Here is a 72089-nt window from a genome sequence, read left to right on the forward strand (position 1 = left end):
CCACTGAAAACGGGACAGGGCATCCGCTATATTGTTATCTATGCCCGGAACGTGACAAGCCGAGAAAACCACATTAAAGCGCAGACACTGCAAGACCAAATGCCTAAGTAACCGCAAGGCCAGAGGGCATGAAGTCCTTTGATTGTTAATGGTGTGGACGACACCCATGTTGTCACAACGGAAAAAAACCTGCTTGTCCGCCAACTCCCGGGCCCACAACTCCAAGGCTACCACTATTGGGAACAATTCCAACAGCAATAAGTTCCTGGTGAAACCCCTATCCACCCATGATTCCGGCCACCCCTCGGCACACCATTCCACCCCAAAGAAAGCACCAAAACCTACACTGCCCGATGCATCGGTGAAAAGCTGTAACGTACTATTAAAGCAAGGAGGGGACGGCCACAACACCACCCTGTTAAATGACTGCAAAAAGGAAGACCAAGTCCGCAGATCGTCCTTGATCTCCTTAGACAGGTACACCGAATGGTGCTGCCTGGCGACCCCTGCCGTCGCCCGCTCCAACTTCCTGCTGAAAGCTCGGCCCATTGGGATAATCCTGCATGCAAAGTTAAAGCACCCCAGCAAAGACTGGACTTGCTTTAGCCTCACCTTCCTTTTTTCCAGACAATCCTGAATGAGGCCCAACCATTTATGTACCTTGCTAGCTGGCAAACGACAACAACCCTCCCTTGTATCAATCTCGATCCCAAGGTAACACAGACAGTGCGTGGGTCCCTCCGTCTTACCCTCTGCAATGGGGACCCCCAACACCCCTAAAACCTGCTCCGTAACTTTCAACAGATTCTCACAAACTGGGCTACCCTCTGGGCCCACAAAGAGGAAATCGTCAAGATAGTGCGCAATACCCTGACAACCTGAAGCTCTCTGAATGCACCAATGTAGAAAACAGCTAAATTTTTCAAAATACGCGCAAGATATTGAGCAGCCCATAGGCAAACACCTATCCACAAAAAACTCCCCTTTTAATTTAAAACCCAGAAACCGCAAAGATTCTGGGTGAATCGGGAGTAACCTGAAAGCAGCCTCAATATCCACCTTTGCCATTAATGCATTCTGCCCACACCCTTGAACCAAAACAAGCGCATCCTCAAACAGCTGGTACTTGACCTTGCAGAGCTCCTCAGGTATGGCATCATTAACCGAGGCCCCATGCGGGTGCGAAAGATGCTGAATTAATCTAAACTTCCCAGGAGAGCTTTTGGGAACCACCCCCACTGGGGAAATACATAAACCCTGCAAAGGAGGGGAATTAAAAGGGCCACACATGCGCCCCAGCTTAATCTCGGCATCAACTTTCTCCCTAACGATATGAGGGAAATCCCTTGCAGATTTCAAATTTCTAGCCGCCACTACATGAACTGAACCCGTAACGGGCAACCGAAACCCTGAACTGAAACCCTCCCTTAAAAAACGAGACCCCTCTACATCAGGGTACCCCCTGAGCCACTTAACAAGCTCGGAAACCACAACCGGCGAATCTGCCTTACTTGTGACTTCCCCCGGCATCCCCAGTGTCAGCTGACTTCCCAACTGGGGCTGCGGAGCAGTCCTTTGCTGCATGGTTGCCACCACAGACTCTGCATGAGTGACGAAAACGACAATTCGCCCCTCTGGCACACTTGCCGTCATTGAAAGCAAAGCACTTGCCCTTTCCTACTATCTTAGAGGCTGGGGATGCCACCACTACTGCTTTCTTAGCCACCCCCTCCCCTGGTGGTTTGGTCTGCTGTGTGACCTCTAACCAGACTTCCACATCCTTGAACCCCATGGGCAAAACTGCATTCCCATCCTGCTTACGGCGAAACTTTTCGTCGTAATCCCTCCACGAGTAGCCTTTTGTTTTTAGGTACATTTCATGTACCAAAAACAAGTACTTAACCACGTTGGGATATTCAGCAGGCCTGGTTTCGGCGTAACAGGCCGCAAAAACCAAGAAACCCCTCAACCACTGATGGAAATTCCGAAAAGCATTCTCCCCTATGCCATCAGCCTTCTTTGCCTTATCAAAGGCCTGTCTCATGTCCTCCGTAAGGGTGAACATGTCAACGTATTTCCCTTTCCTGATCTTCTCCCTCATCCTCTTACGGAGACCCCTGGTCACTGCTGTATTCGCGCAATGCACCATTTCGGTAAACAAAGGGGGGTCCGCAGGAGGTGGCGCAGCAATCGCGACCTTATCCTTACTCGTTGCCTTCGCTACGTGACGCGCAATAAGCCTGGCCAGCTTACGCGGGCGCCGCGGGGAATCCGACCCCCCGCTAGTACTATCGCTAACAGAGGAATCACATGAAGAATCAGGAACCGTACACTCACCGGCACCCGATGTCCCCGGAACTTCATCAGCCGCAACGGCCGACCTGGAAACTGCTGATGTTGACTCCGACGCCGTCCTTGACTCCTCTCTGATGTCCCGACTTCTCCTTCTGGTCGCTCCCGATGATGTTAGAATGCTTGTATCCTGTGAACACACAGCTGGGGGGGGGAGAGATGACAACAAACCGCCCCTACCTCCTGTCCCCACCGGCGAGGCCAATGGAGGGGGAGGTGGAACTGACACGGTGGCACTGGGTGGGGGACCCCTTGGCATTGGTGGGACCCCTGCTGGATGAAACACACTCTGCGTCCCTGTAACCCCACCCCCGACCTGGGGTAATTGCCCACCCTGGCATCTTGGGGATGTCCAGGGACCTGGAGGGGCGAAACCCTGATCCCACCCATACCCGACGGAACTATGAGGGCTGTAAGCCTGAGCCCCCGTGGACCACAGGAGTGGCTGGCTGGTGGGAACACCCTGAAACCCCGAGGAAAAATGTGGCCCGGCACCTGGGACCGCCTGGTGTCTCCAAGGCGGGATTTGGGGCCACGACCCATAACCCCCCCCCCCCAAAGGAGCCTGGAAATACGGGGAACCCGTGGGGGCCCACTGCCCATGGAAACCCCCGGCAGGGGCAACCTGAGCAGATACTCCCGAATGAGCCCCTTGCCATGAAGGCGTGGACATTCCTCCCCCCCAAGATGCTATGGGCTGCACCCCTATGTGAGGGCCCTGCAACTGTAACGATGTTGCCACTGTACTCCTGGAATAGACCATCTGCCCCATAGCCCCAGCCCCGATGGGCATCCCTGTTGAAAAAACTACCGGGTTCCATAGTCCATGAACCCCTACCCCCCTCCCAGCACTACCCATGGGATTTACCCCTGATGCTGCGTGTGGCAAGCTCATCCCCCCCAGACCAGCATTCCCTCCAGCCCTCATATCTACATTACCTACGCCTGCAGCAGCTGCTGCTGCAGCCTCTAATGATCCCCTTGCGTTAGATTCCCTTCCCATCCCCATGAAAACCCCGGGGTTCTCCTGCCCGCTTCCCCTCCCCCCACTGCCTGCTTCAAAACCAACATTTATTCCCCCACCAGTATTAACATCATTGAGGCCTCTCCCCGCAAGGGAAGACACCTCCACATTAGCCCCATTATCCGTGCCCGCAGGCCGCGCGCCTTCTGACGACGCGACCTGGTTTACTGGGACGGGAGCAGCCAGGCTCCCCGGCTCCGGCCTTGATGACGCTAGCGTCGCGTCAGCCGGCGCCGGGGCCTGCTGTCCTCCCGAAGACGCGCCTGCAGCCTGTATCGCCGCCGCGAGCCCCGCGCCAGCCGGCGCCAAGGCCCGCGGCATGCCCGGGGCCTCCTGTACAACCGGAGCCCCGTCAGCGATACGCGCCGTCGATGCCACGGGTCCCGCGCCATCCGGCGCCATAGCCCGCGGCGTCCCCACACGCCCGCCCTCCGCCTGACTCGCCGCAGCGGGCCTCGCGCCAGCCGGCGCTGAGGCCCGCATCATCACCACCGACCCGTCCGCCGCCTGGGTGTCCGCAGGGACCTCAGGCGCCGTTTCGGAGGCCTCCAGCGTCGCGTCCCTAACGGACGCGACCTGAGGTAAAAGAGGGGCGCTGACACCCGCCGAGGGACCCGGAGACGTCCGGACCTCGGCGGGCACATTCACCAACGGCTCCCCCACGATGGGAACCGCATACCCGATCCCCGGTGCAGCGCTGGCCACGCTCACCGGGCAGTCCAGACTAACAGGTGGCAGCATGAACCCCGACGCCAGGCTCACCACAGGTGAGCCTGTCTGCGAAGAGGCCTCCTGCACCCCAACCACCCTCACCCGTGGCCGGCGGTACCCCGCCGCAGATAACGGCTGGGCCGCCTCCACAAGGCGGCGGGGAGGGGGTGCAGAACGCCTTGGACGGGGCATTATAGACAAAGAATTGTAGTAGCAGATAAAAATATCCTTACCTCAGATCCGCGCAGGAGCACCAGCACTTCAAAATGGCAAAAAGAAGGATGAGGTCACATGATCATCTGGCCTATATAACCTTTGCCTGGCTACTCCCCTTAAACCCCTGATTGGTCAATGCCTGCATCACCAGCTTGTATCCAGGCAGAAACCAGCCTAAGCTTTTTCTATCTTGCTGAACTTTCTATGAACCTAAGTCAGGGCTCTTATATGGATTTCTGGCTTATGCAGCCCTTACCCACTCTAGTTTGGGCTCCATGTAAGAGTGATACTAAATTCTGGCAGCATATTGTGTTAGTGTCAGGGTGATACGCAGGAATATGTCGCTGGTATTTACCATCACATACAGTATCTTTCCGGCGAGGACCAGCGGTGTCCTCTCCTCCGCTGCATCCTCTGCTGTGTTGCTGGCAGCCTAATGCTGCTGGCAATGGGTTACTGACTAATGCACATACATGACGGCCGTCTGTGTATGTGCATAGAGCTCAGACCCAGTGGGGACATAGGAAACAGAGTTAGAGCTGTCCTATATATTTCATTGCAGCCCTAACCCCTTATAGCACCAGAGACGAGTCCTAAAGGGGTTCTGGCTGTTTCTTACATGGAGTCCTAATACCAAGTGCTAGGGTTCTCTTCTTCCCTCCTCTCTCCTCCCTATCTTGTCTCTCTCTCCTCTATCCACTTCCCCCATCACTCTCTCTCCCCCATATTTTCTCTCTCTCTCTCTCACTGTGGACATGCGCCTGCCCCCCCCCCCCCCCTCCCCGATGCCATCAGATGCATTCTTCAACAGGTAAAAGGTCAAAATACAGATTTGGGGTGACAGAAGGGATGACGGGTTATACAAGGTTAGTGGGTGGGTGGTTTGGGAAAACTCTGCAAAGTCTCTTAATGCCTAGAGGGACGGGCAGTCCGTCAGCCATGGGTCCCCAGAGGTTTCCCCCACAGGGGGTTTTCCTCTCCTGAGTGCTGATGGATGACTCTTCATGAGTCATGAGGCTTCCGCCATCTTGTTCCTCTTATAGGACAAGTTTGTACGAATTCTGGAACAAAATCTTGTTCCAGAAATCCCTATTTTACAATGCAGAGTAAAAATAATATATACATTTTACTTAAAATAAAAGTTTGAATTTATTTTTTAAATGTATTTTGTCTGAATGTGTCTTTATTTGTATTAATAAATGCTCCCAAAGGTGAGGAGGCCGCAGTGAGGACTTGTGAGGTAAATGGGAGCAGAGGTGGTAATGGAAAGTAACACAGGGGCACCAAAACACCTCACGATTTGCACTCAAAACACACACAATGCATTGCACAACCCGTCAAAATCGTGTGTTCGGGCCTGAAATCGTTCTTGTGTTTGGCCAGCTTTAGGGGCTCATTTATCAAAGTATATTTGCGGCTAAATCCCTGAAAACACCAGTTTTCGGGGGTTAGCCGCAAATATTAAGTATCCCCCAAATGTATCAAAGGGGGACCGCAGCAGGAATCTCCGATCCCTGCTGCGATCCCCCCTGCACCGCCGTCGGCCGCATCCCCCATAGGATTCTATGGGAGATGCGAAGCTGCCCGATGTATTAACATCGGGCAACTGCAAACAAGGTTTAGGATATGACCTGAAATGGCGCACTGCTGCCTAAGAACTGTACTTTCCCCTGGTTATCACCCAATAACCCTTCAAATACCAAACACAAAACAATGGGGATTTTCAAATCTCTGGCGCAATACCTAAATAAGGTGAGTCTGAAGGTCTGTATCTTCAGGTATCTTCACACTCTTCAAGAATATTCTCAATGATACATAAAAAGAAAGAGAGGATCAATGATTACAATGACTCTATCCCAGTTTGCGGAAAAACAATATGGAGGAGATAAATGTATGGGCGTACCCCCACTCACGGTAAGTAGGGTGATGTAAAGGCACGTAGCGGTTTCTTTTTTTCTTCTTTTCTCTTTCTTTCTTTTTTTCTTCTTTTTTTCTGCTTTTCTAATGGGTATTTCTCCACTGAGTGATTTTATTAGTCTCCGTGACAATGGAAGTGAAAAAAATGGAGGTTAATGTATGGGTCTGTAAACTTCAGAACACCCCGTGCAAATTGGATAAAGGAAAACGTGTTTGATCGTACCTTACTCACCAAAGGATAGAGTAAGATACATGTATAAAGGTATCTTTAAGTATCACTGTTCACACCAGGATTAGAAATGGATGTGCGTATCACACTTACGTGGGTGGATGATAGGTATGTACCCGTAGCGTGTTCTTTTCCTGTGTGAAATTCTGTTTCACAGTGAGGCCAGATTTTTCTCAGTTGAAGTATTGAATAAATAAAGGTGATAAAAATATGGTGTTAGTGAATGAGTGTTTATTTTTTACATCTATACCCCTATATGTGAGAGGTAAATATAGAATGATTGTGCCTTTAATCCTTAAAATGGATAGAGGTACTAGTGGCGTACCGTGACTCACACTATAGTGTGTAGAGGAACACCCAATAAAGGTTTCTTTGTAGAAGATGGAAGACTTCACCGCGTGTTGTGCACACTCATATAATCATATATATATACCCAAGATTTAATCCAAAGGACAAGAGATATGCGTACCCAAACTTACAGTAATGTAAGTTTTTTCACCACCTATAGAGGTTTCTTTCTCTCTAGTTTTTAATCCGTTTATGGGGATATTTCTCCTCCCAAATATGTTGACAAAAAAAGTTTCTTTAAAAAGTAAATTTATTACACAATAGAAAAAATGGATAAAATATCCTCCATCCTAACAATGGGAGGATCACAGAGAGGATGAAATATCCTCCATCCTTTCCTTTTCCGGATACATTGTGGATATACTGTATGTATTTAAAAAAAATATATATATTTTTTGTATTTTTTTGGTCTTTTTTACTGTGGATACCTGTGGATATACTTGAGACTCTCTGTGATCCTTCCATTGTACCTGAAGATACAGACCTTCAGACTCACCTTATTTAAGTATTGCGCCAGAAATTTAAAAATCCCCATTGTTTTGTATTAACATCGGGCAGCCCGGCTTCGCATTCCTGGGCTATCGCCATTCTGGGATGGCGATAGCCCATTGTAGCCTATGGCTGCGGGATCGCACTGCCGAGCGGGGCAGTGCGGTCAGAGGGGTCGGCGGGGGTCAGCGCATTACCGCGCATGCGCAGACCCCTCAGGCTTCCGGGTCAGGGCTTCGCCCGGCAGATGATAAATCCAGGCGGTAATACAAGGAACCGCAATGCGATGGCCGGCAATGTCACCACGCCGGCCCTGAGACTTTGATCTCCAAGGTGACCATACAAATGGGAGGGGCATATGGAGAAATTTTGAGAATGGATCAATGCCTTTGAGTAATTTGCATATATGGAGCGGAAAGGGAGGAGGGGTGAGATTCATGGCACCGCCTTTATGGTCATTCTCAGGTTGTGACCAGCACTCTCTAAGTTAGTAGATGCTGTGTAAGGGCACTTATTCACCTGCCAGCATACACGGCAATAATATCATATACGGGTGATAAACTCCTGATAAATAAGAAGGAAAAGAAGAAGAGGAAGAAGAGTTATATTTATACAGGACTTTTCTACAATAGGACTGAATATGCTCTGCAGATACTTTGTACATAATACAGAGGTCTAGCTGTGAATAAATCACAGAAACAACAAATGTAATATAAGGATGTACTGTATCAGCCATTTGGGTCATCAAATCCCAGGATAGGAGAGATCCTTGCTAAATCATCAGAACCAGTCGCTGCTCATTCTACACAAGAGAGTCCCAGGAGGGCGGCCATCTTGGGTGCGCTATGTGCAATTAGTAATACATGAAAATAAGACACACAAGGGTAAAATTATAAGACACTAACAGGATTCCCACTGTAGGATGAAGAATATGGTCTTCCTCTAATTGCTTTATCCATCATCTCAATTTTAAAATGGGAAATATCAAAAGGTTCCAGTCACATGCAAAAAATCTACTTCTGAATTCCATACAATATATGAATAACGGACACTACTTGCTGTGCCATGTGAATAAGACTGCACTACTGTGTGGCATAACTTGAATTGGGGGTACTGTTATATGACCGTACCCCTTTCCAGTAACTGGTAAATTTTAGATCTGATAGTACTAAAACAAACATCCCAAGGCCTCCAACGTTCGTGGCCCCTCCTCTCTGCCGGCTGCAGGGCTGCACAGCCCAGTGCAATAGAGTCTGAGCACTAGAGCACGCAGACTATTTTCCCAGCAAATCTGGAAGCGCTGCTGCCTTCCTTGCAGAGCTCCATAAGGTAAATTATTAAAAAACTTTTTTTTTTTTATTAACACTTATTTTTTCCTATCACATTGTATATATTTTGTATTTTAATCACACCTTCACTTCCCTACATAGCACTTATGTGCTTCTTATTAACCCCTACTAATTTTCATTTGTGTGCTGCCCTGGAGTAGTCAGCCTGTGCCGGCATATTGGGGGCCCACACCCCAGTATTAGGGACCCCCCAGTGACAGAGATGCCTTGACATACGGCCTGGGGGCTTAGCCCTATATCTGCAGATATATGCAACCAAGATCTCTGTATTATCTGATTATTATGTAGATATCTCTCACTCAGTGTGCAATTGGGATACCAAATGTTTTTTCCTAAATTATTAAAAAGGTGCAGTGTGTGCAATTGCAATTGCAGGTGCAATTATTAAAAAGGTGCAGGACACCCCTGGTACTTTGCACCCATTATAAATACACCACTGGCCCCTAGGACCATGCTCCACGTGTCTAATGGGAAATTCACCAATGACCTTAGTTAGTACAGTATATATATCATCTATTCTCAAACATATATTCATTGGGGACCTTCCAGGGGCGTAACTCCCAGAGAAAATGGAGGCTCCGGGCTCCAAGCCCTGAAGGGACACCTGCATGTAAAGCGGCACCTGTGTGGTTCACCTGTAGTTATTTGGCTCCATACCAGGATCCCTGCTAACATCTGCTATAGGGGACAGGATGGGCTGCAGCAAGCAATGATGAGATGATAGACACAGATGATTGTTGACACACCCAGGGCCGTCTTTTCGTATGGGCTTAATGGGCACTTGCCCAGGGGCCCCAGGTGTATAAGGGCCCTATTCTGATAGCTGATGATCCCCTTTTTCCAGGGATACCAGAATTTTGAAAATCGGCCCTGGGGAACTGGAGATATCCAACTTCAAAGCAGCAGTCCACATCTGACCTGTTAATTGCACTTCCCAGTCATATTTTTCAGGTTCTCTCTGGCAGAGTTTTTCTCAGAGTATGTTCCAAAAGCTGGGACTCTCCCCTTTCTGCCGACACTAGCGGCTTGTCTCTAGTCTACCCAGAACCAGAGATATCAGCCTTCCAGCAGCCGGTCCCTGCTCCAGCTCCAAACGTCTGGTGTACAGTTTTATATTTTTGTCAATGGATTGCTCTGGCTCCTGATCTCCGATCCCCAAGTCCCCAGCACCTCCTGAAAGTTGGGACTCTAGGTTTTTATACTACTGAAGGCTAAGAAATCTATTTCCAGATAATGGCGATATCTGCAGTCAAAGAAGCTGCCCTTCCACCAGAAAATGACGAATATTAAGACCACTCCATTATCCAACCCTCCCCTGAGTATAAAACACCCCCTACCTCCCTGGAAGTCATTTACAAGGGACCCTTCATTCAGCTCAGTGCCCCCTTCCACACGTTAGTGTTCTCCCTCCCACCACCTGTGCAGTAAAGGAGTAATTAGCACAAGTTACTGCTCCAGGTCCTACATGTTGAGAGGAAGATAGAGCACCCCCTGCCACCCGTGGGACATCAAAGCTGCTACTGATAGCACCCCCCACCCCTAGGAGGGGAGAATGGGTAAGGGCCCCAGTGCATTGCTTTGCCCAGGGGCCCACACTGCTGTTAAGATGGCCCTGGACACACCACATATGTGGAGTAGGGGACTCCATCTAGCTTCCAGGTAACTGAGATAAATTTATGCCCCTGGATCCTTCAACACATGTAACCTACCATGTTTGCAGGTGCACTCTGAACTCTACCATGCGGACTGTGAGGGAACAAGAAAGAATATTTAAGTTTTCTATTCAATAAATCATGGACAATGGTTTTGTGTTTTTATTTTTTTATTAAACTTTATTAACCCCTTCCCGACGGGGCGTTTTTTGTTAACTTTTTTTTTTTTTCCTCGCGTTCAAATAAGCGTAACTTTTTTAATTTTCCGGCTATATAGACACATGAGGGCTTTTTTTTTGCGGGACAAGTACTTTTTAATGGTACCATTTACTATACCGTATAATATTCTGGGGAATCAGGAAATAATTCAATGTGGGGTAAAAAGGAAAAAAAAACGCAATTCCACAATTTTGCGCTGGTTACGTTTTTTTTGGAGTTCATAGTTCATTTAAAATGATGGGTTATCTTTATTCTATGGGTCGTTACGATTCCGGTGATACCAAACTTATATAGTTTTCGTTACGTTTTACCACTAAAAAAAAAATTAGAAAATTTTATGGTTTTTCTAATTTGCGTCGCGTCGCCATGTTCTGCGGCTTATAACTTTTTTATTTTTCCACCTACGGACCTGGGTGAGGGCTCATTTTTTGCGGGCTAAAGTGTACTTTTTAATTAATACCATTATGGGATATGGGCGACTTTCTGATCTCTTTTAGTTACTTTTTTTTGGGTAGGCGATGCGACCAAAAAACGTAGTTTTGGCGTTGGGAATTTTTTTCCGTTTACGCCTTTAACCGTGCGGGATAACTAATGTTATATTTTAATAGATCGGACTTTTAGGAACGCGGCGATACCAAATATGTTTATTTTTTTTATTTTTTATTTATTTTTATTTGTGAAATGGGGAAAGGGGGGTGATTTGAACTTTTAATATTTTTTTTATTTTTTTTTTATTTTTTAACTTCTTTATTTTTTTTTTTTTTTACTTTTACTACAAGGCCCCCTAGTGTACTTGACCACTAGGGGGCGCGATCGCCTGTACTAGGTTCAGCCATAGAGCTCTATGGCTGAACATAGTGATTTTCAGCACTTCCTATTACATCCTGCCTCAGGCAGGATGTAATAGGAATGCTGACATGGCCAGCACAGGGGTCTACATTAGACCCCTGGCTGCCATGGCAACCGATCGGCACCCTCCGATCTCGCCGCGGGGGGCCCCGATCGGTGCCGGAGGGGGGCGCCCCCCCTCCGATCAGCTATTTAAGCACTGCAGGCGCTTTGCCCGCGGTGCTTAAAGGGTTAAACGGCCACGATCGGCGAACTCGCCGCTCGTGGCCGTGAGAGCAGGTACCTGGCTGTAATATACAGCCATTACCTGCTCTCTTTCAAGCCAGCTCACTCCGTGAGCTGGCTTGATTCCCCCGCAACCGTCATATGACGTACATGTACGTCATATGTCGGGAAGGGGTTAATATTGTGCCTTTAAGCCTTTTGGTAAAAGATATAGGGGTGCCTTTAAACAACCACATCTTTATATCCTGTGGAGAACAAATTACTGAAAATGTTCTATTTCTATAAATACAGTAGCTGCTACTTTTTACTTTGCCTCCATCCAACGTAAGGGGTGCCAATCATAGTAGCCTACCCTCCTGCATTCTGCAGGAGACTCCCTGAAATAGCAGCAATCTCCCTCATTAGTCTAGCAATCTCCCTCATGTCACCTAGCCCACATTACACTGTTACATTTTGGGGTAAAAAAAGGAATGAGAGATAGATATATTTACATTGAATCATCAGTGCCATTTCCCAACACTTCACCAAGTATAGTAGCTCTTACTAACTGCCACGTTCACAATCTCTTTTCACAATCTCTCCATATATGAAAATAGACATGCCCTTTGGGTGGAGCCTGACACGCCCCCTCAATGTGGCTCTGCACAAAATTCTACTACCAACTATAATTTCCCTGAAAATAGTTTTCAAATGTAGGCAAGTATGGTGCCAATGAGGTACACACCAACAATTGTAAAATATCTGGAGCAGGGCAGACTGAGGCCCCCATTTACCATTGATCGTATTTACAGTGCGATCTGGGCGGAATATTACCGCCCAGGATCACATTGTAAAATGCAATCATTTCACCCCAATGTATTTCCGGCCAGGGGGCTGGGACAGGGCTCAGAAAAGAGCATACGCGGTTACGCGCTCCCCCCCTCCCCCACGACCCCGCTGACCGTACTGCCGCTCGGGTAGTGCGATGTGTAGCCATAGGCTACAATGGGCTATCGCCATATCAGAATGGCGATAGCCCAGGGATGCGAAGCCGGGCTACCCGATGTTGATACATCGGGCAGCTTCGCATCCCCCATAGAAAACTATGGGGGATGCGGCCGGCGGCGCTGCAGATTCCAGGATCGGAGATTCCTGCTGCGGTCCCCTGTGATACATTAGGGGGATACTTAATATGGATTCAGTATTGAATCCCGGCGGTCGGGATCCCGGCGTTCAGAATCCCGACGCCGGAATCCCGACAGCCGAAATGCCGACAAGGGGGGGACGTGGATCGCCCCCCCTTGCGGGCTCGCTGCGCTCGCCACGCAGCGGGCTCGCTGCGCTCGCCACGCAGCGGGCTCGGTGCCTCGCTACGCTCGGCACACTAATTTTTTCTCCCTCCAGGGGTGTCGTGGACACCCACGGAGGGAGAATGTGTCGGCATTTCGGCGGTCGGGATTCTGAACGCCGGGATCCCGACCGCCGGGATTGTAACTGCATCCCCTTAATATTTGCGGTCAACGCCCGAAAACGGGTGTTTTTGGGGGATTTAGCTGCAAATATTATTTGATAAATGCGGCCCTGAGTGAGTCCGCCTGCCTATAGCCTGTATAGAGAAGTAACAGAATACCATTGCCAGTACTAATAATACATCAATAAATAGCATTTTAAGTTACGTTTTCAGCAATTCTATATCCATGATGTTTTCCAGCTCTGGATCCAATGGCATGTCTGCTTGCTGAGAGACACATACCTGGGTTCATGCTTGGAAACTAGTGGGCTAACTCTAGGTTAATTAGGGAGATCCTCAAGACTGTGTCAGGTTGGTGACCTCTTCGGGGACTAAGCCAGGCAGCTGATGGAGGTCTTAATAGCTTATCTGGGAACGATTTGGCACAGTTTATTTCAAGAACTCATTACATTCCCTACTGACATTGCGGACTGCGCGGTATGAGCAGACTTTATTGTCTTTCCAGTTACACGGCTCACCTACAGCGGATCACTGTACTTATTTTCCCCGTGTCTATTTCTGAGATGTGCTGACAGTTGCTGATTTACTGTATGTAGTGAACACACACTGCCTCTGAGGCCTCACATTCATAACATGGGTGCTGCAATCCAAGGTCGGCAGTAATATATCTGGCACTTCATCGCTTTTATGAAACCTATTCTTCTGTGTTTTGCTAATATTATATGTATTCAGAGCCAGGATTTTCTGCAGTAACTAATGTTCCAGCCATAGGTTTCCTGAACAGGTAAATATTTGGGTGCATGGGATAAATGAGACATAGGAGGTGATTTTGATTAGCTCGGGAAGCTGTGAAGCTCGCAGCTTACGAAGCACCCGTAACGTTAGCCGCCGCCCCACATTTTTTTCCCGGTGCGTGCTCCCACAGACACACCCCCCGGGACTCATTCGCTGCTCGCCGTTGGGAGCGCCGCAGCGGGGTCCCAGCAGCGGATATGCCATCAGCAGCAGGGTCCCTGCGGAAGATGGGAACTAGCAGTGGTATTAATACTGCTACTAGTTCCCATCCGCCGCAGGGACTCCCGCTGCTGACAGCATATCCACTGCTTGGACCCCGCTGCTGTGGCCCGTGGGTGCTCCTCACTTTCCGTGGGTGCTCGGGCCCCGGAGCACCCATGGTTTCAGCGCCTATGAGGGGATGTATAACGAACATACATCCCCTCGCATGTCTCCGCTGCAGGAGAAAACATTCAATCAAATGATTTTTCCTGGCTTTTCAAATTTTATTTGCGAACGCCGGGACAAAGACAGGGCGGGCGGCTGGCTGGTATCCTGTGACGTCAGCCATGCCCGGCTGACATTGTCCCTCCCGCATGCCCAAGGCAACACCCAGCATTTTCATGGGGACGCGCTGAGTGGCAAATTATAATCCTTAAGAGCCAGGTGGAATCTGCTGTTCTCTGCAGTCAAAGGCGGCATAATCTGTATATGAAAGGTTCTTGGACTCGGATGGCCTGATGTATCCAGATTTTACAGTTAGGAATCTGTATCAGTTGAGAATTACCCACTTGATTAATTTGAATCCACATTTAAACTAAAATAAAGCCGTAATCTATGAGAGTTAGAGAACATTGAGACCGTCCTTATTACATGTCACATTTGGCTCTGCGAGGGAGGATTAAGTTCAGGTACTTACAAGGGGGGTTAGGGTTACGCTGCAGAGCGGGGGGAGTTGGGTTTAGGCAATAGGGTATGGGGGTTAGGGTTAGGCACTCGCAGGGAGAGTTAAGGACAGGCTGCGGAGGTAACTGACTTACAGAGCCCCTGTAGGAATTCCCCGTATTGGGATGCTGGGGTCGGTCTTTTGACCACTGGAATATCATATGTAACCCGTCATTGTGCCTGCAATACAGCAAGAGAGAGAACACAAATGCATACACAAGCACATACCTCCCAACTGTCCCGATATTCATGGGACTGTCCCATTTGTTTGGGACGGTCCTGTTTGGGGCTGGCAGAGGGGAAAACGGGGGAAGTGGCCTTGCGGGAGTGAGGCCACGCCCCCTGGTCACTAATCCACACCTCCAGATTGCAGGCGCATGCAGAAGTACAGAGCTACACATTGCAAATGTTGGAAGGTATGCAGGCATACCCAGGACACTCTTCTCTTTCTGCACCCCAGTGCAGGGTCCCCAGTAGCTCCCGCTCCCTGGCACCACACTTTCTTCCTGGCACTGGATCTTCTCTTCCTGCACTCCAGTGCAGGGTCTCTGGGAGTCTAAGAGAGAGAGAAGTGTGAGGAAAGTGGTGGGGAGGAGAGAGATAGAGGGGGGTGAGAGAGCGGGGGGGGGAGAGAGGGGGGAAGAGGAGGAGGGGATGTGGTGGAGAGGAGGAGGGGAAGTGGAGGAAGAGGAGCGGAGGAGAGGGGAGAGGAGAAAGAGAGCAGAGGTGAGGAGGGGGAACGTAGGAGAGGAGGGGGAGCGGAGGAGCAGAAACAGAGTAAAGGAGGAGCGGAGAAGGGAGAGCAGGAGAGGGGGTGAGGAGGAGAGGGGGCAGAGAGGGGGGAGCAGGGGAGAGGGGATGAGGAGGAGGGAAGTAGAGGAGAGGCGGATGGGGAGCTGAGGGGGAGGGGGAGCAAAGGAGGGGGAGGTGGTGGGGGAGTGGAGGAGAAGAGAAGGGAGAGTAGGAGCAGGTGAGCCAGGGAGAGGAGGAGGGGAAGTGAAGGAGATCAAGAGAGCGGAGGAGGGAGAGCAGGGAAGGGAGAGGGATGAAGAGGAGGTTAATGAGTGGAAAAGAGGATAGCGGGAGGCGACAAGGGAGGAGGGGGAGGGGTGGAGGAGGGGGGTGAGAAGGAGAGGAGGGTGGTGAGGTGAGAGGAGGGAGAGGAGAGAAGGAGGAGAGGATGGGGGGAAGGGAGAGGATGGGGGGGAAGGGAGAGGATGGGGGAGGCGAGAGAAGAGGAGAGGAGGGGGGAGATGAAGGGGGAAGGGAGAGGATAGAGGAGAGGAGGGGGAAGAGGGAGAGAGGAGAGAAGGGGGAGGGAGAGGAGGGCAGAGATGAGGGGGAGGGAGAGGAGGGACAGTTGAGGGGGGGAGGGAGAGGAAGGGAGAGATGAGGGCGGGGAGAGGAGGGGGAGATGAGTGGGAGATGAGGGGAGGAGAGGAGGGGGAGAGGGGGGAATGAGAGGAGAAGAGGGGGGAGAGGAGTGGGGGGGGGAGGAGAGGGGTGGGGGGAGGAGAGAGAGCAGTACCTCCTGTCATGATCAGCCCGCTCCTGGGTCTGACCCTGGCACTAGTCATTTAATCCTCTGTCTTCTCGGCCACTACCGTTCCCTGGCGTCGCATCTTCATCCAGGGCAGGTGCAGAGTTTTCTCTCTCTGCAGCACAGGGTCCCCAGCAGCTCCCACTCCGTGGCGAGTCAGTATAACCGGGAGAGGTTCTTGGGGTGCAGGAATTATACCTGAGGCACAATGGGGCTCAGTAGTGTGATGAGGAGCATTAGGAAAGTACGGCCGCCTCTCCTCACGTTCATTCATTTAAAATAAACAGCACTTCCGGTTCAGTGGAAAAGAAGTGCCGGTATGTCATACCGTTGCATACCGGCCCACTTCGACCACTGATCCAAAGTCCTCTCGTTAAGATTTTGGTTTTGTTAAGAGATTATGGTGCCGTGCCTGGATTTTAAGTCAACCTTTTCCAAATCAGTGGGATTGTATCTGGTGCTAGGGGTGGCTTAGCCTTCTTCTCCTCTAACTTGAACAAAATCACATATAGAATTATCTAGACATTAAGCTCCCTAAATACTCAGTGGAATTATGTCAATTTATACAAATGGAGCACTATCAGCTATCTCATCTGAATTAGAAATTTGGAGCTCTCATGCCCCAAACACATTAGGCCAGTGGTTCCCAAACTGTATGCCTATGCCGAGGCACCCTGGGGTGCTGCAGGGCTCTTCCAGTGGTGCCTCAGGTTGGTAGTCCAGGACTTATTCAAGTTATTTAGGGTTACAGTGATAGGAAAAACAAGCGCTAGTGGCTGTCAATCATAAAACATGTGCACAGAAGCGCAACTGTGCAACACCACATAACTAAAGGATGACAGAAAAGACACCATTTACTTAAATTAATATTGCATTTAAAATTTTGCAATAAATTATTTTATCCTAGGGGTGCCGTGAATAAATTCCTTATGCTAGGGTGCTGTGATTCAAGAAAGTTTTAGAACCACTGCACTAGGTGATATAGTAAAAGGGTAGTTGCTAATTGTTACTTGGCTAAAGGACCTTTCACGCCCAGGGGGAGGAGCAAGGCTGGGGGGCTTGCTTCTTCACTATCCACGCCACCACTGGTTGCCTTCAGTAACCATTTGGGTCTCTTGTTCCCACCTTCCTCTTTCTCTCTCCTCTCCTGTCATGTAACTTTTATTTAGATAAGTTAAAAGGGTACTTGTTTCCTAGCACGGCCACAAATCTTGGCCATCGGGGGTAATTTGAGTGGCCTGCGACGCGACCGACGCGATGCCCCCGATTTTTCCATTGAAATGCATTGAAAACAGTGAAAAATCGGGTCGGTCGCGTCGTGTGCACCTAAAAATGCTTAAATGGTCCAGACGCGATGCCCCCGATTTCCCCATAGGGAACAATGTTAAATGCCTCAATTTACCCGCGATGACCACGATTTCCCATAGGAAACAATGTTAAATGGATGAATTTACCCAAATCAGCATAGGAAAAATAGTAAATGGGCCAAAAACACCCCTGAACATTGAAATGTCCCCCCAAAAGTAGTTGACGCCACCCCGCCATCAACGTGAACCCGAAGCGTGGCGAGCGCAGCGGTACGCGTCCTCCGACCTTTTCATGCCCTACTATCCACTAGGGCGTGGAGTGAGAATAGAATAGTGTGGCGAGCGCAGCGAGCCCGAAGCGTGGTGAGCGGACGCGGATACCTTCACAGGTAAACGCGTCCCTTCGCGGGCTTCCCAGGTGTCCGCGTCGCCATGGACACCTGGGAAGCCCGCGAGGGGGCGCGTATAACTGTGAAGGTATCCGCTGCGCTCGCCACGCTTCGGGCTCGGTGGCTCGCTGCGCTCGCCACACTATTCTATTCTCACTCCACGCCCTAGTGGATAGTAGGGCATGAAAAGGTCGGAGGACGCGTACCGCCGCCCCTCGCGGGCTCGCTGCGCTCGCCACGCTTCGGGTTCACGTTGATGGCGGGGTGGCGTCAACTACTTTTGGGGGGAAATTTCAATGTTCAGGGGTGTTTTTGGCCCATTTACTATTGTTCCTATGATAATTTGGCTAAATTGAGCCATTTCACATTGTTTCCTATGGGAAATCGTGGTCATCCCGGATAAATTGAGGCATTTAACATTGTTCTCTATGGGGAAATCGCGGGCATCGCGTCTGGCCCATCGCACCCGATTTTTTAGCGGCCGCGATGCCCGCGATGGCCCCGATTTTACCCCCGATGACCGCGATTATGATCGTTGTGGCCGTGCTAGGAAACAAGTACCGTTAAAAGGAATGTAGCGAAATATAGACAGACAGTGATACATAAAGACACAAACAGTGTAAGTTTTAAAAAGGATAGAAATCCTTACTCAGTGTGATCCAACTCAAAATCCTCCTAGGTATTGGTTAGATTCTATGTATTAGCAATACTGGTTTATTGTACATATTTCATCATTAATTTTCACAGTAAAATTTCTGTGCGTAGAGTCGCCTATTACTGATCTGCTGGTAACAAATAATCTGGGTTGGTATTCCCCTGTGATGTTACTGATCAGATACTTCACTTCACAATAGGGTAGGCAGTATGGTGCCCCGCGGGTCACCCCTCAAGCGGTGCGTGCCTGGTGAGATCTGCCACCTCTGCACCAGCACTGCGCGCCACGGGTAAGAGGGAGAGCCGCGTCAATGAGGACGTGTACCCACTTGAATTTAGACCTAACCATAGTAAAAGGCATACCTCTCAACTTTTCGAAGTTGAGAAGAGGGACACACAAGCGCCCGAAAAGGAGGTGTGATGCATTCAAATGAGGGCCACGCCAGTTTTCCGCCATCTGCACCGGTGAATGGATATCAGGCTGGGGGAACTTCCAAATGTACCATTTTTAAAAGTAGGCAAGTATGGCCAATTGTGTATGCACCAGAATATTGTTCACAATTGAAATATAAAATATATTGCTTTAACCATACCTCCCAACATGACCCTGTCCAAGAGGGACACAATGCTCTGCTCCTGGACTTCCCTCTGAATGTATGATTACATACCTCCCAACATTTGTCGACGGCAACTCGGGACGCATCTCCTGCACGCCGGAAATTTCGGGGGGGGGGGGGGGCGTGGCCTAATTTCGGGGGCATGGCCTATACTCGCGGCTCCCCCGCGAGGCCATGCCCCCATTTTGCCGCTAGGGGGGCATGACCCAGAGGCTCTGTGAGCCTCTAGCCATGCCCCCAGCCCCCTGGCTGCGGGAATAGACACAGCGTTTATTCCCCGCTGCTTAGCAGCCGACAGGGGGGACTCCCAACAGCCCCCCTCACCGCGGGACACTGCCGACCGCGGGAGGGACAGCGGGACAGGCCCTGATAATCGGGACTGTCCCGCTGAAATCGGGACTGTTGGGAGGTATGTGATTACCACCATCTGTTTTAAACAGGTTAATGGATAAGAAAGGTGTTTCACCACAGGTGATAGTAATCATAAATAAAGAGGACAGTCCAGGAATAGAGCATTCTGTACCTCCTGGAGGGAGTCATGTTGGGAGGTATGTTTTAACTGACCAAATTTGTAGTATCTTTCCTAAAATAAACCCATGTATGCAAGAATTGCACTATGAACGATTAACCTGCTGTAACACTACTACTAATATGCATATTATTATTATTATTATATAGAAATCGAATGAATCAACAATACCGTACTTTTTTGGGGGTACTGTATATAGCTCAAGGAACTTGGACCTTTAAATGCAATCTGTGGAAGATGTAGTTATTGACTTTAGCTTCTGTTTCCGGGGGATAAATCAAACTACAATAGAGATGGGCAAAACGGCTCACTGAGCGGACCCGGGTCGGTCAGTGAAAAGATCTAGATCCTTTGGGCGGCTCTGCGGCTCAGTTTGTGTAAAAAAGACTGTTATTTATGGTTTGAGTTAGTGTACCATACCTCCCAACATGACCCTTTCCAGGAGGGACACAATGCTCTGTTTCTGGACTTCCCTCTTAATGTTTGATTGTTATTACCTGTGTGGAAACACCTTTCTTACCCATTTACCTGTTTAGAACAGGTAATAGCAATCATTCGTTAAGAGGGAAGTCCAGAAACAGAGCAAAGTCGTAGGTCAGAGATGGGGAACCTTTGGCCCTCCAGCTGTTGTTGGACTACACATCCCAGCATGCCCTGCTACAATTTGCTATTTGGCCATGATAAAACTGTTGCAAGGAATGCTGGGATGTGTAGTCCAACAACAGCTGGGGCCAAAGGTTCTCTAACCCTGACCTAGGTGGTGCACTTAACATAGATTGTTCTCCACAGTATTAGCCCGTAGAATCTATGGTTTTACACACAGGGGAAATTTACTAATAATTGAATAGCCCTGCGTGGTAAACACAGTAGATAATTGAATATTGAATACGTTGGGTTTGCCCCCTTATATATTTCAGGGTCCCTTCCTGTGGGGCTACCGGTCTCTGTACTACTACTACAATTAGCCTGTAGCCCCTCCCCTTGAATATCTCCCCAATAGGCCCTCAGCATTTCAGGCATACACGCCGCCGGATACGGCAGTAGGGGGAGGTGGAGTCTGACATTCTGTGGCTCACTGTACAAATCAGGCCTCCCTCTTGAAGACCCCTTTTCATTGCCAGTTTCGGGAGGGAGGAGGGGGTCCCTATGATATAAAAATAAAAGTGTCTACTCACCCATTAAATACAACCATTTCCCTCATGCCTACCTATATACTTGTACAATGACAAATACAGGGAATAATCCTTTGTGAGGTGGTGTCCTGGGGTATTGATCATATTGGGGCAATTTATCAATTTTGAGGGCGCAGGGACAGGGCTCCGAAAGGAGCCCGTCCCTGCGAAGCCCTAACCTGGAAGCCGTGGGGTCAGACCCCCGCTGACCCCTCTCATCCGAGCCGGGCAGTGCGATGTGTAGGCATAGACTACAATGGGCTATCGCCATCTCAGAATGGCGGTAGCCCAGTGGTGCGAAGCCGGGCTGCCCAATGTTGATACATTGGGCAGCTTCACATCCCCCATAGAAACCTATGGGGATGCGGCCGGCGGCGCTGAAAGGGGGATCGCAGCAGGGATCGGAGATTCCTGCTGCGGTTCCCCGATGATACATTTAGGGGATACTGGCTTACTAGAGTAGAAGATACCATGTCTCTGGTACATGTACAGCTGCTAGCCAGGGAGTACACGGAGGGTGTCAGAAGGAGAAGAGGAGCTTACAGCGGGATGCGGCTCCTTAAAGCGTTCTGTACATTGCACATTTTAGAGAAATGTAATGACATCATCTCCAGGCCCGCGGTGATCCCCGCCGGGACCACTGATCGCCGTGCTGGGGACAGCCCAGCACCAAGGTAAGCTGCTGGGCTGCCCCCAGCCCCCGTGCACCCCTCCAGCCATCGTCCTGGAGGTGAATGGATGCCTCACACCGGCATCCATTCACCTCCTCCGCTGCTGTCTGCTGAATATAGCAGACAGCAGCGCAGGCTGTCTGTGCCCCCCTGTCCAACCTGCGGATGCTGCGGTCCCCCATTGATGTAAATGGGAGCCGGTTCGGATGACCCAGTGTACCCATTTACACCGACTGCCCTCTACCCAGGTCATAGTCATGTTCTACCCAGGTCAGGACCTGGGGAAACGGTCGTTTGGTCAACTGAACTAGGTCGACATTAGTTCAACAACACTAGGTCGACATGCTGAAAGGTCAACATGGTTTTAGGTCGACGTGGTTTTAGGTCGACATGGAACAAGGTCGACGTGGTTAGTAGTAGTAGTAGTACGTTTATTTATAAGGCGACGCAAAGTGTCCGCAGCGCCGTACATAGCAAACAAAAAACAAATGACAAGGTAACATACAGGGTGTGTTGAAAAAGTCGACGTGGTTACAGGTCGACGTGGTTTTACGTCGACATGGAACAAGGTCTACATGGTTATAGGTCAACATGAGGAAGGTCGACAGGTCATAAGGTCGACATGGGGATTTTCACTGTTTTTTGAGCCGACATGTGCCGACAGGCGGTATTTCATGCCCTACCATCCACTAGGGCATGGAGTGAGATTATAATAGTGTGGCAAGCGAAGTGAGCCACTGTGCCCGAAGCATTGTGAGCGATGCGAGGGTCCGATTTCACTTCCAACTGTGTTGACATTCGGGTAAAAAAAACAGCGAAAACCCCATGTCGACCTTTTGACCTTTCGACCTTCCTCATGTCACCCTAACGTCCATGTCGACCTAAAACCACGTCGACCTTGTTCCATGTCGACCTCTTCCCATGTCGACATTTTCCCATGTCTACCTAGTGACTGTCTGACCAACGCTTGTCTGACGAACAATCCAGTTCCCAGGACCTGGGTAGAAGTCCCATGTAAAGGGACACGGCGTGTCCCATTTACACTGCCGCTGACTGGGGTCTGACCCGCTGAAGACCCGGGGTTTTGCGGCGGTGTAAAAGGGGTATTAATTTTGCTCGTTGCCAAGGGAGACTAAATTTGCTTATTGCCAAGGGGGATTAAATTTGTTCATTGCCAAGCCCCCCCCCCCCCCCCCCAAATGAAAGTTAAAAGAAGGCCCCCTCCCCCTCCAAATTAAAGTTAAAAGTACTACACAGCCCAGCAAACACAGATTTATTACAAAAAAAAAAAAAACTTGTGCACTGCCTAACTAAAGTCTGTGTGTCTGTGAGAATGTGTGTTCATACTTCTACACAACTTTCTATGATACTGTACTAGTAAAAGATGGAGAAGCAATCTTGCAATGCCTCTGCTGAGCCTCCTTCAGGGCTTCAAGAAGAATCTAGATCTGCACATGACACAGTAGCAGCAGCAACAGCACAAGCAGCCTTGTTTTTCTATTCACTCAGTCTCCAATTAGAAGAAAATATCTCAGCTGCCAAAGGTGGCAGTGCTGAGCTCAAGCAATGCATTGTATTGTATGCAATGCAAAACGTAACTGATCCGGATCGCCATTTTGGGATCAGCGGCTCCCTCGTTCTTTGAAGGGATCCGTTCAAAAGAACCGGATCGTTCACGAACGACCCATCTCTAAACTACAACTCCCAGTAGGCTCTGCGGCCACCAATCTTCACATGATTTGAATTGAGCAATCGGGCAGCAGCATTGCCCGGAAGTTATGCGGTTGTTGTGAGCTTTCCATGCAGTTGAAGTTACTAGGACAGAAAGTGGGCGGTTTGGATCAAGTGGAGGCCCGGTACCTGCACCTCTCTGTCGTTGTCGGGTAGCTGCAGAGTCCAGGGCGGCAGCGGCCGGTCAGGGGCTGCCGGTGACATGTCGGAGAAGGCGCTGCGGGTGTGAGTATGCAGCAGTGCGTGCGGTTGCATGGGCAGGAGAGATGCAGCCTCCCTGTGTAGTAATCCAGCAGGTCAGAGGCTGTTCTAGTGGAAATATGTACATTATTTACATTAGTCCATAGATGGAGAACATCCTCAGGGTTAAATATGTTTAAATGGATCCTTAAGGGAGCGACTGTATATATATATCTATCTATCTATCTATATATATATATATATATATATATATATATATATATATATATATATATAAATTTAACTTAATGGTCCTAGTTCATGTTTGCATGCAATTTCTGATGGTCACGCAACATAGCAATTTTTGCCAGACTGCACATATGCTGCGATTGCACTGCACGATTGACGAGGTGCTGTTGCGTTCCCACACGTAATGAGGATTTCATTGACGGGAAGGAACAGGGGCTGCTAATGTGCACGCATATCCTTTCTAGGCTTCAGCGTCACTTGCTAATGTTATCAGCTGTGTAACCTAGAGAAACACATTTGTGGACAAACTTTTTGTCCCTGTGTTTAATATCCAGGCTAGGTTATTTATTATTGTGCTTTTACAATGCATTTGGGACAAAAATATTACTTCGACGAACCAGGGTTATTGTGGACAGCGAGGTGAGGTCGTCCTTCTTGCAGTATGACACAAAGTAAGCCGCGCCAAAAGCTGTGTGTGTCATTCAGACCTGCTCGCCAGGCTGCAAATTTGCAGCCTGAACAATTGTCAAACGACCGCGTATGGTACGCAGTGAGCATGTGTCTACCCGAAGGAAACGAGGGAAGGATAGTCAAGTTCTAGTCTGGTGATGGCACAGTGCTTGAGTGGTAATCGCCATCGCTCAGAGGCACACGGAGCGATCCCTACTTTAATTTCTAAGCGATCTAGTCAAATGCCTTAGTAAATATTTAAGCCCAGATCCCTCAGCACACAGTGCTGCACCGGAGATGTATGCTGAGCGATCTGTCACTGCCTGTGTTCTCAATAGAGAGAACAAGGGCGATCACTAGATTTATACTGCATGCAGTATAAAACTAGTCAGGCGATAGCGATGCACAGGACTGCGCGCTGCCGAGGACCATACTCCCGGCACGATCCATGCTTAATTTCTTAGAGGTCTAGTCAGATCGCCTAGAAATTGGTCTGAAATCACCCCGTGTGTATGCCCAATTACACTCTATAGGGCGATAGGAATTTGAAACATGATAATAATGATATATATTGCAGATCGGTCCAGCCGGGTTGCAGAAGGTATAGGTGTAATTCCTTTCTGTCACTACCCATGTTGGAACACTGGTTATAAAGTTAAGGGCACGTATAGAAATTGAAGTTGTGGGCATGTTAGTATTGTATAGCTTAAACCACTATTGAAAATTTGTTTTATGTGGCTATATTCCATTTTCCACTAGATCTGTAGAGCATTGTAGAGGGAGGGGGGGGGGGGGGGGGGGTGTTAGACCAGTGCTGGCACTAATAGCTTTTGCCAATTGTATTTTTATTAATATTTTTTCCCCATCTTTCTTTATTATCAGATTGGTCTGTGGGGATGTATATGGAAAGTTTGATGCACTATTCAACAGAGTCCGGACCATTCAGAAGAAGAGTGGCCAGTTTGATGTAAGTGTATGGTTCAGTGTTGAAGGACCCCTAACAGTGCATGTTTTCCAGTGTACTCGTTACAAACTGGCACATTTTAAAGATCTACAGATAATATTAATAATTTCACTTTTGATACCGAGGAGACCTGTAAAACTTGCACTGTTACGGGTCATTAAGGACTCTTTGGTTTAAACCACATTTAAGGCGGTATTCAATGTCGGGCACTATTTTCCAACAGGAGAAATAGTGCCCGCCGCCTACTCAGTGCCGCTGTTTCTGACAGCATTGAAGGCTGATTTCAACAAAACAGATCTGACTTTAAAACAATTCGGATCTGTTTTGTCGAAAACAGCCTGCAATTCCGTCTTTTGGAACGTTCCAACAGACGGAATCCCAGATTGAATACCGCCCTAAAGCTTGAAATCAAAATTGTAGACCTTTTTAGATCAGTGGTGTCAAACTCATGGCCCTCCAGTTGTTGTGGAACTACACATCCCAGCATGCCCTGCCACATTTTCTATGATGGATTGCTAAATCTGTAGCAGGGCATGCTGGGACATGTAGTTTCAAAAAAGCTGGAGGGCCATGAGTTTGACACCACTGTATTAGATTGATGTATACATTTCCATCTGTCGGCACATAATTCTGAAACTAGGGACCACCTGTGTAGTTGCAGTATGTATGGCATTTGCAGCATCTAATTACAGCTAATTGCAACTTGTTACCTCTGTGTCTTGGCGTGTTACATTTATTAAGGCAATTCTATAAGCATGACCTTTTTGTTTCTGCTTGATGTGTTTTTTAAAATTCTCGGTTGCAGGTCTTGAGAACCCCCAAAAGGTTTTAACACGGGTAAAAAAATAAAAAATAAAATCTATCCTCCAACAGGTGCACTTTCATCCACTCTGCTTTATGGCCCGTACACCCTGGGCGACGGGTTGCCTAAGCACACAACACTAGCCATACATGCAATGGACCAGTGCTCTATGGTGAGAACACTGGTGATATAACTGTCAAGCAAGTAAGCCAAGTGCGACGCACGGAACCGCACAGCGGTGTCTGTGTGAGGTATACACAGGGAGCAATCCAGACTCAATTTCTAAGCAACCTGGTCAGATCGCTTAGAAATCAGTATTCAATGTTTCAACTGTCTGATGTATGATTGGCCAAATTTTGTCAGAAACGTCTGCAAATTCAACAATTAGCGGCAGTTTCCAACAATTCATATTCGACTTAAAAAAATAAAAAGCAGAATCAGAAAGCCTTCAGTGCTGTGGGAAACGGCAGTATTGAGTAGGCAAGTGCCACTATTCCCGCCAGCGGGAAAAGCGGAACAGACTAAATACCCCATGATCCTCCTTAATATTGCATTTGCCTAGCAGAGAGATCTGTAGGAACTTTGACCATTTTTAAATGATTAGAGTTGTCCTCAGTGCTCCACAGCCATGAACTAGTGGTGAGGTGGCAGTTAATACTTAGTCCATCCATGTACTAAAATTACAATGGCCGTCACAGACCGGTTATCTGTTATTACTATACTTTGTCAGATGATCGTTTTTGATGGTGATCGCTGTCTGATCCGTAGACAAACGATCACATCTGTGGAGGATAGAGTTATTTCCTTTTCTTTAAGCTAGGATGTGTATATATATTCTTTCTAACACAACCTGTTTTGTCTCACAAGTATATACTTACGTGTTTATTTCAGCTGCTGCTGTGCGTTGGAAGCTTCTTTGGCACAAGCCCAGAGAGTGAAGCGCTTTGGGAAGAGTACAAATCGGGAGTGAAACAAGGTATTGCATGTTGGGAGTTGTATTGCACAATGTATATGCACAAGAGTAAACCATGGACATCTCTCTGGTTTTGTTTGAAGCAAAACTGTCAAAGAGCAATATACCCTTAGCCTGGGGGAAGTTATTTACATAGCAGTGCACTGACCTGCCTTCCTCTAGTGCAATTCCTCAGTATATATTCTACATCCATTGTACAGTGTGTATTTGGGACAGAAACTCCAGAGGTCTGGTCCTGAAGATGAACAAGTTCACATACTACTGAAGATATCAGGTGATTTAGGGGGGGTATTCAATCTCCCGCCGCTATTCCCGACGGGGCCCTATTCAATGCTGTCTTCCCCAATAGCATTGAACAGGGATCTCTGCAGACCATGCCCGACTTCACAAGCAGTCAGGCACGTTCTGCCGGGAATTGTCGTGCTTCCGGCTGCAGCTCAGCGATTTCCAGCTGCATCTCGCGATCACACCCCCTTTTCGGCAGGCGGGACATTGAATCCCGCCTGCCGACATCGAGTCAGCCAAGAATGGGACTGGGATCATGGCTGTTGGGCAAGCAGGACAGTCGTGCCGCCGGATTGAATACCCTATTGGTAAGAAAGCTATAACTAAACCTTAAAATTTTGATTTGGGACAATTGGTGGCTCTGCTGCACACATCTGTCTGAGTGGTAATGGTAAAGAGAGTGGCTCGGACCATTGATGACTCTGCTGCATACAGCTGTCCGAGTGATAAGCGTATAGAGAGAGGCTGGGACCATTGGTGACACTTCTGTATACGGGTTTGGTATGATTTACCTACAATCCAAATCCCGACGGTCAAAATACCTACATTTAAAATATAGACAGGTCAAAAATTAGACTCACGTTTTTCATATTTTTTGGGGTCTGTATGTTGACATAGGTCGACATGAACACTGTGCTTCGGCCACGGTGCCTCACTGCGCTCGGCACACTATTATATCCCCCCTCCATGTCCACTGGGATGGTAAAGTATGTATAATTCGGGATTTTGATTGTAGGTAAATTGACCGCATCCCCTGTATACAGCTGTCTGAGTGGTAAGGGTAGAGGGAGATAGGGACCATTGGTTTCTCTGCTGTATACAGCTGTCTGAGTGGTAAGGGTAGAGAGGGAGATAGGGACCATTGGTGTCTCTGCTGCATACAGCTGTCTGAGTGGTAAGGGTAGAGGGAGATAGGGACCATTGGTTTCTCTGCTGTATACAGCTGTCTGAGTGGTAAGAGTAGAGAGGGAGAGGTTGGGACCATTGGTTTCTCTGCTGCATACAGCTGTCTGAGTGGTAAGGGTAGAGGGAGAGGTTGGGACCATTGGGGACTTTGCTGCATACAGCTGTCTGAGTGGTAAGGGTAGAGGGAGAGGTTGGGACCATTGGTGTCTCTGCTGCATACAGCTGTCTGAGTGGTAAGGGTAAAGGGAGAGGTTGGGACCATTGGGGACTTTGCTGCATACAACGGGAAAGGGTTGGGATCATTTCTAGATTTATTCTGACTGCTTGAATTCCACCAACCATTAAGGGCCCCATACATCAGCAATTAATTGTGACAATTTTCAGATCTGGAGATCATTGCCACAATTAATTTTAGATGTGTGGGCTCCCCCTTTTGGCAATCCCAATCAAAATCGCCAATCGATTGCTTAATCAGATTTTTAAACATGTTTAATAATCTGGTAATATCTGCGGATCTTTTTTATATGTGTGGGCATTTCCAATTCGTCTTCATCTATTTACATTATGAACAGCTGAAATGACAATCGATTGGGCAATTTCCAGATATGAAGATGCAATCTTTAGATGGAAAAATCTGCCGATCACTGAAATAAATCTGTAATGTGTGGGCAAGTCAGATAGATTGTAAAATCCATTTATCTGGCCAAAAAATCCCTGTATCTGGAAATCCATAAATTGTGATTGCTGATGTATGGGGACCTTTTATTTTAGGCGCAACAAGGCAGGAACCGTCTTTGCCATTAAAGTGGCAGAACGCTGGTGCAGAAGAGATTGCTTGTGTCCCATGCTAGCTTTTGGAACTGCTGGTTAGGGGTAGATCGCTGGATGGGGAGGCTAGTGGGTAGGGTAAAATATTTACTGGGATGTGTGATTCTGGCTGTCCGATTCCCACTGTTGGTCTTCTGACCTCTTGGATCACAACTACCGGGACACTGTACCCGACCTGTAATGGACACCTGTATCTGGGCGCAGCTAGTCAGTAGACAGTCCCCTTAGTAGATAATATCCTGATCCTTAAACCCTTCAGGAACAAGTGTTTCTGCACATATAAGCTTATAATATGAAGTCATAATTTTAGGAGGTTTGTGAAGCCCCACACTTATTCCTGACGGCTATTTTCCCTTTTCCCTTGTGGGGGTCCACGACCCCCATAGAGGGAGAATAGAATAGCTTGCCACCGTGCCCACAGCGTGGCGAGCCCGCAAGGGGGTTTGTTGCGCTAGCCACGCTGTCTGAGACCAGGCAGTCAGGATCCCAACGTCGGGATAATGACTGTCGGGATCCCGACTGTCGGTGAATCATACCACACCCCTAATTTTATAACTCTACAGTATATTGCTCTTTTTACGGATTGAGCTTATAAATGTGATGGTACGTTTTGTTTTAATTGTTTTTTTTTTTTTTTTTTTTTTTGTCTTCCTTCATTGTGCGTCCCATTAGTGTATATACAGTATGAAACCTTTAATATTAAACCACAATCACTACGGATACAGTGTTGATTGCTTCCTGAGTTGTATTAGACCATGGGCCTCTACACAGGGATTCCCTGTGGAAGGAACATGTGCAGAAACGGTTACCAGTGGGGAACCTCTTGTCATGGCGTCTGACCGTTGCACTGGGACCGGTGGTGGTCGTTGCGCAATCCGTATACTCCTGACACATTGAATATGTACATGCTGCAATATAGTGAATATAGGAAACTTCCAGGCATATGATAGGGGTCACAATGTAAGGATTTGCTTTATTCAAATCTTTTAGTCTTGTATTTTACTTTGAAAGTTAAGTCCTTTTAATTACAGTTGGATAAGTACTTTAGTTTGGTTCAATCAATATGATCCACCTAGGAGTCACCTGTTACTTCAAAGTGAATTAATAAGCATTTCAATTGTATATTTAGCAATTACACTAATGTGCAAATATGTAATCGATGGGGGCATTGTGTTTAGCAATTATTTAATTTCATATACTTCCAGGTCTATTTATAATTCTATTCCTTGTTACCATCGGTTTCTCCTAACATATATTATTGTCTCTGTTCCCTGACAGCTCCTGTTCAGACCTACGTCCTAGGGTCAAACAACCAACAAACCGTGAAACACTTCCCAGATGTGGATGGCTGTGAATTGACTACAAATATCACCTACCTTGGTACATAGTTTGTTCTACACAGATTTACAGGAAAGGACCCATTTGTGATGATCCCATTGGACTCTATATTCATATTAGTAATAGTGGCCTGATTACCTAGGGCAGTGATGGCTAACTTTGACACTCCAGCTGTTGCTGAACTACACATCCCAGCATGTCCTGCGTCAGTTTTACTATTTGGCCATGCTAAAACTGATACAGGGCATGCTGGGATGTGTAGTTCAACAACAGCTGGAGTGTCAAGGTTAGCCATCACTTTCCTAGGGGAAGAATGAAGACCAATATATTTGAGAGCGATAAAGGAGCAACCAATCTGCTCCTAATTGGCATTTTGCGATCTATTTTTAAAATGAAAGGAGCTGATTGGTTGTTAATTTATCTTCTCTCTCTCAGCTTTTGATCATTTCCTCCTGGTGAGAAGTTATAAATGTTCACTTGTGTACGTAGTGTAAGTTGCAGCATCATGTGTGGTATTATTGTGTAGGGCACAGTGCTGTGTGCATTGAGCTGTACCCTACTGTACTGTTGGTGGTGAATGAAAGGTTTGATCATATGGTATATGGAGATTGTGTTAGTAATTGCTTGATTTGTGTGTTTTTAAAGCATAGGTGGTAGGACAGGGGTGAGTAATGACAGGAGAAGTGATGAAGTGCCTGGTACTTTATCGGCCAATCAGCTCCCGACTGTTAAGATAGAGACTGGATTTAAAAAGGGACAGGTAGAGTAGGAGCTGATTGGCCGGTGATAAAGTACCAGGCACTTTATCACTTCTCCTCCTCCTCCCTTATCCCTGCTTCATACATCTACCCCACAGTGTCTGCCTTCTGCAAAGTGAGTGCACACACTTCCTATAGATGACCCCTGCATGGTTATGGGACAGGTGTATGTTTTAACCATTCCTGTCCCTTGTACATACAAGCTACATGAATCCATTAACTGTTGTATCATGTGTGTACACAAGCTGCAGTGCAGCGTCTTCCTCAGCTGTAGATCTGCACATACAGATGAATGGAGAAACAACTGCCTACCTAGTATGGGCTGGAGTTCCTAGTGCATGGTGTCATTAATTCTTCAATAAATAAGAATGTGTGTGTGTGTCTATCTATCGTCACAAACTATGCTTCTTATAGTATTTTATATTGCTTATCTGTAGGCCGTAAAGGAGTATTCACCGGTGCCTCCGGCCTCCAGATCGCTTATTTAAGTGGCATCGAGTCCCCTAGCGAGCCGGCTCCTGCTTATTGCTTCACTGCGAAAGATGTCATGTCACTGAAAATGGCCTTAACCACAAACACAAAGTTCAAAGGGGTGGACATACTGCTGACCTCTCCCTGGCCCAGAGATGTGTGGAATTACGGCAATGCCCCGGTATGTAGAGCCTTCTATTTCTCAGGCAGAGGTGGGTTGTCTGCTTATTTGATAAAAGTGTTAATATTCTGGCCATTGGAAGCCACAAAAATATTGTCTGGATCCGATCGCTCAACCGAGTGTCAATTGTTTGTGTCAGTGGTACGGTCTACTGTAGCCAAACCTTTCAGAGATCTAGATGAAGGGTTAAGGACAGCATTAAAATACTTAAAGCGGGACGTTCTAAGCCTTGAAAAGTGTTTAAATGGAGAGTGAGAAACCAATCCGCTCCTACCTGTAATTTTTCAAAAACAGCCTGTAACATGGGAGGTAGGTGCTGATTGGCTGGGGGTTCATCCCTCTCCATTTTATCACTTTTTCAAGCATAGTACATCTGGCACTTACCAAGGATTGAAGGTCTGACCCGGAAGTGACAAGTCACATGACCGATAGGACCTAAAACACTACAACGCACCTGCTAGGAACAAGTAAGTACCCATCAGGCCACACGGGACGACATGTCAACAATTGCTGTCTTCATAATGAATGACACCATGGTCATCGATTTTATGATCATGTTGACTGTAGACATTTCATACCTACCCTGTAAGTAGTGGGCAGTTGGAGATGGACTATTTGCTATTGTCTCTTCCTCCTATGAGTAGACAAAAATGGTCTATGATCCTGAACGGAGAGGCAAGCCTCTAAACCGATGTCACTGTGTAAGCCATTGGCTCAGCATGGAAGTGCCTTGATATGACGTCACATAGGATTGCCATCAATAAATCACAGTGGAGTGTTCTATATGTTGTGTTATGCGTAAGCTAGTAGTTGCAGCAGTGCCACCTGCCAGTGCATATACCCCTCCTTGCACTATGGCAGTATATCTACCGCTCCTTGCACTAGTGGTCATTCTATCATCCGCCATCTTAGAAAACCCATGCAGTTCCTGTTCTCTGCCAGGGGTGTCACTGTCTGCTGTGGTGTTTCTAGCACAGGTCTGGTTTGCATATCAGCGCCGATATACAGACCACACTGTGCTAGAAGCACTACAGCAGACATCGACACCCCAGGCAGGGGAGAGGAACTGCATGGGTTTTTAAAGCTGGCGAGTGCTAAAATGAACACTATTGCACAGTGGCAGTGTATATACCTCTCCTTGCATAGTTAAATTCAAAATGCGTGCACCTTTTTGACGTTATGGTAGCCGTATGCTATACCTCCTATGTATTGTAGTGTGCAAAGATGCTCTTCTGTACAGACCTAACCAGCGATTTGCTCCCCTCTGCTTCCTCTGCAGACTGATGTAGACCTGAAGCGTTGTGGCTCTGCGTTGGTGTCCAGTCTTGCTGGCAGCTTAAAGCCCCGCTATCATTTCTCTGCACTAGAGGGCGAAAACTATGAACGAGTTCCTTACAGGTAGGTAAGAGTCTTTGTCACAATATAGATTGGCTTTCATTGATGGGTGCTAATGTAATGTTATAGGTGAAAGCAATTGATGTATTACAGTGATCCCCCTATCTCCAGTACTCTGGTACCACCAACAGGACTTTTTCTGTATCTCTGTCATTTGAAAGCAGGTGTGATGGTTACTCACCCAGCCGAATAGTTCAGCTCACATGATTAAAGAAATCCACAAAACCTACCGTGACCTCAGTGCTGTGAGGCAGTAATGCTAACCATAACACCGTCCGTGCTGCCCCATAAATGTGCAATATATACTTTTTTTTTTTTTTTTTCTTGTGCAGAAATCACATGGTCCTGCAGGAAGCTGCCCAGCACGTCAGCCGCTTCATAGCATTGGCAAGCGTTGGCAACCCTAATAAGAAGAAGGTAATAAACCGACTGCAGCCGCTCTAGAAATGTCAGAGCGGAATTTCACTTTACAGAGTTTTCATGTGGAATTCAATGTAACAGAAAATGTTGTTTGGCTGTAAGGAAATACAGAGCTGATTTCTTATACACTACAGTTTGGTACTTACGCTGAATATGGGAACAGGACACTGACCAGGACAGGGGCACTGATCATGCGTATCTGGTCGACGTATCTACGGTGTCTAGATCGCATCTAGATCAACAATAATGGCAGTTAGTGATGGGAGCGTGGTTGACATGAGTTTTCACGTTTTTCTTGTGCGGAATGTGTCCGGTAGACTTGTTCATCGAAAAAAAAATGGTGATCTGCGCTCTACTGAGAGGTAAAGTGGGGTCTTGGTTCATATTGAACAGTTGGTGAGATTATAACCGTGCCCGAATCTTGGTGAGGGCACTGAGCCATGCGACGGGACACTCTGCACATATACAGGGCCTTATTCACATCTGATCGCAGAACCAATTTGTTCTCAAAATGGGCAAAACCATGATGTGCTGCAGGTGGGGCAAATGTAACATGTGCAGAGTTAGATTTGGGTGGGGGGGGTGTTCAAACTGAAATCTAAATTGCAGTGTAAAAATAATGCAGCCAGTATTTGCCCTGCACAGAAACAAAATGACTCCCCCCAAATCTAACTCTCTCTGCACATGTTACATCTGCCCCACCTGCAGTGCACATGTTTTTGCCCATTTGAGAAGGAATTTGTACTGGGGTTAGATCTGAATAAGGCCCACAGTGTCCATGTGGACCCCTGTGACATTCGGCACCAAAAAACATGAAAAACTCATGTCGCCCATTTCACCGTCGACCACGCTCCCTTCGCTGAACCGCTGGCGTCTAAATTCTGTTACTGTTGATCTAGACTCTGTCGACTATCTATAGGCATCTAGCTGGACAGGTTCGTCTAAGGGAGGTCGACCGTAACATGGTCGCTCTACACAGATGTTGTGAAACTACAAATCCCAGCATGCCTTGCCACAGTTTTAACACTCCCTTATAGCAAAACTGTGGCAAGGCATGATGGGATTTGTAGTTTGACAACATCTGGAGAGCCACAGGTTGGCCAGGCCTGCACTATACCATAACCTTAATCATTTACTACTTCTGCTGCAGGTGCCTAAAGCAGACAGGCCAAATGCCAGACTCATGGGCTGTATTGGTTACACCAGCAAAACCTTTGTTTGTTTTCTTTATCCCTCTCAAAAGGAATAAGCATTGCTTCTCGTATTATGCAGAAATTCCGGTTTATTTGGCATGAACAGAAACCTGTCTGCCGTTTATTTCAGTTCATAAAATTCCACATATTTCCCCTTTTAGTTTGTCCTCCAATGTCTGGTCATAGTATTTGGTGATTATTTTATGTACTTGCCCTTTGAGTAACCTAGTTCAGTGGCGTCGCCGCTGGCGCTAAAACACTACTTGTCCTCTGGCGCGAAGGTCTGTGAGATCAGTGCTGATGCCGTCTGTGGAGGGAGTACTGATGCGTATGTACCCGCCACATCTTTCATATTCCAGGGAGTGTGTCTTTGAAGCTAGAACACTTTTTCACGTCCTGGCTTATGGTATTTTGTATGTGTACATCTGTTTGCTTATGTTAGGATAGTTAGGAAGCAACGGGTCCTGTGGTTGGCCCACATTCTCTTCCATAGCATTCAACTGCCAACTATGGCGGAATGTTGCTAAACTAAGGATTTTCCTGCATGTTTGTGGCAGAAGCTACTCCAACCTGCAATTTGGAAGGGAAAGATGTCAGGACTGTAGACTAGGGGCATGCTGGGAGTTTTTCCCTGCACCGAGTGGTGTTTCTCCAAACCTTCAGACACTGGTCAGGGAGAATACCGGCTTGCTTTTTTAATGTGAACTCTGTACCTCGTATCTCACTGAAATGTATGTGTGCAGCTACTAGCTGGAACTAAGAACACATCTGCTCTAGAGCACGTACCAGTGTAAAACACACAGCCGTGGCACGCTAACCATGGCACAGCCAACCCTGTCATTCTCCTAGCATAGGCGCTGAAAGCATTCGGGGGAACTAAACCCCAAAACACCGTCTTCTCATTAACAACAATGGCTTGCAGCAACTATTCACGGTGTGTACCAAAGCAGGGGTGCAGATTATTAGATGGGCAGTTAATATAGGTGTACCCCAAAAGGACGACAGGGTCACAATGTCGATATGAAAAAGGTAGACATGAGTTGTTGTTTTTTTGGCGATGTCGAAAACTGTTGACCTGGGCATTATATATATTTGGTGTGACCGGCCTTTGCCTTGGAAGCGGCTGCGCTCGACGTGCTTTGGGCTCACTGCGTTGGCGCAGTAATACATAGCTCGACAATTTTCTTTAAATTCTAGGAGCTAGGATGAAGATGTAGGAGCCAGACAAACTAGAAATTATTGACCATACGCACCAAAAATGTACACATGCCATAATGCATGTTGTACAAGAACGCGGGTGGGAGAGTTGCATTGTGAAAAGAGATGCTGACCAGATTCCAATGCTCTAATTGCAGGGGCTGGACACACACACACACACACACACACACACACACACACACACACACACACACACACACACACACACACACACACACACACACACACACACACACACACACACACACACACACACGAAAGATGAGGCTGGAAAAATCCACACACACACGAAAGATGAGGCTGGAAAAATCCACACACACACACACTAGAAAGATGAGGCTGGAAAAATCCCCACACACACACACACACACACACACTCTAGAAAGATGAGGCTGGAAAAATCAAACCTTTAATTTTTCCCAAGTAGTAGGACAATGTTTTGCCCCTTTAATTGCGCGCACACTTTTTTCCCTCACACAAACTCCTATACAAACCGTTATTACACACACACTAAATGTATACCACGTCTCTGATACAGCTATTTCTTTGTCTTAACACCCCCCTCCCCCACCCACCACACAAGGCATTTACCTGGTTCCCAAAAAAGGTAGGAGAAGGTGGATGCTGGACAGGAGGGAGGAAGTCGGGAGATAGGGGCTATCTGGTAAAGAGCCCAGCTCATTGGTGGCTGGTGTCAGGTGGAGGGGCCCCAATAATCCTGGACTTCTGCAGCAGCAGCTATAGATTAGGCTCCTATGCTATCCTACTGCTCCAGCCCCGTTGTACATGTGGGCGATGCGAAGGGATCAGAGCAGCTGGCAACATACTTTTGGCCACAGGCTTTGCATAAGTACAGCGAGCCGCTGACCCCCTTTGCTAGCCCACCCCTGTCAGTCTGTCGCTGCCTGCTACATTTTAGCCACGCACCCCATCTGCCCGCCCTGTGTCGTGGGGTCTGGATCTCCAAAATGCTGCGGGGGGGGGGTGACACTACGGTGTGGCTGCGTGGCCTCATTAGGCAGGAGTCAGGGCTCAGAGCTGAGATACACTGCCGCTGCATGACCAGGTCGCCAGGGAGGAAATTCTGGTCGCTGTGGCGACCTGGCGCCCGTGGTTTGTCGAGCCCTGCACTAATATATTCTCCCTCTATGCCGACATGAATGGCAAAGTAAGGACAAGCCATTTAAAAAAAAAACTCATTTCATCCATATCATGTGCCTTCCTTTTTAATGTCAGCCTTTTGACCCTCTCAACCTATTGCATGTCGATCTTTTGGGGTAGACCTATTAACTGTCTGTGTAGACACTGTAGATCTAGCAGCTGGAACCAGCAAACAGCCGCTCACCGCGCTGGTGGTCCCCGTCCTTCTGGTGGTGTACAGCGCAGCTGCACAGAGGCGCTTTGTGCTAGTGATTCATGTTTAGCTGTTTAGGATCTAGTGTTGCTTGGTATACATTATACACATTAGGGCAGGCATGTCCAAACTGGCCCTCCAGCTGTTGTGAAACTACAGGTCCCATCATGCCTTGCCACAGTTTTCCTATTAGGGGATGTTAAACTATTGCAAGGCATGCTGGGATGTGTAGTTTCACAACAGCTGCAGGGCCATAGTTTGGACATCCATTAGGGGTTAATCCGTTTAACGCAAGTAACTGCTCTTATAGGATTTGTAATCCTGTCCTAATGCATTACGGACTTCCTACTTGTAATTGTGTATGTGCCGTTGTTTATGATCTGTGTGTGTCTCTCCTCCTTTAGCTTTCTCATATATGCCTATTCTAAATTGAGATCGCACTTGGATTGCTACAGCCCTCCGAACAGTTAACCCTTCCTATACCTGGGAGGAATTACAACTAAGGGAAGGGACCATTCAAAACCTATGTAAATATAACCTGGATTACCTCAAAGTTTAGTAGGTGACTTATGCCCATTTTGCACCTAAAAGCCGGGTAGCACCCAGGGGTTTGTACCTCCAACTCGGATGCGACCTGTCTTTTGACCCCTTTCACACGGCATCCCCAGGCGGCATAATGCTGGGTGGGTGATTTAATCGGAGGCAGGGCCTGAGCCGCTGCTGGGAGATGACATCATCTCTCTGCACCGGCTTTTCCATTGCATTGAATGGGTCCCTAACCGTTTACGTTGCAACGCGATCTTCAATAAACATGTATTCGACCCTGGACATTTGCCGGATTGAAATCCTGGTTTACACTGCCTGCAAACCTGGGTTTTCGCGCGCTCCCATGCAAAAACCTGGGTTGTTAGTGCTGGTGTAAAAGGGGTATAAGTCTGTGCACCAATAGAGTGTAATGAAACAGTCCAGAGGACTATGTAAATCCTAGGAATTTGGTTTTAATATAAAATATATTTATGTATGTGACAATATGTTGGTCCTTTTGATAATTAATGGGGATATTCAATCTCCCACAGCCATCTCCCGACTGGGGGGAGATGGCTGCGGGGCCCTATTCAATGCTGTCTTCCTCGACAGCATTAAACAGGGGATCTCACAGAACGAGCCCGACCTCACAAGCAGGGAATTGACTAGCTCCCGGCTGCAGCTTGCTGATTCCCGGCCACGCCCCCCTTCTCGTCCCGCAACAGGCGGGTCATTGAATCCCGCCTGCGATTTCTCGGTTGAGCAGACCGAGAATGGAAAAGGGTCACTGCTGTTGTCCCAGCTCGACAGCTGTTGTCCCAACATTATATACCCCCTAAGTCGTGTTCTACTAGAATCATTGGCTTGTGTTAGGTGCCTCACACGTGTCTGCAAATTTATGTACCACTTGCTTTGATTACTATGGGCAGTTTTATATTGTATGTATTGCCGGCTGACCTGAAAAGTTGTTAACCAAACAAATTTTTGTGATTTGCAATATAATAAGAACACCGATCTACCCGGCTGTAGAATAAACTAAGCTTACTGGATGTTACTTTTAATTGTCAATTTGATCTAGATTGCTGAATAACTTCTAATTGATTTCTGCAGTGTTAGTCAAGTGTTCTGCTCATACATAACTCTGCCTAGAACTGAAACCATTAGGACCCCCATTGCTTTACCTTTGCAGTACATCTATGCATTCACCATCGTCCCATTAAGCTGCATGGAGTCGGCAGAGCTCGTGAAACAACCACTAGATGTCACCGAGTACCCATACAGGAAGTCTGGGAAGGATACAAAGAAGAGTCAGGTTACTAAAGCCACGGAGGAGGAGGAGGTAATGAGATGTCATGTAATATGGTTCTAGATGATATATGCGTATTCGCTTGTGAGGTTCTGTACAGTGGTGCTACAACACTGCAACACCCTAGTTCATCCCTCTATTATTTATTATTATTCGTGTTTATAAAGCTTTTTCCCTTGGCAAAAAAAAGCTCAGGGTTTAATTGTGAGGGATAAATGCAAAGTTATAACTTCCTAGGGACTGGTGTCTTCATTATTTTTCATGTGTCCATACAGGGATACCGTACGTCCAGCATATCCCTGCAACGGAATCCGACCCCTTAGTGTCACAGGCTTTATACAGTGGCTACTTACACTGAGTGTAGGTGAGTAGGGCAGTTTAATTAAAGCTATATACAGTGGCTACTTACAGCTTTATACAGTGGCTACTTACACTAAGTGTAGGTGAGTAGGGCAGATTAATTAAAGCTGCACCTGCCCCCACCCCCCCCCCCCCACCCCCATACCCTACTGTGACTTCTCCCCTGAAATTCCGGGCGGCAAAATCGCACGCGTTAGGTCACATTTGCCCGTTTTGCATGTGATATATCGAATGCGATGCCATTCCCCGCTGTCCGAGTCATACATGCAAGCAGGTCCGAACTCCGATCCGATGCGCACGGGAACCCGATTTGATTTTTTTTTGTTTTGGGCTTGATCTGTCGGAATTAGGTGAAAAAGTGGCCAAATTGAAGAATTGAATGGCATTATTATTATTATCACCATCAGTTTCTTATATAGCGCAAACATATTCTGCAGTTCTTTACAGAGAGAATATTTGAACATTCACATCAGTCCCTGCGCCCCAGTGGAGCTTACAATCTATATTCCCTACCACATGTACACGCACACAGACATTCAAGGGTTAATTTTGTGGGAGGAAACCAGAGTACCCGGAGTAATCCCACGCATGTACGGGGAGAATATACAAACTCCGCTCCAGCAACTGTATTAAATATTAAGGTTTAAGCAGGTGATTTCCTTCCTGCATATGTTCTAGTGAGTGTAAAACCAGCATAATGAGCCTTCATTTATGAATGAATTAACCTTTCTAAATGTATCGTGACATAACATTTTTTTGTTTTAACCATTGCTGCTAAATAGTATGTAGCGAGCGGGTTCATGGTTGCACTACGGTTTCTCTGTTCTAGACTATCATATGCAGACCATGTGCCCCTTCTCTCCATAGGTGTTGGAATAGAGAACACCAGCCACTTTGTATTTTTCTGTGTGGGATCTCTTCCATCTGTGCCCTTCAGCTCATGCCTGTACATTGCTGAGGAAGCAGAGAGTATTGGGGTTGTTTATGGGCTGGAAATAACCATAACTTGGTCTACATTCCATATTAGTGGGGCCCTCGCTTTTCTATACGCAGGACATCTGGAGCAATGATTCCGCCCTTCCAGCGGTGTCTAACTGCCAAGCTGAGTAAAGTCTGCCCTGTAACATTAACAATGGCTGTAGTTGCTGTAACTACAGATAAGCAATGGATCCTGTCCGATACCAGGAAACTCTTTTTTTCTTTTTTTTATATGTGGCAGATGCCAGCTAAGCAGCCATAAGGGGGGTATTTAATCCCTGCCGTTATTTCCGACCGGGGAAATAGCAGCGGGCGCCTCTTCAATGCTTTCTTCCCGACAGAACGGGGCCAACTTTAAAAGCTGTCGGGCCCGTTTTGACGATAATGGACGTGAATTGTCTCATTCATAGGCGAATCTCGACAATCCACGGCCGTTTATGCGGACACGCCCCCTTTTCGGCGATCGCCAATTGGGACATTGAATCCCTCCTGGCCATATGCAGTCGAGCAAAATTAAAACGGGCCACAGCTGTCGGGACAGATCAATAGTCGTGACCCGGGATTGAATACCCCCCCCCCCCCCCCCCATAGTGCCCAAAAGGGGGGAGGTCAGTGGCAGCCCTTCTTATTGGGCCTACAAACAGGGTGATTTCAGGGCATTTTTTTTTTTTTTTAGAGAGAGACTTACCCTACATCTCTCCATGTGTAGGGGCCAAAGCGATAGTGGTGCGTGGCCCTGGCGTGTTGCTATCTCCCATGATAAAGATCCTGCATGCAGGATAAATCTAGTGAGATCGACAGTCAGGGCCAGTGTTCTCGACGGTGAACGCTGGCACTGACAGATCCCTCCCCACACATCGCTATGTATCGTGTGTCTGGAACTACAAGTCCCAGCATGCCCTGCCACCGTTTTAGCAATCCATTATATAAAATCTGTGGCAGGGCATGCTGGGACGTGTAGTTCCACAACAGCTGGAGGGCCATGAGTTTGCCACCACTGAACCAGATGCTCTTCTCAGCTTGAGCAGAGTGCAGCCTGCTTTGTGTTCAGATTTCTAGATGGTGCTAGCATTTAAATGTCTTAGTAAGCATCTGTCTTGTTGGGGAAAGTCCCCAGAACCGGTTTTCCTGTGTAGGTCCACATCTTGATTCCTGTAAATGCTGATAAATTACAGTCGTTGTTAAACTCTCCCACCAGGAAGAGCCAGCGCAGCAGTTCTTTTTCGACTTGAAGCAGCCTGGAAAAAAACGTCAGTCGGACGGGAGGGGCGGCCCGCGGGCACAAGGAAAACAGCCAAGGAAACACCGTGAGTGACTGAGCTTTTCCTTGTATGTTTTCCCTTCTGTGTTTGTCTATTAAAGGGCTTGTATCCAGGAGCCTCATGAAAGCGTTTATAGCAGGCTGCCTGCAAAGCAAATGGTGGAAGTGAATTTCTGCTGCTGAAAAGCGTGACCTCAGAATGGTCATTTTTAAATACAGGGCAGTATGGATGGTGTAATGGTTAGCGTTACTGCCTCACTACACGGAGGCCATGGGTTCTATTCCCACCATGGCGCTAACTGTGGAGAGTTTGTATGTTCTTCCCATGCATGCGCGGGTTTACGTTGGGTATTCCAGCCCCCCCCCCAAGTTCTTCAGTTCTAATAATTTCCTGAAAAGTTAAAGTATGCCGGTCACCTGTTGGGAAACAGCAGACATTTTTTTTCTGAACCAATATCTGTCCCAAGGAAACTGCGACATGACTGAGGCATCAACGTACGTGGGGGAGAGATACGCTGGTGATCATGTGTTTTATTAACCAGTGTTTTTGTTTTTTCTTTTCAAATAGCCCAGCCAACTGGACCTTGCTGGTTCTGTCTTGCGAGCCCTGAAGTGGAGAAGCACCTAGTAGTCAGCATTGGGGAAGATGTAAGTATTCTAGTTACTTGGCATTATGTTAAGCGCTACTAACCTTATACAATACGACCTACAGATGGAGCCCCTCTCATTCATTGCCGGCGCTCGCCAGAATGTCCCCGCTGGCGGAGAGGGACTCCATTAGACTGGGACGTGCAAGCGTCTCACACGCACGTCCCAGTCAGTCGGTCGGTGGGATCCTGCCCATCTCTGCTTCAGGGAGACAGGCAGGGTTCGGGGAGGCGGCGGACGGCAGCAGGGAGCTCTGTCGGAACAGGGCCGTGCAAGTATCTCGTGCGCCTGCGCCCTCTTCCGACGGCTGGCGGGGGGCTGGCAATTTTTTGCTAACCTAAAAATGCAGCCACAGAAATATTGACAGATTCCTGGTCACTGTTAATTGCCTGAAGAAGGTAATGCTGTAAGAAGATTGAAGTGGATATAACTGTAAGCTGCAAGTAGAGAGCTAGATCCAATGATGCTTTGGGATGATTGGAATCTTATGTTGGGATCACCCTGTTCGGCCATTTCCTCTGCAACATTCCAACTATGTATGAAGATGGTATGAAGCCGTGATTAGAGAGTGATAAAGTGCCAAGTACTCTATCACCGGCCAATCAGCTCCTGACTGTCCCTTTTTAAACCTAGCCTATAACTTAACAGTCAGGAGCTGATTGGCCAGTGATAAAGTACCAGGCACTTTATCACTTCTCCTTCCTTATCACTGCTTCATACATCTACTCCAATGGCACACATTCTTTATAGAGGTTACTTTACACCTTTTAGACTAAGCTTGGAAAGGGCACTGCCACTTGTTGCCCCAAGAGTGGAGTCTTTGGGGCAGACCCCAGGCATCTTTTATGGAAATAACGAACTATGGGGCAGATGTATTAAGCCTTAACAAGAGATAAATGCAAGGGTGATGAGGAGAGATAAATGTCCAGCCAATCAGCTCCTTGCTGACTTTTTTTCAAACCGAGGCTGTAACATGGCAGTTAGCAGGTGATTGGCTGGACGTTTATCTCTCCTTATCATCCTTGCACTTATCTCTTGTTAACGCTTAATACATCTGCCCCTATATCTTGATTGATCATCTGTTACTGATGATTTAATTAGTACTGGTCCTTCCTTGTAACACCCAGGAGCTTTCATATATGGGCAAGGTTTCAGGTTAGAGATGATTTTTCAATGGTTTAGAAACTCTGACAATGGTACGGAGACCCATCCCCGCTTGCAGGCCGGACTACTACAGATTTGCAGATTTTGTAAGCAGCTCAGTAGGGCTGTGAACAGACTCGGTGAGTACTGAGAGGCCATAGGTATGGTTAATGACTGTACTAGCACCCACTAATAGGATTGTTCCCTTACTGCTACCATTCACATTTATGTAAATAATTGACCAATTAACCAAATCATCTGGAATGGTTTGGCCTAGTTAACACCTAAACAAGGCCAAACCATTGGCACGGTGGTACATTTATAGCAGGAAACTCCATCCCAAATATGACCTAAATGGCAAATTGCCTTCTACGGACCGAATCAGGAGCGACTTTGCTTTAGCAGGTCTTCATAGGTGCCTCTGCCCAAGTCTGACATCCATAGCGTTAGCGGTTTGTTCATCTATGTCACAGTTCTTCTATGTCCCTTGTGTCAGTTTGTCTCTTCTTGACCATAAAATAGTGCAATAGTGAGAATTTGTGTATTTTTGTTGTATTATGTTTGGTTAGTTTTAGTGAACGGTTTTGAAAACACAACACGCAATTGAAAAATAAATGTATTCGTGTCTTGATCTTGTGTTTATGAAACTTCTAAACACAGAATCAAGACTAGACAATGATATGAGACCGTATATAAACACTGATAAGTGTTTATACTCTGAAGTCCATTTATAGACATACACAGAATGCATCGAATATTCCAAAAGTTATTGAAAGTACTAACTGCGGCAGTGCATAACAATACGGGTAAAGGTGCACTAGAGGGAACAGGTCCTGTTATCCTGCACGGGTAAAGGTGAGCTAGAGGGAACAGGTCCTGTTATCCTGCATGGGTAAAGGTGAGCTATAGGGAACGGGTCCTGCTATCCTGCATGGGTAAATGTGCGCTAGAGGGAACGGCTCCTGCTATCCTGCATGGGTAAATGTGCGCTAGAGGGAACGGCTCCTGTTATCCTGCACGGGTAAATGTGCGCTAGAGGGAACGGCTCCTGTTATCCTGCATGGGTAAAGGTGAGCTATAGGGACTGGGTCCTGCTATCCTGCATGGGTAAATGTGCGCTAGAGGGAATGGCTCCTGTTATCCTGCACGGGTAAAGGTGAGCTATAGGGAACGGGTCCTGCTATCCTGCATGGGTAAATGTGCGCTAGAGGGAACGGCTCCTGTTATCCTGCATGGGTAAAGGTGAGCTATAGGGAACGGCTCCTGTTATCCTGCATGGGTAAATGTGCGCTAGAGGGAACGGCTCCTGTTATCCTGCATGGGTAAAGGTGAGCTATAGGGAACGGCTCCTGTTATCCTGCATGGGTAAAGGTGAGCTATAGGGAACGGCTCCTGTTATCCTGCATGGGTAAATGTGCGCTAGAGGGAACGGCTCCTGTTATCCTGCAAGGGTAAATGTGCGCTAGAGGGTACAGCGCCTGTTATCCTGCATGGGTAATGGTGCGCTAGAGGGAACGGCTCCTGTTATCCTGCATGGGTAAATTTGAGCTAGAGGGAACGGCTCCTGTTATCCTGCATGGGTAAATGTGCGCTAGAGGGAACGGCTCCTGTTATCCTGCATGGGTAAATGTGCGCTAGAGGGAACGGCTCCTGTTATCCTGCATGGGTAAAGGTGTGCTAGAGGGAACGGCTCCTATTAGACTGCACAGGAAAATGTGAGCTAGAGGGAACAGATTTCATAACACTTTTTTTTAATTTATTTTAGTGCTACGTGGCTCTTGCAAAAGGCGGCCTGACTTCAGACCACGTCCTTATTCTGCCTATCGGGCACTACCAGGCCATGGTGGACCTCTCGTCTGAGGTAGTTGAAGAATGTGAGAAATACAAAGCATCCCTAAAGAAGTTTTACAAGGCACGGGGGAAGAGATATGTGATGTTTGAGAGGAATTACAGGAGCCAGCATCTGCAGTTACAGGTAATAGGAGTAGAGGGACTGTTCGGCCTTCTTATTACTTTCTCCCTTTATAACATTTGGTATTTCCCCGACACGAGGCAGACATGTTATCAGTCCAGTTGCTGCCTACATACAGTGGACAAAGTACGTTCTTGCGGCTGGAGACTTAACTTCTGCCACACGACGGGTTGTCTAAATCTTCCTTTAAACTGATTACAGCAAGACCATGTAAGTCCTAAAACTGTGGCATTATCGCTGATGGTTCACCTGTCTATATTGCAGGTCAGCCTGATCGTGCCACACAGAGAATAAGAGCCATTAGCCTTCGAGGGGATCAGTTAAAGTTTATTGATCCCTGTGGCGGTTCTCCGCTCTCACAGTCATTACATATCATTAGTTTAAGTCTGTACAAGGCAGGTTATCCTGTCCCATGATGACTCTTCTGTTCTGAGGGATGAACATGTCCCAGTGATGACTTTACTCTCCATCTAGTGGCCACCGGTTCCCTCAGAGAGGTAGTAGCGCTAGGTGAAATGTTTGAGGTCCTGAGGACCAAGTGTGAGAACCACTGGTGTAGACTCTCCGCTCACAGAATACCTAGTGAATATTTCAGGCCTCATGAAGAATATTTGATTTCAGACTACTTTTTAGTTCTTTTATCATAAATTAACCATGTATGTCCTTGGTTTATGTTCCTACATCCAGGTGGTTCCTCTGCCGTTAGATTGCTGCACAACAGAAGACATTAAGGAATCCTTTATTATCCAAGCGCAGGAGCAGAATATAGAGCTGCTCGAGATCCCACAGCACACGGACATCAAACAAGTATGTTACTGTACCCGCCAGCACTTGTAATGGTAGCTTTATTTATTTATTTTTTTTCTGCTGCAACTTTATTTGAAGTGGATACCTCACAAACAGACAGAGCCTTTCTGTGTGCTGGCCTCGTTATTCCTGAACGTACAGCTTATCCATCACCATAAGCCATGGATGGGAGATACCTTTGGTCCTCCAGCTGTTAATAAACTACACATCCCAGCACGCCCTGCTACAGTTTTGCTATATTTGACCATGCTAAAACTTGTTGCAGGGCATGCTGGGGTGTGTAGTTGAACAGCTGGAGGGCTGAAGGTTCACCATCCCTGCAATAAATGAATGAACTTTCAGAGGCGTGGAAGATGCGGTATCATGGTTCGCTGATGTCCGTGGTTCACAGTGAACGGTTACGCCGAATATGGATTCAGCTTCCGTAATGGCAGCTACCACTGTGTTAGATGGTAGGGGCACAACTGGTAGATGTGAACATCTGAATCACACTTGCTGAGATGTATTTTGACTTACCTTGACCAAATACTGTAAACCAGATCGGCTGTGGAACTCAAACCTTCAGCAGCAGGGTAAATGTGAACATGTTTACTGAGGATAACAAAACTTTGTCCTATAATAATCTTTCTTTTGTTCAGATCGTACAACCTGGGACACCATATTTTTATGTTGAATTAGATACTGGGGAAAAACTTTTCCACAGGATTAAGAAGAACTTCCCATTGCAGTTTGGAAGGTAGGTTTTTTTGATCTTGACGAATGTACTAGTTATTCATTACCTTCACGCTCATGGGAAAATAAGCCTGGAAAAGCTGCCTGTTCTGGCTACTAACGTGACTGAGGGGTTTGGCCTTGATGACCTTAAGGGGTTGTGAGTGAAGTAAAAAAAGAACAAATGATGGTGCAATTAAATGAGCACAAATACATTCATTGTTTTCGCATGCAGTATTAATACTGGCTGATTTTTGCATGAAGCTCACAAATGCTGGCTATAATAAAAAAAATTCTACACTGCAATTTTAGATTTGCACTTTCACACACAATTCTATCTGCATGTTTGCATCTGCCCCAGGGGCAGTCACTTGCTGTTACTTGCATATTTTGTTTTACTCCCTACCACTGAGTTTGCCACCAAACTTGGATATTTCCAATCCTGTGGAAGAATTCACAGCAGGGATCTCCAGCTGCTGCAGGATGCGGCCAAGTCAGCATGGACAGAACCTCTAAGGAGAGTTTTCCATACCCTGTACAAGCCATGCCTTGCAGAATTTATGATGGCCATACACTAGACCAGGGATTCTCAAACTCTGTGACTGACGCATATTAAAAGATCCACAGGTGGAACTAATTATTTCACTTGATTCTGTGAGGAGACAGTCAAAACATGCACTGCGTGGGGTCCTGAGGAACAACTTTGAGAACCTGTGCACTAGACCAACTTTAATTCAAGTGGTTGGTTGGACTGAAAATCTGGTACTGGATCAAAATCTGCAATTTGCTCACAAACACCGGAAAATGGACATTCAGTCAAATTGTTTAAATCAAACCGATTCAACTACATTTGTCTGAGCAGCAATTATTGTTCGTTTCCAGATTTTTGGGAGCAACCTACTGAATGAACAAATACAGGGTGATTCAAAAGTCGCAGTACACCCTTTTGTTTCCAAAACTGTGCAGGAAATGGAAAAACTGAATACTTCTGTCAGGTGTGGATGAGGTGGGCTATCTTTTTAGGGTATGTACCGAACAAACCTTACTGGAGTATTCAGCTTTCCCATTTCCTGCAGTTTTTGAAACACAAGGGTGTACTGTGACATTTGAATCACCCTGTACATTTGCTCCCATCCAGTACCAGGTTTTTATTTATCCAACCAACTAGTTGGATGAAATTTGGTCTAGTGCAGTGATGGTAAACCTTGACACTCCAGCTGTTGTTGAACTACAAATCCCAGCATCCCCAGCTACAGTTTTACTATTTGGCCATGCCCCAGTAAGAGCCTCACTTGGATATGCTGGGCTTCTCCATGCTCTCGCTTTCCAGTGGGCCACATTTTGTCACTTAAACCTGGCTGGGTGCGACACCCCACTAAAAAAAAAAGCGACATAATAAAGTGTCCCATGGCGTATAGCTGATTTATCAAGTATTTCTTAGCCTTTCGCAGTGCAGGGGTGAGTTTTAATGTCGCCCGAGTTCGGCGGCAGTGCGAGATGTCCTGAACTTGGGCGACATTAAATCTTGTCCCCAAATTTTTTATATTTTTTTGCAATATTATTTATTCAAAAATGGTCTACATTGAATGTTGAATGATGTTAATGTTCTTCTTTTACATTGGCTCACCATTGGATCTGCTACTAGCGCTAGGGCTGTTCAGCCTGACTAGACGTTGGGTCTGAAAGGGATACAAATATAAATTCTGTAATGTGGTTTGCAGTGTTTGTGTCTTTTATGTATCGTTTTTTTCATGACTGGAGGGGTAATGTGCTAATTATTGTGTAATAGATCTTCTACACTGAAACCGCAATCCTCATGTCTGCTTCGAGTGTCTCATGCTTTCTCATATTGTTTAGGGAGGTGCTGGCGAGTGAAGCTCTCTTGAACATACCAACCAGAGCCGATTGGAAAGCCTGTAAATTGAGCCACGGGGAGGAGGAGGATCAGGCCAAGTCTTTCCGAAGAGAATTTGAACCATTCGACTTCTCATTACAAGACTGAGTTGCTGTGGTTTCTGTACATGTGACCTGGTCTATTTTTTTCCCTCTTCCATTTTAGTGCTGTCTTGGTAGCTATATTGGAAGTAGATTGAGGATTTTGCCTGGAATGTCTAGAAATGTTTTTTTATATTTTCCCTAAGCGGAAAATACAGGCCGTAGAGTTAAAATTTATAGGCACAATAACAGCGGCACAGTCTTTTCACAAACCATGTGATATAAATGGTTTCCATTTAGGGATAAAAAGACTGTTCAGGCACAATCCTGGGTCTGGTTATAAGCACATAATTAGGTTCTGGATTATATATTTAAAGTGGAATTAAACACACCAAATATAATAGAGGTAAGATTTCTTTACCTTTATTTGATAGTCCGGAGGAGAAGTTCTTCAATACATGATGCCATATTTCTATGAAATACCTTACGCCAAGGAATTTGGATTAAGTTCAACAGTTTATCGGTAATATAATGATATTTTATGTGTTTTTTTTTGTTTTGTTTGTGTTTTAAAAAAAAAACCTTTTTCCTGTTTTAAATGAGAGAGCGAGAGAACCATTTTAGTATAGTTCTTTGGTTTTGTTCTGCATATTACATTGCCACATGCGCCAGTCCTCATACAGTTGTATAAATTATACCAGTCTCTATGCTGGATATCTTCCATTTGTAATTTTTTTTTACAGTTGCGTATGCTTCTTACCCCTGACTTCTCTTCTATGGGGGCACGTCATGTAAACTGGTTCACAGGAAGACTTTGCGAGTCTGCTGCATTTTGTGGCGATCCCCGCCGTTGTAATATCCACACTCGCCGTTTCCACCTCGGCAAAGGGACCCAGCGAGATGGAAACGGTGAGTGAAGGGGAGGTAGTTGGATAATTGACGGAGAGCTATATGCACTTCTCGCCATCAGGGGCGATACCCCAATACCCCTCTATGCCATCACCCAAGGCAGCCACGTGGTATGCTGTCTGTTCATTATACATGTTGGAAAAACAAATCCGGTTTTTGATTGTAGCATCTCTCGTCCTGTGCACCAGTTTTGTTTTTATTCAGTTTCTCTCACTTCATTTGATGGCTAAAAAATAGGAAGAGACAATGTATAAGGTGTGCCTAAAATGAAAAATTTGTGGTAGCGGCGTGGTCTCTAATCGCAGGTGGTTAATGTGTTTGCCGTGATGTTGAAACATTTTTTCCCAGTGGCGCATGTGTGGTGGACGGCTTCACCTCAGTTTCTTCATGCTCCAAAGATGTTTTGCGTAATCGGATGCATGACTGATTCCTCCAGAGCAGCGCAAAGAGCTGTTATCCAATTTCTTCGCTCGGAAGGCGAGCATGCTACAGAAATTTATTGCAGGATGCAGGCGGTGTGCGGAGAACAGAGTCTCGCATGGTGCACCATATTCTGGTGGTGTCAGCATTATGAGGCGGGGCACAAAAGCATCAAGGACTTGCCACGGCCCGGGCAGGCGCATGTTGTCACCAACCCTGCCATGATTTCGGCTGTGGAGGATCTCAATCTCAAATGGTGCACCAAGGGGGACACTGCTATCTGTACACCACTTTCATCCTGCGATAAACTCTCTGATCTGGAGGAATCCATCTTGCATCCGACCGTGCAAAGCAACTCTCCAGGAATGGAGAAACAGGTGAAGCCGTTCTTTACATGTGCGCAACTGGGAAAAACGCCAACACATTATCCCACTGCGATCAGATGCTATGGCAATAGTCACCTTTTCATTTGGGCACACCTTATAATAAAACTTTGGACATTTTAGATTCATAGCTTAAACAATGTAAATGTGTGTAAATATAATAAATGTCTCTTTATACTCTTGCGGTTCCATGTGGTTGCACAATTTTGTCATCTGAGGGGAATTTCTCTTGTCCTAAATTCAGCGCTGGGTTGTGGTTTTTGGCATTGTGTCTACATCTGTTCTGCAGGAGGAGTTTTATGGTCTTCCTTCATCCTACAACAAATTTCAGTGATGACAGGACTGTAGGCCGAAAATAATCGGGGGAAATTCTGATTGAGCAATCTGGCCATTTTGGTTAAATTTGACCAACTGCAGTTGCAAAGGAGAGGAGGCCATTTTGTGCTGTTCAACTCTTCACATATTTATTTTCTGTCCTCACCGTATTGGGGATGGATAACTGTCGACATTGTTATTGTTGTCTATTTGACTACAGTCCTGTCATGGTGCAGTCTGTCAGACTAGACAGTCGAACCACTTACTAGACTTCTGTGTACTACAGTGTTAATGTATATTATGGTTAATCTCACAAATTAAGAGAACAGGGCAGAGACAAGAGGTGGTTTGAGAATGGGAGAATTTGGTTTTAGGCCACATTTAAACCCTCGGAGGCTGGTTGAGTAAAGCGATGGGTAGAAATATACGGTTTCTACGTTGTTCTCCTTTTACACATGTATTTTGCCTTGTACAGTAATACTCTTCTGGATAGCTGCCATTCTTCTAACTGTAGTGAGCTGAATGTCACCCCTCAAGGGTAGCTGGACTTACCAGCCACCCCATCTGCCTGATGACTGATATCCATAACTATATACATACACTTTCATACAAACACATTTATGTAAAATGCAGCATAGAGGAAGTTATGGAGAATGCAGATAATCTAGAATTAGAAGTAAAATGTATCCTTAAGGGACCGATTTACTGTTACATTTTTTTATTGATTAGGGCAGTAAGCAATATTTACCCAGATGCATTAAAAAAATCGATGGGCTATGATAGGAACCCATTTCCGCAATGTTTGAGCTGAACCCGGTTAGAATCGGAGGATGTCTGGGTGCTGTGAGGGAAGGGGGTGAGCATGGTGCAGGGTTGGTCCCAGAGGAGGAGGTCACACAGTAATTTGCCACACTGGGATAGGTGAGCAGCGGCTGACCCAAGGCAGCAAACACAAGCGTGTTATCCCAGCAAATGTTACTGCCTGTATAAACTGTACAGTATATAGCGTCCACACTGTGACCAAGTACTTCTACTTGCACCTCTAGAATATTGGGAGGAGGAGGGGGGTTAGTTGTTCCCCCTTCTGTTCTTATGATGTTGGTATTATGAACTTATATTTTCCATCTAAGCAATTCCCGCGCCCTCATTATATTTTAAATGTAGTAGAATCCCTGAATTCCATTTACCTGCTGGCGTGCACTCTAATCTTCCTGTTTACATAGAATGTTGTCCATTTGCGGATAAAGCAGACTCCTCAGTTGATGGAATGCGGCATAACTGACATTTCTTCCAGGTTTCTCGCTGCATTTGTCTTGCATTTTCCACCTTACTGTCCTCTTGCATCGTTTGGCCATTCCTTGGATTACAATTCTGTACTTTGCACTATGATCACGCTCAGAGGGGAGGGGGTGTGGGTGTGTGTGCCCCCAACCTTCAGGCTACAGTCAAGCCATTACCAACCTCTGGAGGTTCTTATTGAAGACCAGGGGGGTTGTTTTTCCTTGAAACTGCCCTGAATTGACAGGATAATTCATACATCATGCCTATAAATGTGGCACACGTTGGTGTAAACTGGATTTCTCCGTTCCCGCTCAGCTCTGGAAGGCGTTTATGTTGCATTGTAGCTGTGCCTCCATCTTGATTCCACATCCCAGCTTAAAGATGTGACATTTGCAGCACAGAGGAATGTCTGTCATGAGTGGAATTTATTAGACTATTTTCCCTTCAAGGGCATTTCCTCTGTACCATTCAAACGTCTTATTGTTTAGTGCCCAGCACTGCTGCCAATGGTCGTGACATGGCATGGGCTACTATACATATGGTGCATGTGCTTTGTGTGGTTCAGTGATTATAAAAACTAATATAACATTCCCGCTTGGAGGAATTGATTTCCCAGGGTCATCTTGTACTCTCCTAGTCTGCGCTGAGCAGTGTTCTGGTATCTGATAATAAGCTGTGCACAGCACAGGATACTGAGCACCAAAAGTCACTGCGTGGCTGTTCTAAGGTTCCGTGTACAGCTGATACCACCTTTAGAAGTTAGAAGTTTAAAAACAAAGCAAGTAAAGTTGAAAATTATTTTTAGCAACTATTTTTAGGAGTAACCCTCGCCACACTTCGGGTACGGTGGCTCACTTCGCTTTGCATGCCACCTGGTTACTAAAGGCAACCAGTGATGGCATTAATATCCTGTGGCCTGCGTTTGCGCCATCACACTCACTGTCCCCGGTTGACTTACCGTGGGTCCAGACCCGTCTACACCACCACCCTCTCCATTATCCCCTCCACATCCTGCATGGCACCCCCATCACCGTGAGCTGCTATTGGACCCTCCGGCATAGCCCTTTTAGGATCACATCTTCACTGCAGGCCCCAACAGACTACCGCTATGGCCCTCCAGCTGTTGTGAAACTACACATCCCAGCATGCCTTGCCATAGTTTTAGTATTCCCTAATAGCAAAACTGTGGCAAGGCATGCTGGGATGTGTAGTTTCACAACAGCTGGACGGCCATAGTTTGGACATGCCTGGTTTACCCATTACCTCACATTGTTGGTCATTATTCACGAACACCCACTAAGAAGTCGAGCGCAGCACTATCCACTTTTTTACGGTTTCCTATAATTGGATGGAGTCAAAATCCCGGCGGTCGAAAACCCTGGCAATTTCTCCCTCTATCGGTGTCCATGAGACCTATAGAGTGAGAATGAAATAGTGCACGAGGCACCGGGCCCGCAAGGGGTGGCGATGCACAGTTCCCCTTGTCGGTATTTCGGCACTCGGGATTTCGTACCTATCCCCCTATAATGTCATCCTCTTTTTTTTTTTTTTTTTTTTAAACGGTAAATTTGTTTATTTATTGCTCTTCTGAACTTTTTTCCACTTTTCACACGTCTTAGTTTGTTTTGTTACTGATCACTGGTTCCTGAGCTGTCTGCATACATGACCTATGGCATTTCTGTGCCCTTTCATCTCATATGAGTAAACTGCGTTTGGTGTATGTGTCAGTGATTATTCACTTGGTTCACTACATGTGACATCCTGAATACTACGCATTCCATCTCCACGGTTACATCATTACAGTATTTCAGCAGACTTCTAGATAAACCAAAAATACCTCTGGTGTTACTCAGTCGCACACACTTTCCATATCGGTAAGTACAGGGATTATTAACCTTGCATTATATGACATACTACGCTCTGTCACATCTGTCTCCAATCCCTCACCAGGCTCTTTAAATGTAAGCAGAAAACTCCTTGGGCTGAACCCATTCATCAATTCCTCCCCTATATTCTTTCTATCCCCACATTAAATGAGTCCGTGCCAGAGAATAAAATCATTCCGATCATCAGAGAACGGCGCGCAAACATTAATAGTCTGATGAATGTCTACTACTTTACATTTCCCTTTTGGGTTTATTTTTTTATAAACTTGTATGTTTATTTCTGTTGATGGCAGTTCTGTTACTCTAGGTACACACTAGGGCCAAGCCAGGCCGATTGGCTTGGCCGATCCGGTGATCTACCTGATGACCGATAACTGTACTGTATAGACACTTTGGTCCGATGTGTTGTGCCTGATATCGCAACTGGGTGAGCATTACATGTGCCCGCCCAGTTGTGATGTCAGCCTCTGCAACAAGTGTATGGGAGGGTCTGAAGACCACCCATACACACATCACGTTGCACCGACATATCTGCAGAAATAACAACCATCAGCAGTGGCAAAGTCCTGTGTCTGTAAACTACATTGTTCACAGACATTGGGTACGCAGACGCCGATATATGTAGGCCTTCATTGTTTCGTACTTCTGCATATACCGCAGAACTTGCCAATTAAGGGGTGGATCATGACCGCAAAACCAAAAAAATACATTTAAAGAAGAAACTGACCCAGAATGAAATGGTGAAGGTTACAAAGTAACGTCCAGTTACTTGAGGCACTGCCCTTCACCCTAGTTCAGATGACCTCATTCACACAGACGGGGCTATTGCTGTGTGACCCTTGCTGTAAGCACCACTTGCACAATCACTCAGTGTTCTTTGGTGCATTCTACAGATCTCCCTCAGGAAGTGCCTTGGATCTTGGCATTTTGGGTGCAGCTTCACTATATTGTCTGAGAGTGAAGAATGGTTTATAAAGTATGTGGTGTACTAGGTTGACATTCATCATGTCGACATAAGAATGTCAACACTACTGAAATGTCATGAAAGAATGCCAACAAGCCACCCCTGGTGGTCTAGGAGTGTCCCAGTGGCCTCGAGAGCAGTTACTGTTGAGTCACCTCAACTGCCAGTGTTCCAGGGCGTACAGTTCCCTTAGCTCAACCCCAAATATCTTACTCTCCCCCTACTGTGTAATCCTAACTCCCCTTAGACCAATGGTTCTTAACTCAGCCCTCAAGGACCCCAACAGTGCACGTTTTCCAGGTCTCCACAGAGAATCACAGCTGAAATAATTAGCTCTACCTGTGATCTTAATATGAGTCAGTGAATAATGAGTGCACCTGCCGGTGACCTGGAAAACGTGCACTGTTGGGGGTCCTTTAGGACCGAGTTAAGAACAACTGCCTTAGACGATTCTGCTGTTTGGGGACTCTGCCCCTACAAACATCTTATTCAGTGTTCTCCATCTCTGTCCTCACCCACCCGCAGCTGCTCATGTTTTCAGGATTTCTTTAACTATGCACACTATATGCAAATGATACTTGGCTGAGACGTAATCATCCTGGCTCTTTCCACAGAAACCCTGAGCTGTTGTGGGTATGTGAGAATCGGAGTTGGGAAACACTGTTCTCTGTCTGTGGTTTCCTAATTTCCTCTTATCTCTTCCTCACATGTCGCTACTCTCGTCACATACAGGACTGTTCAGCTGTGCCGCTCATGGCTGCTTCTCACTGCCAGACTCTAGGTTAATAGTCCCTTTTTCCTTACAATAATCCATCTGAATTCATCCAGCACCTTAGACCGCTCAGCCATGCTACCTCATCATCTGAATTCATAATATGTTATTTTTAATATTCCCTATGCAATTGTCTAGCAAAATATATAATACTGCCTACTTAGCAGTGGCGTAACTATAGAGGGTGCAGGGGATGCAATTGCTATGGGGCCCAGTGGCTTGGGGGGCCCCAAGGCAGTCCCCAGCACCCTCTTGAAGTTTTTCTTTATTTTTTCTTTATTTTTTGTAATGTAGTGCTGTGGGCAGCGCCGAGCCACAGTCCTGAGCACCACCGCACCATGGACTTGTCATTAGGATGTGCCAGGTGCCCTCTGTCAGCAGCTGTGGCCCTCCCCTTTCCGGCTGTTAGCACATGTGAGAGGGAGACCTGGTGCCGCTGGCGGAGGTGAGCTGCAGAACTGGAGTTGCCAGCAACCTCCCAGACACCCCTCCTCCCACACTGCAGCCGCTAGCGGCAGCGCTGATCAGGAAGGAGCTGGACCTCAGCACATAACTACTAGAGAGAAGACCCGCCCCTACCGCTGACAGAGATCATAGTGCAGCCACTCAATACAGGCTGCATGAGCACCAAGCCACACCAAGTCCCACGGAGCCACAACACACCACCATGGGAGCAGAGTGTGAGCAGTTACTGCAGACACACCACTGTGCTGGGAGCTGTAATGAATGTGGGCCAGGTCATTGCTTCCATCTCCTGTCCCCTGATCTAACCATCCAACCAACCCCCTTTTCCGTGGCCCCCACCATCCCAGTGTCTTTCACTCTGCTACTTGCCCCCTCTTCCCTCCCGAATCACCAATTGCCTCCACCTAACCCACAACCAGTATAGTCACAGTGCCCCTTATACCGTGTGTCCCCCTTTTCAGACTAATCATTGCCCCTCTATATATAAATTATTATGCAGCTTAGCTACTCCTTCCTTCTACTCTGTCATCCCCCTCCTCCTCTGCTATGCTGACCCCAACCCTCCCACCCCCCACCCACCTCATTCAGGTGGAACACTGGGGGCCCTTTAAAAAAATTGCTATGGGGCCCACAAAGGTCTAGTTACGCCCCTGACAGTACCCCCAACTCAAGTTACGCCACACAGTAGTGCAGTCTTATTCACATGGCACCGCAAGTAGTGTCCGTTATTCACATATTGTATGGAATTCAGAAGTACATTTTTTGCATGTGACTGGAACCTTTTGATATTTCCCATTTTAAAATTGAGATGATGGATAAAGCAATTACAGAGGAACACCATGTTCCTCATCCTGCAGTGGGACTCCTGTTAGTCTCTTATAATTTTACCCTTGTGTCTTATTTTCATGTAACCTACATAGCGCACCCAAGATGGCCGCCTCTCCTGGGACTCTCTTGTGTAGAATGAGCAGCGACTGGTTCTGATGATTTAGCAAGGATCTCTCCTATTCATGGATTTGATGACCCAAATGGCTGATGCATCCTTATATTACATTTGTTGTTTCTGTATTTTATTCACATCTAGACCTCTGTATTATGTACAAAGTATCTGAAGAGCATATTCAGTCCTATTGTAGAAAAGTGCTGTATAAATATAATTCTTCTTCCTCTTCTTCTTTTCCTTATTCTTATTTATCAGGAGTTTATCACCCGTATATGATATTATTGCCGTGTATGCTGGCAGGTGAATAAGTGCCCTTACACAGCATCTACTAACTTAGAGAGTGCTGGACACACCCTGAGAATGATGATAAAGGCGGTGCCATGAATCTCACCCCTCCTCCCTTCAGCACGTTCTCCGGGCTCCCTGAACCACCAACGCAGGGATATATGCAAATGACTCAAAGGCATTGATCCGTTCTCATATTTACCCCATAAGCCCCTCCCATTTGTATGGTCACCTCAGTGCTCAGGGTCTAAAGCTGGCCATACACCAGATCGATTTCAGGCCCGAACACACGATTTCGACGGGTCGTGCGATGCATTGTGTGTGTGTGTGTTTTGGTACGATGCGCATGGTGTGATGTTGATCCTCAGATCTTGGGCCAGATTCTCTAAGCTTCAAAAGTGATAAAATAGAGAGTGATAAACAGCCAGCCAATCAGCTCCTACCTGCCATGTCACAGACTGTGTTTGAAAAATGTCAGGCAGGTAAGATCTATCGAGTGTATGGGAAGCTACTGGGGAAATCGTGGATGATCCAGTCGTCCTGATGTGTGGCCAGCATTAGCCTGCAGATCTCACACCTGTCCCTATACTCTTCATCTTCATCTTCTCCTCCCCATTCCGGTGATACTTTCCATTACCACCCAGGGCTGGCGCCACCACTAGGCAGCTCTAAGCATTTGCCTAGGGCGCCGACCACTAGAAGGCGGCAGATTGGAGCAGATCCCCCCCCCCTGGATGGAGGTGAGTCGCCCTGGCAGGTGTCACCCCCCCCCCCCCCCCCCCCCCGAGCGACTAGGCGACGCCGCATCACCCGTTCCCCCTCCCCACCCCTGGAGTTACTTAGCGACACTCGCAGTACGAGTGTCGGTGCAGCCGCCGAATTGCAGCGTGTGACCACCTCTGCTTCTCATTTACCCCACCAGTCCTCACTGCGGCCTCCTCACCTTTATTAATACAAATAAAGACACATTCAGACAAAATACATTTAAAAAATAAATTTAGACTTTTATTTGAAGTAAAATGTATATATTATTTTTACTCTGCATTGTAAAATAGGGAATTCTGGAACAAGATTTTGTTCCAGAACCCGTACAAACTTGTCCTATAAGAGGAACAAGATGGCGGAAGCCTCATGACTCATATAGAATCATCCATCAGCACTCAGGAGAGGAAAACCCCCTGTGGGGGAAACCTCTGGGGACCCATGGCTGATGGACTGCCAGTCCCTCTAGGCATTAAGAGACTTTGCAGAGTTTGCCCAAACCATCCACCCACCCACCCATTAACCTTGTATAACCCGTCATCCCATCTGTCACCACAAATCTGTATTTTGACCTTTTACCTGGTGAAGAACGCATCTGATGGCATCGGGGGGGGGGGGGGGGGCAAGTATTCCATTGCCCCCCCCCCCCCCCACACTGCTTCTTGGAGATACACCCCCCCCCCCTCCCACATCCAGGTTTCCACGCTGCAGCTTCATAAATATTGATCCTCTCTCCTTGCTTCATTATTGCTCATCTCCCCCCTCCTATGTATGAAGCAGTGGGGAGAGAAACCATTTGAATGAAGCAGAAGAGGAGGCAGCCAGGGGGAGAATTTTTATGAAGATGAGTGTGAAGGCCTGAGTGAGGAAGCCCTGTTAAATCAGCGAGGAACAGAGAGAGGTCATTTTTAATAAGCACAAGCTCAGCAGCCACAAGCTCTCCACCACCATCCACCAATCAATCAATCAATCTTACCTGCTACTGCTGCTTCTGCTCCCCGTGCCGCGCTGCATAGTGCGGCTACTTCCGACTGTACACTGCAGTACAGTCTGTAGTACAGTCACCACCACGGCACTCACCAATAAATGTCTCCCGCGGCCGCTTCCGCTGGTCATGCTGTGCTGCCTTCCCCGCCCTGTGTGGCTGCTGCTGCTGAGGACATCGCAAATCACAGAGCCCCGCGGCGGCCGGCATTCAATAGGACAGCCGCGATGTCATGACGGGGTACGTCATGACATCTCGCTTACAGAGTCCAATCCCGGCATTTTGTGACTCGCGCATGCGCAGTCACAGGTTTCTCTGTATAGTTCAAAAAAACGGGAGGAATAATCAACATGCGGGAGACTCACGCAAAATGCGGGAGGGTAGGCAACTATGGACTATGACTCCATCTTCACTTTTTTTTTTCTTTTTTTCTTACAGCATCAAAAAATGAACATTTGCCTAAATGGTTTCAAGGACATAGTGCAAATCTCACTTGATAACCAGACCCCTCAGAGACAGTGCTGCTCGCTGGCAGTTGGGTCCTTTATGTGTGACTGCGGCCCACTGCTTGCTGCCTCCTTGACTTCCGACTTTACAGACAGATTCAGCCTCTACAGCTGCCGCTGACCCCACTGCTGTGTGGGAGTGGAGATGGAAACCAGCCACATAAGAGGAGCGGTGGGTGGGGTGGGGGGGTCGATGGGTCAGCCAGGACAGGGCAAGGCCACCCTGCACACCAAGTCCCACTCCGCAATGTGCTTACAGAGTGCGAGTGCTTTCTGATTCCCTGCGGGGACTGCCAGGAGATCAGGCCACTGCCATAACTTGCTTGTATATGGGCAGAGGCAGAACTACAATTGGGGCAGCAGGTGCGTGGGGCCCTTGAGGACTAAGGGGCATTCTGCTGCTACTCTACCTGTCACCCACTGCTGTGTTGCATATTGTGAACTTGGGTTGGGGTGGAGGAGGGTGGCCCAAATATTTTTTTTTTGCACCTGGGTCCACAACCCGCAAGTTCTACCACTGTATGGGCGGCCTTCTCTTCCCTGCCTCACCAGTCACAAGGAAGTGTATGTACCAGAAGCATTTTCATACTGGCATATGTATATTCTCCCTCGTGGGGGTCCACGACCACCATAGAGGGAGAATAGAATAGGTGGAAGTGTAGCGAGCCACCGTGCCCGCAAGGGGCTTTGTTGCGCTCACCATGCTGTCTGGGTCCGGGCAGTCAGGATCCCAACGTCGGTTTAATGACTGTCAGGATCCAGACTGTCGGAACCATATACCACACCCGGTGCCCCCTACCCCACATATGTTGTGTGACATGACAACAATCACCTGTGTCTATCATCTCTCATCATTGCTTGCTGCAGCCCATCCTGTCCCCTATTGCAGATGTTAGCAGGGATCCTGGTACGGAGCCAATTAACTACAGGTGAACCACACAGGTGCCGCTTTACATGCAGGTGTCCCTTCAGGGCTTGGAGCCCAGAGCCTCCATTTTCTCTGGGATTTACGCCCCTGGAAGGGCCCCAATGAAGATAAGTGTGAGAATAGATGACTATATATAGTAAGGCAGTGGTGTCAAACTCATGGCCCTCCAGCTGTTGTGGAACTACACATCCCAGCATGCTCTGCCGAAGTTTAAGCAATCCATTATATAAAATCTGTGGCAGGGCATGCTGGGATGTGTAGTTCCACAACAGCTGAAGGGCCATGAGTTTGACACCACTGTACTAAGGTCATTAGTGAATTTCCCATTAGACAAGTGAGGCATGGGCCTAGGGGCCAGTGGTGTATTTATAATGGGTGCAGTCCCAGGGGTGTCCGCACCGCACACACTGCACCTATTTTTAATAGCTAGCCCTCTGGAGCTCTGCGAGGAAGGAAATAAGTGTTTCCAGATTTGCTGGAAAAATAGCCGCCACAGTCTACAATAGTCTGAGTGCTCTAGTACTCAGACTCTATTGCACCAGGCTGCGCAGCCCTGCAGCCGGCAGAGAGGAGGGGGCACGAATGTTGGAGGATGAACACCGGCCTCCTCTCTTAAAGCACCCCTGCTAAGGGGCAGCATTGGGTTGTTTGTTTTAGTACTATCAGATCGAAATTTACCAGGGTGGGGTCATATAACAGTTCCCAGTGTCGTAACTATAGAGGGTGCAGGGGATGCAATTGCTATGGGGCCCAGTAGCTTGGGGGGCCCCAAGGCAATCCGCAGCACCCTCTTGACGGTTTTCTTTCTTTTTTGTAATGTAGTGCTGTGGGCAGTGCCGAGCCACAGTCCTGTGCTCCCCTTGCCAAAAGCACCACGGCGCCGTGGTCCTGTCATTAGGCTGTGCCGGGTGCCCTCTGTCAGTAGCTGTGGTCCTCCCCTTTCCGGCTGTCAGCACATGTGAGAGGGAGACCTGGTGCCGCTGGCGGAGGTGAGCTGCAGAACTGGAGTTGCCAGCAACCTCCCAGACACCCCTCCTCCCCCACTGCAGCTGCTAGCGGCAGCCCTGATCAGGAGCTGGACCTCAGCACATAACTACTACTAGAGAGAAGACCCGCCCCTCCCGCTGACAGAGATCACAGTGCAGCCACTCAATACAGGCTGCATGAGCACCAAGCACGACGCCAGCATAGCCACACCAAGTCCCACGCATCCACAACACATCACCATGGGAGCAGAGGGTGAGCAGTTACTGCAGACACACCACTGTGCTGGGAGCTGTAATGAGCATGGGCCAGGTCAGTGCTTCCATCTCCTGTCCCCTGATCTAACCAACCAACCCCCTTTTCCGTGGCCCCCACCATCCCAGTATCTTTCACACTGCTACTTGCCCCCTCTTCCCTCTCGAATCACCAACTGCCCCCGCCTAACCCACAACCAGTGTAGTCACAGTGCCCCTTATACAGTGTGTCCCCCTTTTCAGACTAATCGTTGCCCCTCTATATATAAATTATTATCCAGCTTGGCTACTCCTTCCTTCTACTCTCTTTTCCCCCTGCCCCTCTGCTATGCTGACCCCAACCCCCCTATCTCCCTCATTCAGGTGGAACACTGGGGGCCCTTTAGAAATTTTGCTATGGGGCCCACAAAGGTCTAGTTATGCCCCTGCAACTTAGTAACCACTTTTTTAAAATAAAATACTTGATACCGCCTCCATTAAAAACTCCAGGCAATATAGAAAAAGCTCATTACTGTGTACTTAATAACACCTAATTAATTGGCACAATAATGGCTGCCCAGACTGCTCACTTCCTCCTCACTAGAGAGCAGTGGCGTAACTAATGTAAGGCAGCCCAGGGCGAGCAAGCAGCAGCAGGGTCTGTGTGGGCGCCGGCACCCACCCGACGCACTGACATGCTGCTGCCTGCCGCTGCCCACTGACTGAGCACTGGAGGCGAATCAGCCACAGTGCAGGTGCGGCCATGGCAGTGACGACAAATCCCCCCCACTGATTCAATTGACTGTACACAGAGCCGGCTATTGGCTACCGTGTACAGGATGGGCGGGCAGATGGACGTGCTAGGGTGGCCTGGGATGCATCAGAGCCAAGGGAAGCAGCAGTGTATGCTGGTCTCTCTTCCTCTCCCCTGCCTCAGCTTCTCCGTTATGCGTGTCATGTCATCACACGCTGGTGAAACACGCTGGAGAGGAGCCTGGGGGGGCACCACAAACTTTTTGGCAGGGGGGAGCAAAATTTATGGTACTTGTTTCCTAGCACGGCCACAATCGCGGGCATCGTGTGCCTTAACTTCAAGGCACACGATGCCCGCGATTTCCCCATAGGCTTCAATGTTAAAATATTTTAACATTGAAGCCTATGCGCGTCCGACGCGATGCCCCCGATTTCTCCATAGGCTTCAATGTTAAAATATTTTAACATTGAAAATGAGTGCATTTAACATAGGTAAAAATGGGAAATGGCCCAATATGGGCCATTTCTCATTGGGTATGGCCCCGTCATATGTGTGTAAAAAATAATGGCCCCCCATTGTGACCGCCACCCCCACGATTGACGCAAACTCGAAGCGTGGCGAGCGGCGGCGGTGCGCGTCCTCCGACCTTTTCATTCCCCTATTATCCACGTCGGCGTGGATTTGAGAATATATAGTGTGGCGAGCGTAGCGAGCCACCGAGCCCGAAGCGTGGCGAGCCCAGCGAGGGGACGCGGATACCTGTCAAGCCCACGAGGGGCGTCCCTCGCGGGCTTCACAGGTGTCCGTGTCCCCTCGCGGGGCTCGCAGCGCTCGCCACGCTTCGGGCTCGGTGGCTCGCTGCGCTCGCCACACTATATATTCTCAACTCCACGCCGACGTGGATAGTAGGGGAATGAAAAGGTCGGAGGACGCGCACCGCCGCCACTCGCGGGCTCGCTGCGCTCGCCACGCTTCGGGTTCGCGTCAATCGTGGGGGTGGCGGCCACAATGTGGGGCCATTATTTTTTACACACATGCCGGGGCCATAGCCATTTACCTTTTTTTTCTATGTTAAATGTACTCAGTTTCAATGTTAAAATAATTTAACATTGAAGCCTATGGAGACGCGATGGACCCGATTTCTCCATAGGCTTCAATGTTAAATTATTTTAACATTGAAGCCTATGGAGAAATCGGGTACATCGCGTCGGTCGCGTTGTGTGCGTTTTGGTATGCACCCGACGCGACCGACGCGATTTTTTCCGACACAACCACCACGATAGAAATCGTGGTGGCCGTGCTAGGAAAAAAGTACCAAATTTATAGTTACGCCACTGCTAGAGAGACTGCTGTGAGAGGAGCAATGAGGTGACAGTGATAGGCTAAAGCTGGGTACACAGTAGGGGTGGGGTGTACTTACTGATGGCGGTACTTTTCAACCACATATCACATTGATACTAATCGCAAATGTACTAACATATGTGATTAGTACCATAAAGGACAGCTCTTCTGAAGCAGTCCTTTCCCATCATCGCTAGATACTCCACTTCCAGGTTCAGACCCAGGAGTATCTCTGCACATGTGCACGGAGGGGAGATACAATAGGACTTCTATAGAGTAACGCCACCAGCAAAAGCTGGCAATACTCTCTGCAACTGAGCCCTGCATGGCCGCATTTCCTCCTTCAGTACATCCCACTGTAGGTGATATCTCTGCCTTTTGAGTGAACGTATAATATTTTGTAAACCAGCGGTAGTTTGTACACCTGGTATGTAGCCTGCCCGGCTGGGTGTCCTGACAGACATTGGCCGCGATTCTGGTTCACTCGTAGACAACAATTCTGTGAGTGTAGACAGCAGAGATACTTGTTCCATCACTGCTTATCTCTGTGTACGTGGATGTGAGTGCAGTTTGTGAATGCTGACAATAGATTGTTCCTGTAAACTGAGGAAACGAACCATTAGTCCTGGAGCAGAAGCTTTGCCCGGACAATGATTAGAAAGAACTTGTTTACTAGTGCTCAGTACTCTCTTATCGCTGTTCTGCGGAGACAATGGTTTGTGAGGAAGTTGTAGAGACCAGGGGTGGAAGTTATACACATGTGCTTATTGATGTCACTAGAGCAAGGAAAGGAAGCTGTCTCACGGCCTGGTCACTGCGCAGAGTTTCTGTATGTTGTCGGGTGGCCGAGCAGTGCTGTGCATGAATGAGGTACACATAGGCAGATGCACTATACGAGTCGTGTATGAGCGACACATCGCATAGTGTGTTCCCAGCCTAAGCCATAGTGTAGGCCCAAAAGACACGTTCAATGTAATGCATCGTTTTAAGGCACTGAAAGAAAGGAAAGGGCTTTGTAGTTTTGTCAGCAGCCTGCCGTGTCACAGACTGTCAGGCAGGAGCTGATTGGTTGGTTGGTTATCACTCTCCATCTTATCACTTTTGAATCTTAGTGCCCTGGGTCTTATCGCTCTATCTAGAATCTGAAGCCTGAGAATGGTACAGCCTTAAAGCTGCTTGGGCCTGGAAACTTCTCGTTCTCTCAGGTTGCACTATATACGTACACAGCTCATTGGATACTGTAATCATCTACATTGGGTAGCACAAGTCCCACTTCCCACAGATACTCCCTTGTGCAGAAGGAGCTGGTGAATCCAGAACCTCCACATATCCTGAATGGGGAAACAAATGCAAAGCTACAGTATGATGTCAGGATGACAGAGTACTAATACCGTATTGTGTAAGGTAGGAAGTGCATCATTTTTCAAACTATGCATATACTGTATAAGACCCATATCAAGGAACTCCAAGTTCTAACGCCTCAGTTTGATCATACTGTAACTGTGGAAACAATGGGCCTGACCCCCACCAACACCAACACCACCACCAACACCACCACCAACACCACCACCACCATACCACCACCACCGTGACAGGGACTTCAGTAGTATTGCAAAGATCCTGAGGGCAGAGGTCCTCCTGCATCAGAGGTCCTCCCTTCAAACGCCTTGTTCCTGTCTGCATCTTTTCCCGAACACTCCCAGGAAATTGCCGGATGCCTCCTCCAAACGCCGGTCACCTGGCAGTCTACCTGCGTATGGCCAAAAATGAAACGCTGTCGCTGGTTTTCAGAGCAGAAAGGCCCTTATTCTAACTGAATCGGATGGATGCGTATTTTGGATGGGCACTGAGTGTTCTTAGCCCCGCCCACCCTACGGATCGCTCACACCGTCCGAATGCGGTAAGATGCCAAGCGAATGGACTGCGAGTGGTTGTTTCATGTGAACACCTCCTCCATCTGTGGGAACCTCCCCCATTCTCCGATGGTCGCCGACCATCGAGTGATGGACCGAGCGGTCAGGCAGCCCCGAGTGCTCCAGACCACTCGGACAGTTGTCTGTGTGAAAGCAGGGATATGGGTGGGCAGCTGGCATCCGGCTATGTCATATGTCCGCCCCCCACACGTGCATCATGGCCAGATTACCATACGCACGTCCAGTGTTTTCATGGGAACGCCCACGAAACGCGGGGCGTACGCACACGAAACGCGGGGCGTACGCATATGGTAATGGGCCCAAACAGCCCTTCACTCCCCTCTCCACCCCCTGCTTGGACGGATCCGTACGATCCTTTTCTGCACGTAATTCACCCCGTGTTCGGACATGCGAGGCGTTCGCACATGCAGTCAGTGCTCATGATTCAGTTAAGGTGCCTTTGTTTGCCTTCTCTTACCCATATTCCTTTATTGTACCCCTAGCGGTGACTTCATTGGGGTCATGTGCAGGCCTTGCAATTCTGACAGAAAGCAGGCACAAAGGTGACAGTCACCCCCTGAATTTGCTCGTGACTCGCACAGAGGAATAATACTATGTCTGGACTATGCCTAACGCCATACTTGTCACATAAAAGCAAAGAACAGTTTTAAGTCTCCTTAAAATAAACCGTGTTGTTTTTCTTTTTGTGCTTTACTGTAGTCAGTGAACTCAGTGATGAATATCAGGCTCTCTGGGAGTCGTGTAGAAAGCAGAGATATACAACATCTGTTCTGGCTTTGGTTCAACTTAAACAGAAAGAGAACAACTAGCAGCACACGTGTTATCCTGAGCAGGTCTCTGCGGCCTTGTCACTTTTACTTTGTAGTCCGTTTCCACTATTGTGCTCGGGATTGTGGTGCCAAATCTATACAACCACTTGGAGATATGGAACCCAAACATGAAACCAACAGAATACATGGAAGTGTCTTATAAAGCTAAGGAAGCAATTAAATGTGAGCAGTGTGCTTTATGAACGCCAGTTATGTAGATAATCAGCCCGTAGTGTTCGGAGGATGTCCAGCGGATACTGTACCTTATTCTCTCTCCGTTATATTGGAACCATCCATCATACTAGTGTATATGTGCCAACTCTCCCTGATTAAGGCAGTGAAAGAGAGAGGGAAAACTAGGGATGGCCATCGACCATCAATGATTTTTGGCCGATGTCGAATACTTTTCCTTTCATCAATGGCACAGCAAAACGATGTTTTGCGGGTTTTGCCGGGACACGGAGCAAAGCTCCACCCGTGAAGCCCCGCCCTCTGTGTATGTGTGTGTGCGGGGGGGGGGGGGGTGCAGTGTGTGTGTAGTGTGTGGGGGGGGGGGGAATTCCACAGAGTGGGTGCAGCCCGAAGAAAGTCCTGCAATCATGAATGGGAGCAGGTAGTCCCCAGTAGTGCCAGTTACATATCATGTCTCCAGTAGTGCCAGGTACAGATGTCCCCAGTAGTGCCAGTTACATATCATGTCTCCAGTAGTGCCAGGTACAGATGTCCCCAGTAGTGCCAGTTACATATCATGTCTCCAGTAGTGCCAGGTACAGATGTCCCCAGTAGTGCCAGTTACATATCATGTCCCCAGTAGTGCCAGTTACAGATGTCCCCAGTAGTGCCAGTTACATATCATGTCTCCAGTAGTGCCAGGTACAGATGTCCCCAGTAGTGCCAGTTACATATCATGTCCCCAGTAGTGCCAGTTACAGATGTCCCCAGTAGTGCCAGTTACATATTATGTCTCCAGTAGTGCCAGGTACAGATGTCCCCAGTAGTGCCAGTTACATATCATGTCCCCAGTAGTGCCAGTTACAGATGTCCCCAGTAGTGCCAGTTACAGATGTCCCCAGTAGTGCCAGTTACATATCATGTCTCCAGTAGTGCCAGGTACAGATGTCCCCAGTAGTGCCAGTTACATATCATGTCTCCAGTAGTGTCAGGTACAGATGTCCCCAGTAGTGCCAGTTACATATCATGTCCCCAGTAGTGCCAGTTACAGATGTCCCCAGTAGTGCCAGTTACATATCATGTCTCCAGTAGTGCCAGGTACAGATGTCCCCAGTAGTGCCAGTTACATATCATGTCCCCAGTAGTGCCAGTTACAGATGTCCCCAGTAGTGCCAGTTACATATCATGTCTACAGTAGTGCCAGGTACAGATGTCCCCAGTAGTGCCAGTTACATGTCATGTCCCCAGTAGTGCCAGTTACAGATGTCCCCAGTAGTGCCAGTTACAGATGTCCCCAGTAGTGCCAGTTACATATCATGTCTCCAGTAGTGCCAGGTACAGATGTCCCCAGTAGTGCCAGTTACATATCATGTCCCCAGTAGTGCCAGTTACAGATGTCCCCAGTAGTGCCAGTTACATATCATGTCTCCAGTAGTGCCAGTTACAGATGTCTCCAGTAGTGCCAGTTACAGATGTCCCCAGTAGTGCTTTTACCAGAAAAAAAAATTGCTATCTGGAAACTATGGATAAGGAATATTTGGATAAGGGATACTCAACCTGTATTCAGTTTGAGGTGGCGAGATGACATCCATGATGAAACGCCAGAAAGTCATTCAGTACAGATGGTGATGGATCCTCGGGAGAATAGGTAGATTTCAGTATCATCTGTGTACAGATGATACTGGAATCCAAAAGAGCTGATTAGTTTGCCAAGAGATGTGGTATAGACTGAGCCCTGATGTACTTCAACTAATAGAGGTAGAGAACAATTTATTGGCCAGCAATTTTTATCGTTCATGGGCAAAAACACCCAGTGCACCTTAAGACCGAGTATTTCCTATATAATTATAATTTATTGGTTCACTGTGGTAGGATTCCTGTTTTATTTCGGTATTTGAGAAGGTGCATTTATAGCTTAAAATAAATTCCAAGCACATGATTAGTGTAAGAAGCATTTCTTTATTACTGTGGCTGGCATTTACCAGAGTCCTCTCTGCTAGTTTTCCAAAACATCATTGGCCTAGTACTGAGTACTGTGACAGTTACCTGCCATATATTTATTTAGTGCTAGTATTTTTTTTGTTTACACATATTAAGGAACTGGAATTAATTCATTGTCCCAATATTTTTTTAATACTTTTCAAATAAAAAAATATTATTTTTTTAATTATTTAACTACTACAGCTATTTTTAAACCTCTTCCTTAATTGATATATAATATATTCACTGAAATAGGTAAAAAGTTGCAGTTTAAAGCCTATCAAACCGATGGCTTAGGGCAGTATTCAATGAGGATAATTTGCCCTGTTTCACGGCGAATTTGTGCTATTTTCGCATTGGAAGGTGATTTTTTGGGTCAGAAAGTGAATCACCCTATTCAACGTGCACTTCTTATAGCACATGAATATATATTTAATTTAAAAATATATATTTTTTTTTTACACATAGCAGCCAGCAGGGGGCCAGGAGCCGAGAGCCGCTCATTAGATATTCATATATTCACTGCACCCGATCATTACATATGCACAATCGGGTGCAGTGCATACCTGGTCCCCTGCTGGCACTCCCGGGGGGCAGCTTGTGCTGCCTGGCTCCCGGGGAGCCCACCTCCCCCCCACATACGTTCTGGGGCAGGCAGGGAGACTTCCATCTCCCTGCCTGCCACCGTCCTCAGGCTCCCTGCGGCATCTGCCGCAGGGGTTCACACTCGCCGTCAGGGGCAGCGAGCACCTGCGATGTTGAAAGAGGGGGATAGCAGGGGGACAGCGAGGCTGCGGAACACGGCGACAGTGCAGCGAATCCTAAACAGGATTCGCTGCACGCCGTGAATATTTCATTGAATACTGCCCTTAGTCCCTATCTGTTCCTACCTCCAATCTTTGTCTCTCTCACACCTCTCTCTCTCTCTCTCAATCCATATCTAGGAAGTTTGAAACATATCATGTTGGCATACCTCCCAACTGTCCCAATTTTCACAAAACCGCACCGCATTTGTCGGACAGTCCTGCATCCCGCCTGGGACCGGCAGCTTTCCATGGTGGTGGTGCGGGGTAGTTGGGAGTCCCCCTTGCTTCCCGTTGTTATGCTGAGCAGAGCAACGGTGATGCACAGCTTCTATTCACGGGAGGCAGAGGGACAGGGGGTATGACCAGCAGCTCACACAGAGCTGGCCATGACCCCACAGCAGCAAAAATGGGGGCATGGCTTTGCATTCTCGGAACCCGTGGAGCCACGCCCCTTTTTGTCTGAAGCCAGCGGGCCGCGTCTGCATCCCAACTGGTGACCTTTCAAAGTTGGGAGGTATGTGTTGGTTTCACTTTCTGTTGAGAAGAAATTTGGTTTGTCTAGTTTCCTCTAGTGGTCACTAGTGGCACTTCACCTCAAAAAGGTGAGGAGTCATTAGCCTTATATATATATAGATGAATGAATGTAAGCTCTCATAAGCAGTGCCGTCTTCCTCAGGTGCTTTTCCTTCTATTATTTATACCACCATTTATTTACTCCATAGTCCCTATAACGGCACCAAGTTTTTTTGTTTTGCTCATCTGTGTATGTACTTTGCCAGGTGCTGCGGTGCCTTATAAATAATAATTAGTTTAATCAATGGGTTATTCATAGATATTTCTATAGGCATGTTTGTAGGCCTCCCTTCCAGAAACTGCCCACTTTTCTAGTAAAGTCCAATAGGGAGGCTAGAGATTTTATTGAGTCAGCAGAAGGAATTTTCACACCCTTTGCAAATGTCTCACCTGAGTTCTTCCAAAGGGCATGCCTCCCAAACCAGAGTACTAAGGGCCCATTGCTGCCCCTGTCACCCTCTTCCTGTCACTCACTGGTATTCCCTGTCACTCTCTGCCTCCCCCCTGCCTCTCCCTGTCACCCTCTGCATCTCCATGTCACCCACTGCTATGTTGCATATTATGAACTTGGGTTGGAGGAGGGGGGCCCAAATTATATTTTTGCACCTGGGCTACCCACTCAAAAGTTCCACCACTGCTCCCAACTGTTCCATTTTTTGGTTGGACAGGTCCGCTTGTCATGTGCTGCTCCATTAACCCATCCGCAGGCCACAAGGAGATATTGGGGGCATCTTGTGCTGATCATGCCCCAAGCATAACAGGCAACAGGGAAGTGATTCACAGCAACACCCTTAATGTGAGGTTCACAATTTCCCAGGTCCCATTTCCAAAATTTTGGGATGCCTGCCCAAAAAGTTGACCAGAAGGAATGTAGATAAGCAGAAATTTGTAGACTGAGAGCGGTAATTAATCCTGGGTCCCGTTCTCGGCCCGCTCGACTGCATCTCGGCAGGCAGGATTCAATGTCCTTCCTGCCAAGTGCCGAAAAGGGGGCATGGCCATGAGAAACGGCCGTGGATCGTCCAAATCCGGCCATGAGCTTGACAATCCACGCCCGTTCTCTGCAAGACGAGCCCGGCTGCTTTTAAAGTCGGGCTTGTTTTGCCGAGATGCCTATTCAATGCTATCGGGAAAGACAGCATTGAATAGGTGCCTGCCGCTATTTCCCCCATCGGAAATAGCGGTGGGGGATTGAATACCCCCCTGAAAGTCTGATAGTGTTTTCATATGCAATGTTAGCAGGGCATAAAGTGGTCATACAGAGGTGGTGGAACTCAGTTCCACCCTGTTCCCCCTCACTTTAACCCCTGAATGTTAGACCCTACAGTGACCTGTTAGACTGGCCATATACACCGATTATTTTGACGCTGTGAAAAGCAATACAATGTTACGGCGATACATTGGCAAAGCAGATTCTTTGTAAGGATCCCACCTTCGTAGTTTTGGCTGGTTCTACAGCTCCTCATCAGTACGTCTGCTATCACTGGCAGCTCATGACAGGAGGAAAGGGTACCAAGGCCAGGATCACTTTTAGGAAGGGAGGTCTGTAGAACAGGCCACTAGTTATCATTATACTTCCCCAAGCACAACATACCCCATGACTTTCCCATCCTGTACGTGTGACATCCTGGACACATGTCGTCATCGGCTTACAATTTTGGAACCTGGCAAATGAGCGCCCCTTCCTCCTCCTTCTTCAATGACATGGGATGACAAATGCCATCTGTCAA

The 72089-nt window shown here is 47.5% G+C and overlaps 1 protein-coding gene across 1 annotated transcript; it reads left to right on the top strand.

Annotated features, from left to right (window-relative positions):
* The first annotated feature begins 19722 nt into the window (after positions 1-19722).
* Positions 19723-50864, top strand: CWF19L1 (CWF19 like cell cycle control factor 1). Its single transcript, XM_083181593.1, has 15 exons — positions 19723-19804; positions 23337-23584; positions 25121-25205; positions 26896-26980; positions 30275-30376; positions 31530-31744; positions 33024-33142; positions 33472-33556; positions 39039-39188; positions 41692-41800; positions 42323-42402; positions 45311-45520; positions 46205-46324; positions 46963-47060; positions 48893-50864. The coding sequence occupies exons 2-15, from the start codon at positions 23562-23564 to the stop codon at positions 49035-49037; spliced, it is 1626 nt and encodes a 541-aa protein (XP_083037719.1). The 5' UTR covers positions 19723-19804; positions 23337-23561; the 3' UTR covers positions 49038-50864.
* The last annotated feature ends 21225 nt before the right edge of the window (positions 50865-72089 follow it).

Source organism: Crinia signifera, chromosome 4 (assembly GCF_055691185.1).
Source record: "Crinia signifera chromosome 4, ASM5569118v1, whole genome shotgun sequence".
NCBI classification, from domain to species: Eukaryota; Metazoa; Chordata; class Amphibia; order Anura; family Myobatrachidae; genus Crinia; species Crinia signifera.

Coding starts and splice junctions, on each gene's coding strand:
- CWF19L1 (XM_083181593.1), top strand. CDS start 23,562: ATGTCGGAGAAGGCGCTGCGGGT. Junction 39,189..41,691: donor AAGCCACGGAGGAGGAGGAG/GTAATGAGATGT, acceptor CTCTCCCACCAG/GAAGAGCCAGCGCAGCAGTT. Junction 46,325..46,962: donor AGCACACGGACATCAAACAA/GTATGTTACTGT, acceptor TCTTTTGTTCAG/ATCGTACAACCTGGGACACC.